The sequence below is a fragment of the Adiantum capillus-veneris genome, chromosome 1, assembly GCF_014529385.1.
Source record: "Adiantum capillus-veneris isolate H3 chromosome 1, ASM1452938v2, whole genome shotgun sequence".
NCBI classification, from domain to species: Eukaryota; Viridiplantae; Streptophyta; class Polypodiopsida; order Polypodiales; family Pteridaceae; genus Adiantum; species Adiantum capillus-veneris.
Window position 1 is genome coordinate 182,519,807 of NC_140931.1, and position 72,089 is coordinate 182,591,895.

Here is a 72,089-nt window from a genome sequence, read left to right on the forward strand (position 1 = left end):
CTCTCCAGACCCGTCGGATAGTGCATCGGTGGTCGTCTTCCCCGTCTCCACTCGATTCGTGCCCTCTGTCGCTCTTGCTTTGCATCCTCATATTGTGAAACCCACTTTTGCATCACTGGATTGTGAAGCATGCAAAATCGGTTGATTTTAGCCTCTAGATCTTCCGTCATCTTCTTCTCAACACCGAGATTGCACATGACAATCCCAGATATGCGCTCATCATCTATGGTTCGCCATAGCGTGTCCCGGGCTTTATCAAATCCTTCTAGCCACTCTCCAATGTACATTAGGGACTCTAATACCAACCAACCTTCTGCCATGCTACCCTCCGGACGTGCCTTTTGACGCACATATCCCTTAAGCGTTTTCATGAAACGTTCTAAGAAGAACATCCATCTGGAATGAACTGTGCCAGCTATTTCCACTGGCATTCTTCGTCTTATCTCTCTCTCTCTCTCTCTCTCTCTCTCTCTCTCTCTCTCTCTCTACCTCACATTCTCTAGTCATGTCCAATCCCCGCACACCTCGGTCTAGAGGTGCACGGAGATCAGAACCACCGGGTTATAATCTCGTCTTTATTGGTCAATACCTATATTTGTGGGTACAAGAAATCTACAGACCCACGTCTACATGATACTGCATGTAGTGGACAAAACCCCTTTGCCTCTTCTCTACCTGTAGCACTTCACAGCATCTTAACATCTTTTCACAGTAGATCTTTTCACTGTTCGTCTAACTCTAAACCCTAAACCGTAAGTAATTCTTGCGTGGACTCGATCTAACGTAAATAAGCTTAAATCTAAATAAACGTAAATCTAACTAAAAATAAACCTAAATCTAATTTAACGTAAGTCTACATCTAACCTAATCTTTAACGTCTTTTGGGATAGTTTCCTACGACGTTAAAACTCTCTTCTTCTTTTGTGTGTGTGTGTGTGTGTGTGTGTGTGTGTGTGTGTGTGTGTGTGTGGGTAAACCTAAATAAACCTAAGTCTAATCTAATATAACATAAATCTAAATCTAACGTAAATTATGTTATATTAAAAACAAAGAACTAAACTAACAGGGATTATAAGAACCTTAAAACTGATTTAACACATAATTTTTCACATAACTCGGCAAGAGTTGGCATTCTCATCACTAAAGATGTGAGAGTTAACTTTCGGCGGTGACGCTGCCTCATCTCCATCCACATCTGACGACAGCAATTGGCCCTTTGGACCGTTCTTGCTCTTGTTACTAACTTTGAAGTTGCTGTTGAATGACTAGAGGTTGTCTAGATGGTTATTGTCGGGGATGTAGTGACTCTTGCCGCCCTGAAGATCCACCTTCTTCCTTATCTTCTGAAGACATTTCACCAGTACTTTTGGATCGACGGAGCCCACCATGAGTGAAGGCAACAATACCCTATATTCCATTGAGGGCTTTCTTCACCCGCTTCATGCAGGCATCGCAGTCTATGGAGACCTAAATCTAATCTAATATAACGTAAATCTAAATCTAGCGTAAATAAACGTAAATTTAACTAAAAATAAATCTAAATCTAATCTAATTTAACTTAAATAAACCTAAATCTAATTTAACGTAAGTCTACATCTAACCTAATCTTTAACGTCTTTTAGGATAGTTTCCTACGACGTTATAACTCTCTTCTTCTTGTGTGTGTGCGCGTGTGTGGATGTGTGTGCCAATAAAAAGAGATAAATGGTATAACCTTTCTATCACCCATGCTAAGTATGATAGATTGGTTATGCCATTTCCCTCTTGAATAATAGGTCTTGAGTTCAACTCCTCGCCGGCTAGATCTTTAGGTCTTTTAATTTTAATTAGTTTCCTACGACGTTAAATTAGTTTCTCTCTCTTTCTCTCTCAATGTGTGTGCGTTTTTTTGTTTATGCATGTTTTCTCTCTCTTTTCCTCTCTCAATGTGTGCGTTTTTTGTTTATGCATGTTCTCTCTCTCTTTTCCTCTTTCAATGTGTGCGTTTTTTGTTTATGCATGCTCTCTCTCTCTTTTCCTCTTTCAATGTGTGTGTACATTCTTTGTTTATGTATGTGTGTGTGCGTTTTTGTTTTTGTTTGTACTCTTTCTCTCTCTCTCTCTCTCTCTCTCTCTCTCTCTCTCTCAAAAACACTATGTGTGTGTGTGTGTGTGTGTGTGTGTGTGAGAGAGAGAGAGAGAGAGAGGGAGAGAGAAAGAGGGGAAGGGAACATGAGAGTGAGGAGAGGGAAGGAGCATACCTGGCTCTCCTTTCTCTCCTCGTGTGTGTGTGTGTGTGTGTGTGTGTGTGTGTGTGGAGAAGAAAGAGAGAGAGAGAGAGAGAGAGAGAGAGAGGGAGAGCGTTACCTGCTCCTTGCTTGAGGGCGTCGAAAAACTCAGATCTGAGATCTGAGTTTTTGGGCGCTCTCTGTTATTTTTTTAGCCCAGCTGACGTCGCTATGAGCGTCGCAAATTTACAAGTAAATCTTGTAAATTTGCGACGCTCATAGCGACGCCGGGAATTTTTTTTTTGAGCGTCGCTGTGTGAGCGTCACTGTGTGAGCGTCACTAATATGAATTACCTCTTGTAGTGTACGTTAATGAAATCCCTGCTATCAAGGCGGCGTACCTAAGAAGGAAGGACCAAAGAAAGTCATGGATGTAGATGGACGTAACGATGTAGTGGTTATAGACCAACCAAAGAGAGTAGCGAATGTACATTGACCAACGGGGGGTGCTACGTGACTCTGCTAGTATGCGATGGCTCAATGTTGTTGTTTGGGGGTGGCATCGCATATCCATCTGCCGAACCAATTTACACCCGTAGTGAAGTCTAGTGAACCACTTGTTGAAAGGGTAAAATCATCTCTTGGAGGCGTATCCATGGTGGAGAAACACTGCAAGAAAATGTTAAACATTGAAGCAAATCAGTAGATATTTTTTGCTACCACAAAATAAAAAAATTAGTCTTCACAAACAACTCTAAAAAATTGCAGTGAATATGAGCTAAAACACTTTGTACACTTGGAGAAAAATGGAGCGACAAAAAAGATGACGTATCATCTTTCAAAAGATTAGAAGCGTGAATATGTCTATCTCTAACTCTATTCTAGCTTTCATCAAACAATTGAAGTTCAATTGGCTCCACTTCATCCTCATGCATGTATTCTTCTAAAATTGCATCCACTTGTTCCTCAACATATCCCTCTACAGCTTGGGTTTCCAACTCATCGAAGTCCTCTTCTTCAAGGGAAAGTTATCATGGTATGAAGGCATCCTAAATATCTTGCACCTCCACATCCTCAAATACTTTCTACTACGCGGTACAACCTGAATCACAAACAACCCGTCTTCATCAAGTGGGTCTAATGTAAACACCACTTTCTCACAATGCTCTAGGAATGCAAATGTATCCCTTTCATCACTCCATATCCGTATGGAGTTGACTTATGCTAGCCCACTTCTATTGTGTTGCACGGTTGCATTGCGGCTGATGGTGATGACTTTGCACCACTTTGCATTAAAGATAAAGACATTGAACCTTCTGAAAGAAATCTTTAAGATATTTTCGATAATGAAAAATTATTCAAGTCATATGATTTGAGTGTTCTCGTTCGATGGACTTGCTCTGCTCTCTTGCTCCAAGTCAAAAATTATACCACTATCAAATGTAGATTTGTGTTCATCCACATTGTATCTTTGGTCCCATAGGTCATATTTTACCTCGAGGATGATAATAAAATCTACATATCTATCTCTCTTTCTCTATCTTTCTATCTCTCTCATTCTCTTTCGTGCTCTCTCTCTCTCTCTCTCTCTATATATATATATATATATATATATATATACACACACACACACACACACATATTTATATACACATACATATTTCATGCTCTCTCAATCTCTTTTTCTCTCTCTACCTATCCTCTTCTTCTCTATATTTATATATCTCTCTCTCTCTACTTTTTTATCTTTCCTCTATCCTCTCTCTTTTTCTCTCTTTACCTTTATAAATTTTTCTTTTCAGTTTCTCTATCTCTCTTTCAATTTCTTTATCTAAAATTTTTAATCTTTCATTTCTTTTAATCAATTAGTTTTTAATAAATATTTATCTATTTTTACTTTTATTTCATAAAGCCTAACAAATAGATCTATTTAAATAAAATAAGTAATTTACACCTAGAACAAATATAGATTATGTTTTAACACATAAACTAACATGCAATAAAAAAAACTAAAATAAATTTTGATGAATTATGTCATGAACATTAATTTCTAACCTTGTAAAAGTATTTCCCATCTTAACTTGGTCATTGAAATTCAAAATAAATAAGCGCTTATGGATCATCTCGGTCAAAATATTTTCAGCTCGGCCAAAGGTGCTTTAAGTGCTTAAGTTGATTTAAGTGCTTATGGATCAACTCAGACAAAGGCTTCACAACAAAAGGGGAGAAGTCCAAACTTGCCACAAATAGTCTAAACTTAGTAGCTCTAAATTTAGCAAGTCTTGGGAGCAACTTGATGGCACCTCCAAAGCATTGTGCTAAGGTTATGCACAAGAGAGGTGAAGTTTTGAAGGACAAGGATGAGTTTTATTTTTACCAAAGCTCATCCTAATTTAGGAGGCCTTATATTAGCACGTAGGTTATAGCCCATGTTTGCTTTGCAAAGCCTCCAAAGGATAGTGCAAATGTCTTGCACTCGAGTCGGTAAAATTAAAGGTAAGTTTATGGTTTTAATTAATGCTTGGAAATATTAAAAGCCTAGAGTTAAGTTCGACCCCACCTTTTTTGCTAAGTTGATCCTAGACATTCTCTTCCAAGTTTAGCTAGGCCACTTGTCCAAGGTAGTTCACACTTGCTTTGTGGGAGGTGTGTGTATGTGTGTGTGTGTGTGTGTGTGTGTTTGTGTACACGTGCACGCACACACACACGCACACACACACACATGCACACACCCTTGCCAAAGACAAATAAAAAGGAAGAGTGCACTAGGTGGGCAAGAAGAGAAAGGTGAGGGAGTGCAAGTATTAGCATAAGCATGGAGTTACATTTTTAGACTTTATTCTCATTGTCCACATTGTGAGCATTCCATTTGAAGTTTGGGCAAGTATGGGATGTGAAATTAACAAGGGGGCTAGTGGGAGTTTTATTGCACTATCTCTCTCATTTTTGCTCTCTTGCATTAAAGTGCACATTGTGGCCAAGCAAACTCTCTCTCCCCTCCCTCTCTCATGGGAGCTCAAGAGATAGTCTCCATGCTCGGGATTGGGCTATGAATGCAAATCCAAGCAAGTGAAAGCTAGTTTTAATCATCATCTTCTTCTTCTTCTCTATTTTGCTAATCTATGTTAAGATCTTGCTCCCATGGAGTAAGCATACACAAAGTACTATATCTCTTGTTGGAAAAAAATACTTCTTTCACCTTCACATACCTCTTACCCCGCAATTCTTTCTCCTCATGGGGGTGTTTGGGGCTTGGGAAGGAGGGTTACACCATGGAATCTTAAAGAACACCATCTTCTTGGTCGAAGAAAGCTCTACAAGAGCACACGTTGTCTTGCAATCAAAGCTCTCTTCAAGAGAGAATTATAATACAAAGACCTTCTAAAGGGAGGACCGGCTCCAAGAAAATCCGTTCAAGTTGTCAATCTTAATTGTGGTATTCTCTTTAAATTATGTGCATGATTTGTGAATTCCAATGTGTGAATATGTAAAGAAATTAGCTCGGCACAACCTATAGTCTCCTCTTTAGTTTCTTTTAAGGAAAACTCTCTCCTTTTATAAGTTAATATTCCGTTGAATCTAAAGTAAGAATTGGATTTTCTAACAAATTAAGCAAACTATTTTATTTTATATTTATTTAACATTGACCTGATTACATACAAGGAAATACGTGCAAATATATAAAGTCTAATTAAACTATTATTTGATTAATTTATTTAAGATCTAATATATATATAAGAAATTTAAACTACTATTTAATTAAACTATTATTTAATTAACTTATCTAACATTGATTTAATATATACAAGAAATTTCATTTATTTGATTTAATTAACTTTAAAAAAATCTAATTTCTTTTCTGTGTGAGTATGTGAATATACATGTGTAAGTGTGTGGGCAATATATGTAGTGCAGTCACATGCACTCTCCACAACTCTTCTTCTCGCATCGGAAATTCATATCAAAACTCTGAAAAAAAAACCAAAAAAACGTCAATTACTCGTACATATGCACAAATCATAATATAAAAAATGTGTGTGTATAAATAAATAGATAAATAAATAAATAAGTATATATATATACATACACATATACATATATATAGACATATATATACTATATATACATATATATATATATATATATATATATATATATATATATATATAGAGAGAGAGAGAGAGAGAGAGAGAGAGAGAGAGAGATGTGTCAGGTGAGACATCAATGGCATTGAGATCAATTTCAAGCTTCTCTTCAGCGCCTTCGTTTTCATACAAGAGTCCATATGCATCAGCATTATAATTGGGGTAATCCCTCACACCCAAGACGCCTGACGCTATTAGCTGCTTAGCTTCCCATCTCTAAGATGAACTCATTCTCTTGAGTGGTCCCTTAAAACATCCATTTTCATCCTCCTCTGTGATAATAATCCTAGAAAACTCTTTGTCAGAATTTTACTACTTCTCAAGCAATTGCTAGCTATGGATATTTTGTGCTGGAGAGAATTAATAGAACAACATGAAGATTCAAGAAGTAGCACTCAAGTGCACGAAAGTATGCGACAACTTGGTACAAATATTGCGTAGAGAGAGAGAGAGAGAGAGAGAGAGAGAGAGAGAGAGAGAGAGAGAGAGAATTAGCAGATTTGCACATACAACCATATACGTGAGCATGTAACCAACCAAACTTTCAAAATGTCAAAACCATAGAGTAAAGCTTACTTTTTATACGATTCTATTATTGTGATGAGTCTTTGAATTCGTTAGCTTAACATTAACTTCTTCATTTCCCTCTTGGAGATTGATAGATCGGCACCTTCAGCTATACTGTTCCTTTTATCCACATAAGATGCATCATATGGCAATATTAGGCCACAACAAAATTAAAGCTTCTCAATATAAGTGGTAAACAATCATCTCTTCTCTTCTGTACGCAAACCTGCTTCCAACATTGACCCATCTCCTAGTGTATTGACCCATCTCGTAACACTAGGAGTCCCCCTCGCTAACAGAAAGAAGGTCCCATCTTTCTGTTATTAATTTAAACAAGAGAGAATAGCGCCACCTACCCCGTACACTCATCTAACGATCGTTTGTGGAGTGTGTCCAATTTATGGTAGCTTTGTAGTTTAGAATATGCACAAATGTTACTTTCATTTATGTCTTTTGATGGAAATGTTTACATAAAGCATCCTCTGACACTTTTCTCATGCTTGTGTGAGAGAAATTTAGAGAGAGCAAAAATTGGGACTATGATGTAAGTAGCACTATTCCAACCTCGTATATGTCAAATCCTTAGTACATCATCTTCTTCTCTCTACTTATTTTTTATTACTACATTATTTTATGTTACCACATACACATGTAACTCTGACTTCAAACAACAATCTGATATGGTTATGAATTAATACTATATATTGTCTTCGATAGGTTTTTCAAGTTACACTTTTTCAGGATAACAAATCTAGTGAAATAGACATCTTGATGAAGATAAAGTAGCTTGCCCGCTCCATCAAAAATTGCATGGATCCTCACATGGAAACCGTACTCAACAAGAGCACAAATCAAGGGACACAATGGCAAGCCACATATTGGCCATTTCTATCGCACCTTTGCAACAATGGTGAGAGTGCTACTTGCAAACATTGGACTCCATCATAGTATGCATCTCATTTTGAGTGAGTGGTTGTCAATATAAGCGCTAATAAAAATAGAAAATACATTGTGAAGGGGGCAGTTGGACTTGCAAGACTGAGCAATTCAACTCTTATAGATACTTATCTAAACATAGAGTACATCTATATGTAGTTCACAAGTTACATCCATCATGAAAATTTACAAAAAACAACATGTCATTCAATAATGCAACTCTTATAGATGTTTGTGCACATCTAAATATGCAAGTCATTTATATGCAGTGCACAAGTTGCATCCAAATATATGAAAATAGCATGTCGTTCCTTTACTACTTGAGTATGTGTAGCAAATACTGGAAGCAAACCTCTTGCATACACAAATGCTATTCATCATCAATATTTCTTTGTTAGCGAAAAGAACTACAAACACAAATAGTCTGTGGCGTCTACGATCAATGCTTACTTTTGGAGAACCCTTTGTTCACATGGTTGGACAAAGCAGCTCTTAAGTGACTTAAGGACAAGGTTGCATCTGGATTCTGGAGATATCCTTGCCTTCAACTGTGAGTGCGCGGATGTAGTGTGCGTGCGCAGAGAGTGCGAAGGGAGAGAGAGAGAGAGAGAGAGAGAGAGAGAGAGAGAGAGAGAGAGAGAGAGAGAGAGAGAGAGGATGTGGGGTGGAGCTCCCAAATCTCACTGTATGAGTACCATGTGAGAGTGTGAGTGAAAGCTCCTTATTCTTTGTATGTATAAAGAATAAGGAGATAAATGTGGGCAGCCGAACATTGGCCGGCGGACACGTGCAAAGCACGGTGAGGCACACCGCCTTTACCTAACATTTAGTGCGCGGATGCAGTGCGCGTGCGCAGAGAGTGCGAAGGGGGGGGGGGGGGAGAGAGAGAGAGAGAGAGAGAGAGAGAGAGAGAGAGAGAGAGAGAGAGAGAGAGAGAGAGAGAAAGAGCATGACATAGGATGTGGGGTGGAGCTCCCAAATCTCACTGTATGAGTACCACGTGAGAGTGTGAGTGAGAGCTCCTTATTCTTTGTATGTATAAAGAATAAGGAGATAAATGTGGGCAGCCGGACACTGGCCGACGGACACGTGCAAAGCACGGTGAGGCACACTGCCTTTACCTAACATTCTCCCACTAAAGGCTATGTGCCAATAAGTGGCGAGAAGACTAGCCTACAACTAATATATACAAGAGGTGAGAGAAGACGACTCTCAACCTATACCCACTGGCTCACTCCAAACATGCTCTAGTGTAGATGCATACCACTAGGGCTAGAGCTACGATGACACTCATGATGCAGGTATCGAGTGACGACCTACATGGCTCCACAATGCACAATGCCAGTGTCAGTCATCGCACGACTGACAACTCCCACTGCAAATGCACCAACCGCATAACCAAGATCAGGTCTCGAGACCAAAAGGTCAGACATGAGAGACCCGAAAGCTGACGAAACATGCACTATGTGTGCTAACCTATCCCTGTCAGCAACCTGAGTGCCATATGCATCCTCATCAGGAACCACCTGACTATGCATCACCATGTCAGCATCATCTATCAAAGGCATATCTGCTGAGAATGACTGCAAAACCGAAAAATCAGCACCACTGCAATCACACACAGCTGTCTGAAGGACACTGTCGCCCTCAAACGTATCAGATGCATCATAGAACAATGCATCGGTCTCTGGCTCAACCGATGTCATCTCAACGGATGACTGACCAAGGTGTGCATCCCCAGAGATACCACTGTCTGCGTGAACGTCACCACAAGACAGATGCACAACCTGCTGTGTCTCACAAGAGCCTGCCTACTCTAATTGCCTAACCTCAGTAGGCACACACACAACTGTCTCACTGCTCTGTTGACACAAAGGCAAGGCAGCATGCAACCCACTAGCAAAGAAAACACATCTCTGCTGTCTACATGGCTGCAACAATGTCACAGAGATAGTGCCATCTCTCACGTGACTAACATGCATCGGATATGTGCTATCAACACTGGCACCTCTAGCTAAAACAAGCTGTCCACGATGCAAACTAAAACCGTGCTTATCTAGCACAACATGGCACCCACTGTCTCTCAACTGACTCAGGGAGACCAAACTCCGAGTCAAACTCGGCACATGGCGAACATACCTCAACACTAGCATTGCTCCACTCGGCAATGACATCCGAACATCTCATGCACAAACAATGTCATGGACTGAACCATCAGTCAAGTGCACGTCCAAGCAAACCGCTAGCATACGAGCAAAAGTACTCGCGTCTCGGCGAGACGTGAAATGAAGCATCAGTATCTAGCATCCACTGCGAAGGTAATGTGCCATCGCATGACATGAGAACCTCATGAGTAAACATGGAAGCAAGAACGACCTCACCATCGTGTGTAGCCTCATACACAACATCTGCCTCCGGTGTAGTCAAAGCTGAAGCATCCAACCTGTACTGACGTTTGCGCTGTCGCATCCTGCGAAAACAACGCCTCTGAATGTGTCCTGTGTGTCTACAATGCCAACAAGTGTGCAGTCTCCGTCTCTGAGACCCGCATCTCGCTCTAGGCGCATCTCTGGACTGTGAGGTGTCATATCTCTGACACAACAACTGCCATAAATCTCTAGTTGTACGTGCATGCATAACTATGCAATAGACTGACTCTACTATGCTCAACATAATCGTCGACCGCGCTAGTGCATCCAAGTCCTCCCACGCACTGTCAGACATGGACTCTGGCCTCGCATCCTTGCCCTGCAGTGGCAATGCCTGGCCCAAACAAGTCAATGCATCAAGCATATGCGAGCTCCACCAAGCGAAATTTGACCCATCAAATCTCGTAACAAAGAGTTCAAACTCTGACGTGCGTACTGCCATGTCTGGCAACCTGTACAATCAAAGAGCAGTAAAACCAATCCAAAAAACTGTCGGCAACCACACAATTGAGACGGAACCAAAAAAGCAAGTGTGGAATAGCTCGATGCACAAAGTACGCAGAAGGTCTCCCACTAGAACCACAATCTACGGGCAAAAGAGATGGATGCGAAATACACGTCGCAATCCAAACTGCCAAACACTATGGCAAACAATGCTCGAGATAACAAAACTCTCCCACCCGAGAGCAAACCACTGTCTCAAGCAAAGAAGGTGACCAAGAGGTCAAGCGCACTAGCCTCTACAATAGGCATACATATCTGGCAAAATTTCGGCAGAGTCTCCTCTGTAACTGGAGCAAAAACTCAACAATAAATCGCAATGGAGACAACAACGAATGCCCAAATGGCCAATCCGGGAATGTACTCGTCCGGAATCACCTCACAAAGTCATACATAGAGCCAAACCGCTCTAGCCGGAGTATTAACGGCGCTACAAATGACATACATATGTGAGTGAAAAATTGCTGCCAAAATGTGTCAATGAATGACCAATGTGCCAGATAACCATAGCATACACAACTCCTCACTCCTACGAGAGTGGGTACAAGAACACCAAACTGTGTCCAAACTGACAAAACCTGTCAATGTGAGAGCCAAGCTCGATCACAAACTATGGTGAGTAATCTCCAACCACTATCCCACAAAAGCATACACAAAGCAAAAGCTCAAGACACCTGCTATGTCGAAACCAGTATGCAAGCCAAAACATTGCAGAAGATGTCCTCAACTGCAAATGGCAACACCTGTGGGAGTACTAGACTCAACCTGTAGCCAGGAGTCAAAACTGGAAGCTCCAAATGGCCGAGCACACACAGCTCAAGACCCAAAAAGCAGAGCAAAACATGCTCGCAATGCACCACCCAAAAGAAAAAACACTGCACACAAATCCTGAGTGCTATAAGCAATCGCAATCTCGATCGCACCAACAATGCGCATAAAACTCCTAGGAAAATTTCGCCAGAGTTTTGTCAGTAAAACAACCACAAAACTAGTAACCAAACTGACTGCACGCTCAAAACCATGAGCAACCAAAGCGCATCAAACCGCACTCCAAATGCATGCACCAATCTCCACACTTTGCATACATCATTGTAAACACCTGCAAATCTAGTACACAAATATCTGCTCTACTTGTGACTGCCAAAAAACATGCTCGAGACATACATTGTCGAGCTCAAAATGCAATCACATTAGTCTCCCTGAGCATCAAACTACATAAGGCATACATCTTATCCTCCCACTTGTGAGGAAACTTGCAGCAAATATCACTCTCACATTTGAGAGCAAACCATGTGTGGAATCCTCGACACACAATAAACAACTGCTGCAGCAAAAAAATTCAGCGTTTAGAATTTTAAAATTCTGATATGACGAGTGCGTCCGGAGCGTGCCAAAACCCCAAGGTAGACTCCTGGATCACATGTATCTGAGTGCGGGTGTGAAAGCTATGCCAAAAACCTCCGTTTCGACCCAAAAACGCAACATAAACTGTCAAAAGAGGGCTGAAAAATGCAGCTCCTCAATCGTAGCTCGAATGAAGTTTTTGATGGCTCGAATGGCTTCAAAAGGGGGGTAAAACGCAAGGACACCTGATGGAAACGCTCTCAAAAAGCTGGATTTGCCGATGCCGAAGTCGAAACCCTGGTTGCACTCTTGAAAGTGCGCGCGCGCACGGAAGCGATTTCGGGAATGAAACCAGCTCTGATACCAGATGTGAGTGCGCGGATGCAATGCGCGTGCGTAGAGAGAGAGAGAGAGAGAGAGAGAGAGAGAGAGAGAGAGAGAGAGAGAGAGAGAGAGAGGGAGCACGACATAGGATGTGGGGTGGAGCTCCCAAATCTCACTGTATGAGTACCATGTGAGAGTGTGAGTAAGAGCTCCTTATTCTTTGTATGTATAAAGAATAAGGAGATAAATATGGGCAGTCGGACACTGGCTGACGGACGGTGGAAAGCACGGTGAGGCACACCGCCTTTACCTAACATCAACTTGTTCTCAAAGTAAGGTAAAACTTTCATTCTGAAAATAAGGTCCCTGTCAGACGAGGGCGGATGGGGTACCTCTACTATGACGTGGGCAAATAATGAGCAGCGGCGCTTAAGGAAAACGCAGTCACACAGAGGCTGAAAGAGCGATGACCATCGCTATGGTCTATTGATATGGCAACTACGTCGTGTCCAGGATCCCCTTCACTGTGGGCGACCCCTCCAAGCCATCCCTCCTCCGCCCAAACTTTTCTCGCACAAGTTGATTGGCTGCAGGATTGTGCGTAAACTCAGCGTAGCACTTTTTCTCGAGCTTGTCCTTCACTTCAATGTGACTGCCATGACAGACGCCCGCTGTTTCACGAAAAAGTTTCCCTGCCCAAGTAGTGACAGGTCATGCATGGCCGCCGGTCTTTTGTGAGAGCGGCCTAATTAGATAAGAGTACTCATTCTCTCGTATCCAATCCTCCTCTTTCTTCCACTCCTCTTTTTTGGCATGCTAAAGGCCTTAGTATCCATATGAGTGAAGGTCGTTCAAATTTGTTTGCTTGAGATGTGTCCTTTTAAAAATTGAAGAGAAAGAAAACATTTCCTTTCAAATGCTGTTTCACAAAGCTACTTTCATATTTTTTGGCATGCTTAAAAAGACTTTAAAGAACAAAGGATTAAAGAGTATGCATAGGAGTTTGGTCCATAATGTGATGTATTGATTCAATATCCTTTTATGTAAAGACTTCAACAAGATTCATTTTAAGAAATTATTAACTTGATTTATTATTCTCTATGCTTGTTAATTCTATATTTTTTAATGAGAGCATTAATATATTCTTTTGTTTTAGATTTAATGTATTTTTTTACTTTATTGTTTTTTTAAGAATAATAATGTATAATGTGCACCTTTCACCTTATTAATCAAATGGATCTTCTTTCAATAAGAGCCGATGAACGACATTCAAAAAGGAATGTGTCTTCACCATGGAGGTTGTCAATTGGTATAAAAAGACAACATACTTCTTTGGACTCTTAAATAAATAACAAGTCTTCCCCCCTTGGAAGAGCAAATCTACCATCCACTTTTCAACACGAAACGTGGATCGATGTGATTGAATTAAATCCAGCAACTACGTACTCAACAACACTACCACTACACTAGACAACAAAATCTTAATAGAGTAAATTTTATAGAGCTACCTTCGTCCCTTGTGAATGAAGAAAGAGTATGAGGTTTTTGCTGCCAAGTTATGTGAATTTAGCTTGTGTATCTATGATGAATAATATAGTGTATATAATTTTTTTCATTTTACTTTGTTTTCAAATGATAATGTGCAATGTGCATCATTCACCTCATTGTTTAAGTGAGACCTTTTCTAATATATAAATCATTTGTGATTATATATGTATAAAAGATAATATAATTATATATTAAAACACAATGAAAATTTCATGTGATTGTAGACACTCATTTGAACTTACTTTCCATAAATCTCATTCCCTCTATAACTTAGCTGACCTTTGTGCCTCTTCACCTTGTCTTTTGCTTGCTTGCACTCTCCCTACCATACTTTCTCCACGCAGGAGGAAAGGGCCCGGTTCACCAAATGGTATATATCGACACGATGGCCACATGTGGACGATTGGGTTGAAAGTGATAGGCATTTAAACAACTATGTAGTTTTGTGCAGTGTTTGCATACGCCAAAATCAAGGTTGACATACTACTACCGGCCCACCAAATACCTCCAGGAACCTCCTCCCATCATGGATGTATGAGGGCGACTATAGAGAGAGAGAGAGAGAGAGAGAGAGAGAGAGAGAGAGAGAGAGAGAGAGAGAGCACATGCATGTGTGTATGTCTACATGTGTATATACGTGTACGTGTACTTGGGGGTTGTGTGTTGTTTTTGGTGGTTTTTTGGGTTGGGGGGGGGGGGGGGACAAATGGGCTTGAGAGTCCGTGTGCACCCGCCGCCGTGGATGTCTATGTGTATGACTCCAAGCACAAACCATCTAGACATGCACGACTCCAAGCACAAACTATCGGCTCGTAAAAATTGTGTGTGTGTGTGTGTGTGAGTGCGAGAGAGAGAGAGAGAGAGAGAGAGAGAGAGAGAGAGAGAACTTTGAAAGAATAGATACCTCAAGGTTTTAAGAATGTAGGTGCTAAGTTTGCACCGATGAGCTTCGGGGAAGGTTCGCCTCAACTTAGCCTTGAGCCGGTTGAAATTGGAGATTATCCAATTTGCGACCATGATAAAGGGAAGAATAACCAATAAAATATACAAGAAAATAGTTCAAAAATCCTATAAATTTGGAAAATTCTACTAGTGTTCCCGGTTTGCATCTAGGATTGTGTGATGTCATTCAAAAAAGAAGCTGTTTCAAGTGATGAGTTGAATTACAGCTGGTTATCCACATAGTTGACAATTCACCCTATACCAACCTTGGGAGGATAGCTTCTTGGCGCTCACTATCCAAAGATGGTGCTATCACAGCAAGGTTACAGGGAATGGCCATTTTCAGGCTTCTGTTTCTCATTCCCATTCCAATTTCCCGTTCTGAATCTCCATTCCGTATTTTAGACAAGTATCCGTAACAAGAAATGGCAGTTCATGCTCGTTTCCATTCCCCGTTCCGGTTTTTCCGTTCCTAGTAACTATAACTATGTATTATACTAACAAGAAGCTAGAATTGCTTGCTTTGGTTCCACTAGATCCATGATTCCACTAGATCCAGTTAAAAATGGCTTTTTTGGCCAAAGATGTTGGCAGTGCAATAAACAAGAAACCACCAATAGAGACAGAGAAAGAAGTGAGACCCTATAAATGGGCATCACAACAAATACACTCTCTCCACCAAAAGGCATTTCAACAGGTGCCCAGAATGATCACTGAAATTGCAATTGGGGTGATGGCCAAATGTCATACCATGCTTTCACGGACAGGGCAATAAATGTCGTCACAATCTACGACAGTAGCTACAAATAAACCCTATCTCGTGGTGTAGTACCGCGGCACCACATACTGGATTGCAAGTATTTAAGGCAAGCTACCTAGGTTGGAAGACAAGAGAATGATGGAAAAAATGTAACAAAAGGAGGAGCCCTTCAAAATGATGACAGGCTGTATTTCTTACGCACTAGGTAGAGTTTAGCCACCAGAATCTCAACTCGAGACAACGACAAAGACGTCTAAGCTTTTAAATGGAGACAAAAATATGCACTCTCAAGGAGCAAACGGTGTTGGACTTTGAACCACTATGAAGGCAATTGTTCCAACTTCAATGACTTTAAGAGATTTGAGGGCGCAAGCACTGATTATGAGAGAACAAAGCACTTTATCCTGTGACAGCTGATAGATATTCACTTCCGTATGAGCTAAAGGATTGGAAACCTGAGCCACGTGACATGCTCCCCTGCTCTGCAACTTGAATCGTGTAAGGAACAGGTCTTTCTGGTAATGGAGGAAGAGGCTGATCATTTTCCATGATCTTTAAAACCTCATCCAAGGTGGGCCTGAAGGGAACCTGGGGATGAGCGCACAAAAGGGCTAAAAGCACAAATCTCTCTACAACTTCCAAAGGACCCACTCTGTCCATCTCTGCATCTATGACATCCATTACCTTACCCTGTTTCACTAAACACCACGCCCAATCCGACACAAGCATGGGCCGCTCTGTCACTGCCCCTCGCAGATTTTTCCTCCTCGTTAAAAGCTCTAGAAGCACTATGCCAAAGCTGTACACATCGCTTTTTTCTGTCACCTGCCCATACAAGACATACTCTGGAGCTACATACCCTTGAGTACCGGCTACTCTTGTGGTGAGATGGCTTGCACCTTCTGGCCTGAACTTAGCTAGCCCAAAGTCCGCGACTTTCGCATTCCAATTGGCATCCAAAAGAATGTTGCTAGCTTTGACATCTCTGTGTATGATGGCAGGCTGCACTTCTTGATGCAGATATGCCAGTCCCCGAACTATACCCATGGCAATGTTTTGCCGCCTCGGCCAATCCATTGGAGTTCGCTTCACAAACAAATGATCATACAGACTGCCGTTGGGCATGTACTCGCAAACTATGATGCGTTGGTAGCCTGTCACATCTGTCCTATCCACACAACCTCCTATAAAGCCCACTAGGTTGCGATGCCTCACGCTGCTTATGACTTCAATCTCATGGAAGAAATCATCGTTCCCCATGGGTGAACAATTTTTGAACCTTTTCACAGCAACAACAGAGCCATTTGGTAGTTTGCCCTTGTAGACATTGCCATATCTGCCCATCCCCACCATATTCTGCCTGGAAAAGTTACCGGTTGCTGCCCTGATCTCATTCAAAGTAAACCAGACAAGGGCAGAATTGGAAGTTGACAACGTTTCTGTCCGCAACTCAGCTGCTCTGCTGCCCTTGGTACTTTTACCCTTTCTGTGGTGCAGATAGAGTGATAAAAGCAAGCCAAAAACAATAAAAAGGCCAATAGCAGCTCCCACTCCTCCGTAGATGTACTTCAATTCGTCGACATCAGAGCTGGCATCAAAATCTGCTATGTTGAACAAGCATGCAGCGACCTGTCCATGAGTGACATTGGTAGCAGTTGAAGCGGCGTAAAGGGCAACAGTATCTTGACAACTGTTAATGCTTCTGCCACTAGAGGTACCTGGGAAGTAGACAGAGGTAGCTAGAACAACTGCAGAAGTGCAAGCTGTGCAGAGCGATAAACTTGCAGTTGATGCATTCAAACAGAGTTTGGATACTTCTAACAAAGTGCTCTGAGGAACCAGCTCTGTCAGATTGTTGACAGAGGTTATGTTTCTACAAGTAGCAGAGCTCAAAGCGATACTGGTGCTCCTAAGATTGCATTGAGACTCCACATCCAAAGAGGTGCCAAGATTCTGAAGCTTTCGAACAAACTCCTCCCAGCAAGTATCTGCAAAGGCATCGGGAACCAGAAAAAAACCTGAATGTGCTGTATAACCTGCCAGGACGTAGTGGAGAGCTTGGATGAAGCTCGTGCATCGGAATGTGACGTTTGTCGAGGCCCCAACCTCATCTCCCACATACTTTATATCATTCAAGAGCGTGAAGTTCAAGGGGCACAAGGAGGATGAAGAGGGGTTGTCAAGCTGGGCTGACACAAGCTGAAGGACTATGACAACCGTACCAAAGAACTGTAAAATAGTCGACGAAGAAGGCATCAGAGAAAGGCAAGAAGAAGGCTTCACAAAAGAGCTCCAGCAAGAAATGCTTGTTTCAACTAGGCCAACATCCTCTGGTACTACCCATCAAGTTTCTGAGTTCAGTAACGCAAATTCCCCACATGCTTTCGTAGGCCCTTTAGTTCTTGAGGGTGCTGCCCATCGTGATCCCTCCACAGGGATTTTGCCGAAATGCAAACTTCATGTACAATCGATGCTTTCAGCTATAGGCTATGACAGACCCAAAAACAGAGAAATGGAGTACCCGATTACGAAGGTGGGCCGTGCAGAATTTGCGCGTGGTGATAAGGCGCTCTGGAGTATGGCACGCCAGGGTAGCGGGCTGTTGAGAGCGCCGCCCTGTCTCTCTCTCTCTCTCTCTCCTCAACTAAACCACATTGTCCCAAGCTGCGATTAGGTGCATTTTATCACGTGCCTTCAACCGTTAGGCCTATCAACGCTGACGAGGCGTGCAACTTGAAACAGGTCAAAGATTTTACAAACAACACTAAATTATTGAGAACAGGGCACCCAGTAATTTTTTAAGCAAAACTATCAATTGTGAATGAATTATATTGAGCAGGCCAAAAAATTACAAGGTCTTCATGCTCTTGTTAAGCCATGACATCATCCAGGAACCATACTCAAACATTGGCTATCAGGGCAGCAACCCCTACCAACCCGCCCCCTCATCCTTGATACACAAGGTCCATAATCTTGTCATTTTGAGATCTTTTATTTACCGATGGCGAAGATTTGCCCCCATCCTAGGCATTCCATCTGCTGACAACAAGTCACAAGTAGTCCTAGACCAATCCTCTGAATGTTGCTTGCATCCGAGTGTCCATATTAGCACTTTGCTTTCTTGTATAATTTATGAGGGCTACTGCTTTAGCTATAATTTTGTAGGCCACCGACATCATCGTTTTGGGGCGCCAATGCTTCAGTTGAGAACAACAGATCTGTTTTGGGACGGGTTTGATAAGCCCTCTCTTAACACTTATCTCCAACGACCCTTCGACCATGGCTTTATTGACCAATCTTGTGATTGGGGCCTTGAGATCATCTCGAAATTCTCTATAGAATTTCACCGTCATCCCGTCCCAACCAAGGGACTTTTCCTTGCCAAGGGCTTGCAATGCTAGTGAACATTCGTCTTTGGAGAATGCCCGTTCCAAGCTATTAGCTTCTGAATGGGAAATTTCCTTCTTGGCACTCTCAAGTAAGGTCCCTCTGGCTTCTTCCACTTCTTGGGACTGGGTCTCTGGCCGTCCAATGATTTGACTAAGATAGCTCAACATCAGACCAGCCATTTCATCATGGTTATGGAATGCTGTCCCTTTCTCATCATCAAGCGAGCGGACGTGGCCTTGGCTCTTCTTGATTTTTAAAGCCCTAAAAAACTTAGCTTGATTGGTGGCTTCAGGTTGAAGAAAAGTCTCCCTGGAGAGAAGCCTTGCCTTTCTGATATCTTCTGCTCATTAGCAATGTTAGATTTGGCTTCAAGCCATCATTTGTGCTCCTCCTCAGTAGCATGCCCATTGGCTTTTATGGAGGTAAGCAATTGTACCTCCGCTGTAAGATGCAGAAGGTGTCCCTCCCTAGCTTTCTTGATTCGGGGGCCCGAGGTTTTGATTGCTTTCTAGATGCTCCGAGCAAAGAGGTCCCACGCATTGTGTTTGTTGAGGTCGACATCTTTTTTGAGCGTACCCAGTGCTTTCTTGGTTAGATTCCTGAAAAGAGGGTCTTTGAATAGGGGTGCCTCTGTTACTAACAAATTTTTCTCACCTCTTGGGGTCTGCTCCTCCTCTTTATTCTTCTTGAAATGTATGTGCAGAGGAATGTGATCCGAAAGGCTTTTTGTTGGGACTACCTTCATCTCCATCAACGACGGTATCCAGTCAGCTTGGTGCGAGCAATAGCATCTGTCCAGCCTGGAGGTAGTGCAGGCATATTGGAGGCTTGTGTAGGTGAAACCAGGCGTGTTGTTCCATGGGCCAACTTCCCATAAGTCGATCATTGCCCACTTTTCGCACAAACTTTGCCATTTAGACCTTTCTGAGCCAGCCAACATACTGGAGGATCCTATTCTATCCTTGCTCTTTTCTACCATATTAAAGTCTCCAACGAACAACCACTCCCCTTCAATAGTTTAGCATCCATAGTTTAGCTCTATCTTTTGCATTGCAAGGGCCGTACACATTCACAATGGTGAAGAAATGCCCTTCCCATCTGATTCTAATTCCCAGAATTCTGCCGGATGGGTGGTTAAGAACCAACTTCAGCTCCAATTCTTTGTCCGCAATGCTGAGGACGCCACTGAAACCGTTACTTCCTTCTCCATGGAATACCAGTTTCTTTCCTAGCACCTGCTTTCTCTTGCTATGGGCATCTAAGTGGTGTTCCTGGATGGCCCAACAGTTGACTGTCTTCTCCTTTTTTATTTCCTCCCAGAATAGGGTACTCTTCTTACGGGTTTTCAACCCCTTCACGTTCCAAGATTGGATAGTGAGAGACTCCATCATTAATGAGGGGTTCATTGGGATAGAGGAATGAATTCTTCAGCATCCGACTCATTCCCACCCCCTTTCTCCTTGGTCTCAGGAGAATCCAGGGGTTCCAAGTCAGGGGATTCCTTTTCTTGCAGTGCTGCAAATGGATTGTGCAATGGGACAATGGACCCCCCTCCTTTCGAAGGGGTGGAGGATGAATTAGATCCTTTCACCTAAAGTGTTCTCACGACTTGCAGCACTTTGGAGTCTCTTGCCACTGCCTTCACTCTTTTGGCTCTTTTCAGACCAGGGACTTGGACAGCTGTCGCCGTTGTCATTGTCATAAATTTGGGGGTAGCAGCGGGAGTAATGATCCTATTATTATTGCCTACACCTTCGGAAGTTCGTTGTATGGGAATCGATTCCTCCACAATCTTTTCCTGCATATTAATATCCATTTTCTCACATACCATATCTCCTTTATCCTTCCCTGCATTTGTCCCTTCGTTACTGCCTCCTTGCTTCTCCAGCCCTTCCATCGGGGATTCCATTTTATTGGGGGCCTGTGCTGTCGGAGCTGCAGTATCACTAGACTTCAAGGGGCAATCCTTGGCGAAGTGCCCAAAGGTGTTGCATTTAAAACATGCCCCAAAGTATGTTCCAAAATTTAGCGGAATAGTAACAATCCCAGCTCTGACATTATAACCATGCTCTTAGGTGGCGTTTTAGACGCATCCCATCCTATACAAACCCTGTTTGAGGTTCTGCCAAACCCTCTCTTCCTAGGTATAAATAAGGGAGTGCCCAGTTGGCTAGCAAGCATCTTAAGATTTTCCCGCAGCCAGCTAGGCAGTCCCACAAACTCAACCCAGATCGGATGAAACTCTTGTAGAGATTCAGCTGAGTCGAACACTGGCTCCCAAGGCACCACACAAACCGTTGTTCTATTAAATACTAGCGGTCCTTTGTCAAGGATCTTTTCCACATCGGAGGCCTCTTTGAATCTCACTGAAAAAACTTTTAGCTAGGTAAAAAGTACTTTCAACTGCTCCTCCATGACCAAGAATTTGAGGGCCCTAAAGCCATTGAATCATCTCAAACCTGTTCGGGATTCTTCCACTGAACCCAAATACAAGCGTTAACTTAGCTTGCATGGCTAACTGTTTTTTGATAAGTGTTGGTGGAATCGCTACAGTAATAGCTTCGACAACCTCCACCTGCTGTGGCAAAGGTTTTTTTAAAGCAGAAAAGGCTCTACTTGCCAACCCGTCTTCCACGAGCTCACTGTATTCTGTTTGGGAGCAAGTTCTTTTATTGTTGTTAGGGCCGGACTCAATCATTTCGTTGACTTCCATGACCTCTTGTTGAAGTCTAGCTTTTGTATTCTGCAAGTTTTTGATATCTCCTTCACTTGACATCCCTTCTGCTGAGCCTTTTCCATAATCCTTAGAGTTAGGCCCCTTGAGTATGCTAGCAAACGAAATACTTGGCCTGTGAGTAGCAGATGCATTTGATGCTTTATTTACGTCCGCACAGATGGGACCCTGAGGAACCCCGTCTTTGAGAGTTTTTACCTCGAATTTGAACCCTTGCGCTGAGCCCATTTTCTCTCTAGTTTCCTCAGAGGGAACATTTTCAGTCGGGACAGTTTTGACCTCTTTTATGGTTGAATCCTTCGGCGAGTTGGGGCTTGACATTTTCGTATCATGCAACGGTCTCAAGACCGAGCCACCACCTACATCCATCGACACGGCTAGCTCCATTTCGGATATTTTCCCCGCCGCTAACATCTTTGAAAATTTGACAATATCCTCACTTGCGACTAGAGTGTCGAGTTCCATTATCAATGTCGCAGCCTTACAACCCTTGATTAAGCTCAAGACCTTAAAGGCGCATAGGCAAAGAGACACAGAGGTAATTATAGCTTGCTTGATATAAACTTAAGGCTAGATTTTGGGAAGCAAAATGAAAGTTGTTAATTTAGATCACCAAACAAGAAAAAAACAAAATTTAGGCATGAGCTGATTATTGCGAATAATTATTGACAAGAGGTAATAATCGTTGTACAACGATTATTAGCAAGGACAACAGAAAAAGAGGAAACAGGGGCGGCGAGATGCAAGAGAACTTAATCGCGAGTGAGCGAAGGAAGCGGGAGCTGCACCCATGAGCAAAGGAAGCCAAAAACAAAAACAGGATTTAAGGGCTCCCTGGAAGCATCATCAACCTAAGAAAATGTAAAGGGTGGCGAACACGAAATTTCTGCAGGTTGCGGCTAGTGGCATGGAGAGTGTTGAGGGTGAGGTAGCGTTGGCAAGATGGGAGCCTCTCTTGGCGCAAACAAGGTAACAGATATGCCTCACGGTGTTGGTTGCGACAGTATTGAGTTGGGCGCTCCTAAGCTTGCTGAAGCAAGTGAGCTGGTACGGTTCTGCTGTGGCTTTCAGTACTACATGGTTGTCATCCCTACGCTCAGGGGCATCTTAAATTTCAGCAAAACCAGGGCACCCAATAATTTTATTAATAGGAATCTACCAGGATTCTTTGATTTATTACTTGCAAGTAAAAGTTATTCAAATAGAAAGTTTCTGTTTTTAAATAGAAATTTCTTTTTTTGGGTCTCTCTCTCTCTCTCTCTTTCTTCTCCTAGCGTGTAGCCTGGGCCAGGCTTCCGCGCTTAAGTTCTCAGGACCTGGTGACTCATTGTTGCTCTTTGTCTTTCTCTCACGCATGGGAGGGTGACAGTGTTGCCTTCTCTGTCTCTGTAGGCGCCTATTTTGTCGTCCTCGCCTCTAGCATTTCACTAAGCCTATGTTAGCCTTATAATATCTAACCCTTTGTGTCAGTATTTCCTTTATTTTTTTCAATGGTGAGTAGGTTATATTGTCAAAACCAAACAATTTACAAGCTTATGCCATGCTCGTGAAAAATCATGCCAGCTTCAAGGGTCCTAGTTACATGGGTTGATTGGGGAGCCACCCCATGACAAGGGATGAGCCCACACCTTAATCCAAACAAGGTACCCAATGATACGGGACGAGCCCACACCTCTATACCTATAAGCCATTCAGTACGGCATTTAAGGCCCTCTTCCAATCATCAGACTTATTTTGTTTTCCAATGGCAATGATCCCCCCTCAGCTTTCTTGGATTATCTTCGTGAACTTAGCAGTTTCCATGGTGCCCTCGAAAATTTGACAATTCCTTGCCTTCCAAATATGTTTGAAGTAGCTAAATCTCACTCTTTGTGTTATGATAAGCATTGCTTGGCTCTTGAACGCCTTCCCTCCTAAAAAGTGATCTTTCTTGAAAAATCCTATTAAAGGTCTTTTGCACCCATTTGCAAATTTTCCATGCCAAGCTACATATCCCCGGGCATCCCTTAATGAACAGGTGACAGAGGTCTTTGCTAGCTGTTTTGCATTATGAACATCTATCCAGGCCAATTCCCTTGGTGAGAACCTTCACCCTAGTGGGCAGGGCCACCCATAGCACTTTAATCCATAAAAAGACCTTCATCCCATGCTGCCATTTTTCCATATGTTCTTCACGAACGTCTCCCATCTCGACTCTCGCCGGTGCTTGTTCCATAGCTTGTCTGTATTTCCTAATCATGCAAGGAAAATTTTTAAAACACTACAAGAGGCCACTTAAATTCCGGCGCCAAATTACCGGCGTCAATGGCGAACGTCGGTATATGTGTAGGTAAGTATGGAGGGAGATGAAGTTTTTTAAAAAATTCAATTTTAAATTTCGATGCGTGTTCCGATGTATTTTCCGACGCCTGTCACGATGCACTTTCTGACGTCTGTACGAATGCTTTTTTCGACGCCTATACCGATACCTGTTTCGTTGGACCCTGCAAAAAACAAACCGCGGGCTTTTTCTGCGCATTTCTCTTCTTCTTGTGCCTTTTCTCTTGCTCTCTTCTTCCTCATCTCTTACAGATCTGGTGTGAAACAAGTTGTCTGAGGTGTTAATCTTGCTCATGGACTACTCCATAACACTAAGGTGAGGCTATTTTCAAGTTTGCTTGTAGGTTTAGGGTTTAAGATTTAACATGGTGTGTGTGTGTGTGTGTGCGCGCGCGTTTTTGCAGGTTCGAGGACGTTTACAACACCTTTTCTTGCTCAAATAGGCTGCATGTGAGTGCTTGAACTTTTAATGCATATTAAATTTTTTTAAATTAATTTGTATATTGATAAAAGAAAATTTCATGCTTTAAACTATCAATGCTTTAAAAGAAATTATGGTTTATGTTGTGAAATTTCGTTTTGAATTATGAAAAAAATTCATTTTGGTTTATGAAAAAATCTTGTTTTGAAGAAATTTTGTTTTCAATTATGTCGTTTTAGAAATTATGCGATTGATGAGGTTTAGGTTTTAGGTTTCGGTTAGGTTTAGTTTAGTTATATGTTAAGTTATAAGTTAGGTTAGGTTAGCTTACATGACGTTAATTATGTTAGGTTAGCTTATAGGTTAAGTTCTAGGTTAGGTTTAAATTAAAGATTAAATTAAGTTATAAGTTAGGTTATAGGTTATAGGATAGGTTAGCTAGATCATAGGTCATGTTTAGTCAACAAGTTAGGTTATAGGTTAGGTTAGGTTAGCTTAAGTTAACTCATGTTTAGGTTATAGATGGATGTTGTGTTTGGACAGTTAGAACTTATGTACTTTTATGTTAATCTAAACACTTATCGGTGAAACGTCCAAACAGGACCATATACCAACGTCTAAACCATAACCCTCTAACCCTATTAGCAGACTTAAATGGTCAAGCGCTACACTAATTGGATTTGGAGCGACCAAATCAAAAGTTGACAAACCTAAGCGGATTTACATAGCCTGCCCTAACGCCTCGGGGGCTTCACTATGTGTAAAACTACCATATCACGTGCGTTCAAGACATGTTTGTAAAACCCCTTATCTGTGAATTTTTTTAGGAATATAATATACCATTTTCTTTTAAAATCTATAATTTTTTTCAAATTTGAAAAACTAATGTCCTTATGTATATATTTCTATAAATTTCAAGAACTTTAAATACCCTTCTGTTGAATTCACGTGATAGGTTACATTTTTATCAGGTGACCTCCCCGGGCCTAACGCTCCAAATATAGTAATGTATTAGCGACCAAAACAAAAGTCCCTAATCTAAAGCTGATAACCCTTAGGAGCTATCCCTAAGCAAACTAAATGGCCTAACAATACCCTAATATGTTTTAGAGCGGTTTACCTTAGCGGATTTACATAGTGTGCCCTAACCGTCCGACCACGATGCGCCATCTATTAACGGCCAAACCAGAATCCAAAGAACCCTAAGCGGCTAGCCCTAAGCAGATTGAAATGGAAAAATGCTACACTAATCCAATTTGAAGCGGCCAAACCTAAGCAACTTTACATGACGCACCCTAATATTCCAAAATACGGCCATCTATTAGCCACTAAACCAACACTAGTCCTAAGATGCTAACCCTAGGTGGTTAGTCCTAAGCGGATTGAAATTGGCTAATTCCTATCGTAATCCAATTTGGAGTAGCCTGGCTTTACACACCGTACCATAAGTTCTAACTGTCCGAACACAACGTCCATCTATTAGCGGCCAACCGAAGATGACTTGTGTACTTCTAAAAACGCAAACGGACTTCGGTTAGGTTAGGTTTAGGTTATAGGTTAGGTTAATTTAGGTTTAGGTTATATGTTAGGTTAGATTATAGGTTAGGTTAGAGTTAGCGACAAATAGTAGAAAAAACGCAAACGGACTTCGGTTAGGTTAGCCTATAGGTTAGGTTCATGTTATAGGTTATAGGTTATGTTAGATTAGGTTAGGTTTAGGTTATAGGTTAGGTGAGATCATAGGTCAGGTTAAAGCTAGTGGCAAATGAATAGTAGAAAAAATGCAAACGGACTTTGAAGATGACTCGTGTACTTCTAAAAATGCAAACGACTTCGGTTAGGTTAGGTTAGGTTTAGGTTATATTATAAGTTAGAGCTAGCGGCAAATAGTAGAAAAAACACAAACGGACTTCAAGAACGACTCTTGTACTTCAAAAACCGCAAATGGACTTCGGTTCGATTTTGCTATAGGTGAAGTTATAGGTTAGGTTTAATTTGGTTATAGGTTAGGTCAGGTGCACACAAACTTCAAAAACACTAATATATAGTCATTGACCTTGTGGTCCTAATCTCTGTGCACCTCTAGACCGAGGTGTGCGAGGATCGGACATGGCTAGAGAATGTGAGATTTTTAGAGCTCAAGCTAGCAGCAAATAGTTGAAAAAGCGCAATCGGACTTCCAAAGTGCACACAGACTTCAAGAACCTTAATATATAGTCATTGACCAATAGAGACAAGATTATTACCCTGTGGTCCTAATCTTCGTGCACCTCTAGACCGAGGTGTGTGGGGATCGGGCCTGGCTAGAGAATGTGAGGTTGTTAGAGCTAGCAACAAATAGTTGAAAAAACACAATCGGACTTCTAAAGTGCACACAGACTTCAAGAACCTTAATATATAGTCATTGACCAATAAAGACAAGATTATTATCCTGTGATCCTAATCTCCGTGCACCTCTAGACCGAGGTGTGCGGGGATCGGGCCTGGCTAGAGAATGTGAGGTTGTCATGTACTGTCATGTACTTATTAGTGTGTAAGCTATAGCAACTAGAGTGTTTTAATTATTTGTTGCATCATTGGTAGATAAAGTATGGATGATAGGATGGCGTATCCTTGTGCGCATTGCAAGCATGAGATCTTTCGAAAATGAAAAATCTTCAATCAACACATACGCAATCACGGTCTCTTTCCAATTGAGCAACTACAAGACCTACGTTAGCGATCTCATGGTCTAGAGACATAAGGTCAAACTTCGCAAGTAGATATTTCTCCAACTTCATCCCAGAGAAGACGATTTTCAAACGAGCAGCACCAATATCTGATGTGACATTTCAAGAAGTAGAGATGGAGCAGATGTTGGACGCGTTCTTTGACATGGATCCCATCATTATTGAAAACATAGAAGATGACAACATTGAATGCAATACTGCGGACCAACCGCAGTCATCCCTTTCATATCGACGGCATGATAGCAACGATAAAGAGGGCAAGATGATGCAAAGTCTTGCACGCATGCCCCTTTATAGTGGTGCAAAAATCTTAGTTCTCTGTACCACGTTGGCAATGCTTAATTTGCAGTCTTTCTACGGTTAGTCTGACGCCTCAGTCACATAGCTTTATCAGGTAAATACATTGTATCCTAAGCATGATAAAGTGCAAATTACAGTTCAATTATAATGTGATCAAGGGGCTAACTTGTTCATGTAACAACAGGTTGCTCAATGAGCAAATCTTGCCAGAAGGGAATCACATACCCCCTACCCGTGCAGCCGCTAAAAAGCTTCTTACTAATTTAGTCTTGGATTATCACAAAATACATGCATGTCCTAATGATTGTATACTTTTTTGCAATAAGTATGCAAATTTGGAACAATGTTCCAATTGTGAATCAAACAGGTACAGGGAGGACACACAAGTAAAATTTATCTTTGTAAAGGTCCTTCAACACTTTCCTATCATTCCAAGAATAAAGAGCATGTTCAGGTGCAAGTCCATAGCCGCTTTGATGATGTGGCACTCAAATACTAGATTGACAGATGATGTGATGCGGGTACCTGCTGACCCTCGTGCATGGAAGCACATAGAGGAAAGTTGGCCTACATTTGAGAACGAGCCTCGATGTATCCGCTTTGGCCTGACAATGGATGGAGTAAACCCATTCGGATTCTGGAGTTCTTCATGGAGCACGTGGCCTATTTGTCTGGTTAATTATAATCTTCCACCATGGCTAGCTATCAAGAAGGGCCATATGTTGTTGTCATTGATCATCCCAGGAAAGTACAAAGCAAAGAACATAGACGTCTATCTGGCACCACTTATAGAAGAGCTCCAAATCTTGTGGACAGGAATAGATGTGGTTTATATGTCCCAACCAATTAGACGATGGAATGTACATGTGCAAGGCATTCTCATGTGGACCATGCACGATTGGCTAGGCTTCGGTGAGTGCTTAGGTAAGTGCCTTTGAAACCCTCACAGACATGTGATTCCTGGCTATGCCAATGCTTTTATATTTTAATTTTGTGATGTTTTAGGCTTGATTTACTCGAGCAATCATGCATGTCCGAAATGCGGTCCTCGACTTGGCTTCCGCCGCTCTGAGCATTTGAGCAAGACAGTTTATGAGGAGCATGGTAGATTTTTGCTTGAAGGACATGAGCTACGTGGACCAAACATATGCAAACATGACATGCATCCATTGAAAGTGAGTGATTGGAAAAATATGTGGCTGGAGGGGGGAGATTGGATGCCACGTAGAATGAAAAGACTTTCTATTTTCCATGAACTCCCGTACTGGAGTGACCTGATGATTAATCATTTGCTCAACCCAATGCACATCTTCAAGAATGTGGGAGAGATCATATGGAAAACCATCAATGGAAAAAGGGAGAGCAAGGCCCAAAGAGATGATCTGCATGCTGTGGGTCAAATGCCAGAGATGTGGCCTCGATTTAAACCAATGGAAAGTTTGCTATACCAAAAGGTCCATGGGTTTTGAGTCGTGCAAAAGAGCAACAAGTGAATAAGACTATATCTTGAATCAAGACTCCCACAGGGTGCATGTGATGTTTGAAAACGGCTTATAAGAGATGACAATCTCAGTGGTCTTAAGTCCCACGATTGGCACAAATTTTTACAATTAATCTTACCAATTGCATGAGAAGAACAATCTTCAAAATCAGTGAGTTGGTACGTTGGATCAGTTCAAAAGAGATAAGAGAAGACATCATCGATGCAGCATGCTTAAATGCTATTGAAGCATTGTGCATGGTGAAAAATTACTTTCAAACAAACATTCTTACCATCCAAATGCATGTACTTGTGCATGTGGTCAATGAAGTTGCAATAGCTGGGGTGGTCCATAGCAGGTGGATATTCTTCTTGGAGAGATTTATGAAGACTTTAAAGGGGTTGGTTCGTCAAAGGGCTCGCCCCGAGGATAGCATGGCCGAAGGATGGCTTGTACAAGAGTCTCTTGTTCTCTTCAGTGAATTTTTGGTCTCATCTGATCCAGAGATGCCCCGAATGTGGACTATTGAGGTCAACGTCAAGGTGACAGGGGATGAGCCGCAGGGACAAGTCATCGTTAGGAAGATGGACATCACAATGCGAAAAAATGTTCTTATATTTTTCCTTCTCAACTCAGATGTCGCCTGCAATTCAAGCGTAACCATGCCACTAGAAACCCTCCTTTTCTAGATCATCTTCAAAAATTGCCTGACTTTCCAATTGGGCAGTGGTTAGATGTGACAATCTTAGAGGCAAAGAGGAATGGAGTGTTGATTACTGAAGAGGAGGAAGAGATGTCAAGGGTTTGCGATTGGCATGTATATTTTCACAACTTCCTTTTCGAGCTCCACATGATCACATTGCTTTAATAACTTTTATTCTGTTTCAATTTTGTGGCTGCAGTATCACAAATATGGAGCTTTGTGGTCACATGGGAAACACTTTAGAGTGCAACGGATTGACAAACAAAGGGTCACTTTCGATAGTGCTGTTAGGGCAAGCTTCATCCAAGAAAGTAAGAGTAGTGCCAGGGATGAGGACACAGAGACCTGAATACTTTGGCTACATCCAAGACATCTTGAAGATTAGCTTTAGAAAGTTTGATATGTTTATCTTTGATGTCAAGTGGTTCAAAGTTATTACCAACGCCCCTAATGCAACTGTGCATAAAGACAAGAGTGGATGATTCAAGTGAACTCTAGGCGGGTGTGGACATATGCGTGGGATACATTCATACTTCCGTAGCATTGTGAACAAGTTGTGTTCACACACGATCCCCTATGGATAGAAAATGATGAGAATGATTGGTCTAAACCCTGTTGGCTCTATGTTGTTCAAGTTGCTCCATGGAGCAACCAAGTGTGTGAAGGATTGGACGTTGAGGTCGAAGAGGTGATTCATGAACAAAGCGCAGGACCGACGGAAACTTTAAGTTTAGATTTTGAGGTGGATGTCAGTAGTGAGCAATTATCTGAACCTAGAGATGAGGTGTCAAATATTGAAGCTGATGCGGAGAGCGACGAAGAAGTAGAGTTCGATGACAAAGATGCAGAAGTATAGATTGAGATAGACATCTTTGGTGCATCAGATCTCATAGAAAATGAGAGATTAACTAATGATTTTTGCTAGGAACTCTTTTGTAAAACTCTTTATGTTGTCTACAACACACTTTAGATTCATTTATTTGTGTTGCAGCTTTGTTTATTTGTTATTTGTATTGATTAAGCGTTTCTTCTGTAAACTAACGTATTTTGTGGGTGTTATTTGTGTATGATTAGCCATGGCTGATGACGAGGAGCCATACTCTCCTAGTTTTAGTTTTCTTGTCACTCCGGCCGGCATGTAGCAGAGACTATTGTGGGTGGACTGTGTAAGACTTATCTAGGTCACTATCCTTTCCATGTATTCTAATGAGGAAGCCAAATCTTGGATGCAAGAAGAGAATTTACAGAGTTTGTATGAGTGATCTACAACTTAAAGAGAGGTTAGAGGGATTGAGAGAGAGCAGCATCCATTGAAAACAACCCAAAGCTTCATGTCCATGATCTCGTCTCTTTTGAAATCCCCTAATTGTAGGATATACGCAGGCTAAGAAGCTTTGGGTTGTTTACGGTGGATGCAAAGTCAAGGTGTCTCTCTCCCCCTTCTCTCTATATCTCTCTCTCCCCCTTCTCTATCTCTCTCTTTCTCTCTCTCTCTCTCTCTCTCTCTCTCCTTCTCTCTCTATATCTCTCTCCCCCCTCTCTTGAAGGCTAGGGTAACGGTCAAGAATCTCTAGGCTATTTTTAGAGTAGATGCACAGAAGGTGCATCTCTCCAAATGCAAAATCATACACTTTCATCTTGAAGGCATGTGGTATAACACAAGATGCTGATATGGGCAAAATAATTCAAGATGGTATTGTTAATCAAGGATTGTTGAAAGAAAATTGGCAAACTTGGAACTCCCTTGGTCAACATGTATGGAAAATGTGGTGCACTTCATAAAGCACAAAAAGTGCTTGAGGAGCTTCCTACTGTGAGGTCCCCACCCCGCCGTATCAACCAGCAGATGTGATGGCGAACCTAGTGGCCACTAGATCTATTGCGGAAGCAAACAAAATGGTTCAGGGTTCGACTAGCGGACAATCTCTCATCACAAGGTGAGTCGATATCGAGCCTACTAGTAGGTAGATCTAGCTCCACCTCGCAGGGGAAGCGTACTTGAACTATCTAGCGATCCTAAGACCCACCTTCCAAGAGGGGAGAAACCCCGAGTGCCTTTTTCCCCATGTTTCAGAGGCACGTACTCTCGAGGATTCGCCGCTCTAGGGGCAATGAGTAATACTAATATCGAGTAAGCACTATGGGGACAGAGAGTTCCCGACCAATCGGGACCACCCATCTCGTAGGCATTGGCAACCCGAGCCAAGCCCCCACTTTCCACCCCCACACTCACACTTCCTTATGTGACCTAATTACTACCACAAAGGTTGTTCAACATAGATATTCCTTGTTTAATTCCGAATCACATTGTTCGTTAAGACAGCCCTTCAGCCAGTATTGCAAACAACACCAAGACAGAATTCTAGTAAAAATTCTACTCAAACTTATTCATAAAAGTTCCAATGTTCTGGAGGTACAACATCCCCCCTCCAGCGAGAGTTCACTCCTCCCGTTGTCGCCTAGCTGCCCATACAACTAGGTATGTCCACCGCATAGAAAGCACGTCATGGACACTCCCACCGCATAGAAAGCAAGACGTGGGTTCCCACCGCATAGAAAGCAAGTCGTGGGTATCCACCGCATAGAAAGCAAGTCGTGGATTCAAGAGCCCTAACGAGGAACTCTACCCCCTGTGATCAGTAGGGGGGTCAGGACTGATTCAACATTGGAAATAAAATGAACATGCCGAGCTAAATTTTCCCTAGCAGACATTCCTTCCTATTGCAAACATCATACCCATCAAACATTACCTTCCTACTTTAGAACTTAATGTACAATGATTTCAATGCCGAGGTTTCCGTCGGATTTCTCCAACATGTTTGGGGATATGAGCATTCCTAACTAGTGTATGCAATGTTAATTTAACAACTTGAATAAAAATATGATCTACCTCTTCCACTTCTTCATCGATGGCCCGTGAGATGGCCGGTATTTGTTCCTCCATAGGAGCTTTTCCCTTTCCGTTGACATTACTCGTTCCTGCCTCGCGATCGTGGGCACCACCGAAGCGCGTCCTCTTAACCGGGGCCATTTCTCACTACTTTAAATGATTAGCTTGGAGAAAGAGCTAAGGTTCGCAAGCATCATAACAGTCCAATGGGTAGATTAGTGACATCAATTAATTTCTCCTATATGAGAGGTCTAGATTTCTTTCATAAAGCAATCATTAAGGATGGCACATAATCCTATGGGAACCGGCTCTAAGATAATTATTCGGCTTACATGATTAAGAATAATTAGGATTTCACTATTGGAATTACCAGAGAATTGAATTACGTATGATTAAACTATTTCCTAGCTAATAGACGATGCAGATTTACCTTGGGCATATGTGTGAGGAAAACCAATTCTTAGAGTCTTAATGACAGATTAATTCCTCTGTAATTACATCTTAATGCATAAGAGAATGAATTCAATTAAGCTTCATTGTTAATGAGTGATTAAAAGAGTGATTCTCTTCAATCTACACAATTACTAGCTTACCGATTAATTACTATGCTACCTAGAGAGAGAAAATTCTGATAATTATGCTCTAATCATTAATCGAGAGTGATGAATGGCTGATAATTCAGCTATGGAATGATGATGACATAATAGAATATGAATAAGGAGAATTTAGAGAGTAGTCATAGAGAATTACGACTAGGAATAAGCATAATAGACGAGGAATTTAGATGGTAGAGAAAAAGATTTACAGATGGCATAAATTAAACTGTCGTTACCGTGATTAAGAGCTGGTAATCTTCTCGATTTTCTGATCTAATCGAGCTTCTTGAGACGAAAATTCGGCAGCACCTCCCTCCTTGCTTCTTCTTCAAAAGGTGTGTGATCCGGCAGCACCTTCCCAGTGTGTGTAAGTGTGTGTGTATGCACTGTGTGTGTGTGAGCATAAGTGTGTGTGTGTGTGTGTGTGTGTGTGCAGGTCTTTAAATAGGCTCCTACATGCTGAAAATCGATCTGGGTTGCTAAATGCATCTGGGAGCTTCTCTAGTTAAGCATGGCAAGTCCAGTTCCGTGCCCACCAAGTGCCAGGTAGGCTTGGTTAACTGGCTTTGAGTCTAAGTTACTGGCTTGGCAGCTTCCCCAGGACTCCCACAAGGCAAGAGGGCGCCCCCTAGCTGCTAAAGCTGGTCTGGAGTGGGCTGGAACCTGTTCCCACACAGCCTCGGGCCCCCGGCACCTCCTCGGACAATTTTTAGAAAATTTGGTTCTAGGCTAAAACGGGTCATACGAGTCGGATTTTGATGCCGAAAATTGCTATACGAAGCTCTAACTAAGACGTACTGGCCCGAGTACTTGCCATATTTAGCAGCTCCGGGGTTCGAAAATGCATTTTTTTGAAATTCGGGGTGCGGGTGCAGTTTTTCGAGACGATCAAAACTGGACGGGTCGGGTGACCAAAAACTTACTATTTTTGGAAATTTTTCACAAAAATATTTTAATTCACATTTTGAAGCTTTATAACATTCTAAACATCATGGCACTAACAGAATCTGGAAAACTGCTAAAAATAGTAACTTATTCCATTATGATCATTTCATGGTACAAGGGTGCTCTTTTTGATCGGGGTCAGAGATCTTACACCTACCTGGGATGTCCTATCTTGGATGCAATGATTGTGGGATATGCCCAACTTGGGCAAGGCCAAGAATCATAGAGGTAGACAGAGACATAGAGGTAGAGAGAGGGAGTGGAAGTGGGAGGAAGGAAGAGAGATAGACACACACACACACACACACACAGGCAGAGAGAGAGAGAGAGAGAGAGAGAGAGAGAGAGAGAGAGAGAGAGAGAGAGAGAGAGAGAGAGAGAGAGAGAGAGAGAGAGAGAGATATTGAAGGAGTGGGAGATAGAGAGAGAGATAGAAATAATAGGGAGAGGTAGAGAGAGATAGAAGGGGTTAGAGAGAGAGAGGGAGAGAAAAAAAAAACTCACTCCAAAAACTCTTTTTGGAGCCGAACTTTTTGTTTCTGGAGCGATCTTTTTGAAGCGACCTTTTTTTAGATTTTCTCAGTTGAGCAATATTTAAAAAAAGCTTACTCCAAAGCTCACTCAAAAAGCTCGCTCAAAACCTCAACTCCACAGATAAGGAGATAGATAGATAAACAGAGAGAGAGAGAGAGAGAGAGAGAGAGAGAGAGAGAGAGAGAGAGAGAGAGAGAGAGAGAGAGAGAGAGAGAGAGAGAAGAAGAAGAAGAAGAAAAAAAAACTCGCTCCAAAAGAAGCAAGCTTTTATTTATTTTTCTCAATTGGGCAACATCTGGAAAAAGCTCCCTCATAAATCTTCCTCCATACCTCAACTCCTTGCTTGGAAATCTGCTAGCCTGCAACCCCCACCCCCCCCAAAAAAAAAAAAAAAAATCCTAAATGGGCACTCAAGGAAAAGAGAATACTTGCCAAAGGAAAAAAGAAGGTCGGTCCGAAAGTACTTAGTTCACTGCGCGATAAGGATGTGGAGATGACTTTTGAAGATGAAGTGTGTGCAGAAGGGGGTGAACAATGCTCCCCTGCTACTACTACATACAATCAAGCATCTGGCTGTTCAAACCCCACACCTACTACTTCCCATTTTAAAGGATGTGGTGTAGCATCAGTTGGTGGTCAATAGGCATATAGAACTTCTACTTTGCATCAAGAATTTGACAAGCAATGGTTGCTTGATCTACATCTCAAGTGGACTAAAGCTTTTGCCGCTCGTAGAATCCCCTTTAATGTAATTTATAATCCTATTTTCAAGGATGCTTTGATGAGCACAACAAAAAAGGGTCTATGGCATCTGATTACAACAAGATGCGTACAAATTTTTCAGATAAAGTCAAAGCTTCATCAAAGAGTATTTTGAAGCGCACATTGCTTGAGTACGTGCCACAATACGGATGTACAATTGCTCTTGATGGATGGAAAATTTGTCAAAAAGACCCTTGATAAATGGGGTGTTGAGTTGCCCTATAGGATTTATTTTCATTGAAGCAATTGATACATCCTTACAAGAAAAAACAAGCAATTTTTTAGAAGGCATCTATGAGCGTGCATTTCAAAAAGCTAGTAGACCAAAAATGTTATTGCCATTGTCATCGACAATGCATCTACAAAGGTGCAAGGTGCGCAATCAAAATCAAGTACCCAAGCTTACCTAGGTTCCATGTGTTGCCCACACATTGAATTTGCTTCTCAAAGACTTTGGAAAAGTGTTGGCAGTGAGCCAGACTATAATAGATGCTAATCATATTGTCAAGATTAGAGAGCATGCTTTTACTTATGCTCTTTTTAGAAGTAAATCACCTGGCAAGAATTTGCAGATCTTCTGTGAGACACAATTTGCAAGTTCTTCAGGAATGTGGAAAAAAATATCAATGTTACATTGCAATTCATGCATTTAGTACGCTTGGTTGACAAAGATGCATTCATATTTAGACGGATTTATTGGTACATGCATGAGGCTATTTGCAAGATGAAAGAGAGTACGTCCTTTGCAGTACGAGAGAAAAATGTGATGGTCTCTTTTGCTGAGAGAAGTTGAGATCAATTACACACCCTTTTACATGGAGCACACTTTGTGCTGGATCCAAAGTTTCAAATGCACAATCAATCTGCTAATAATGAGGTCATCAATATTTTAAAGAAAGTGTGTGGATAGTTATTGCGTGATGCAGATGGTAGGGTAGCTTACTAGTAGAAGCCATCTTACACCCACAATGAAGGAATGTTTGGATATCCATGACATATAGATGAAATCAAGATAATGAGTACACCTGTTTGGTGTAAAGAATATGGTTGGGATAAAGTGGAGCTATAACATGTGGCTATCAAAATCTTGTTAGTGGTTGTCTCTAGTGGAAATTGTGAGTGAATTTGGTCATATTTTGCCTTTGTATACACTAAGAAAAGAAATCAATTAACTCCTAAATGGGTTGCAAGTCTAGTGTATGTCTTTTGCAAGATGCATATTTGTAAGCCCAAATGAATATGAGAACGTTGATTTGGCTTGCCAAAAGCGGAGTTTTTTTCAAAAAATGGGAGGTATCTATAGTTGGGATTGAGGACACTTTATGGTTTCATTGTACTTAGTAAAGCTAGTGAAATCAGTGCCTGACAAAATTGGCAAAGTTATTCTGGTATTGGTACATATCTCAAGCTGTTAATTAGATTACTTTATTCTTTATGGTACTTAGGAATTTGGGCCTGACAAATTGGCAAAACAATATCTGAAAAACTAACCTATGGGTTAAAATAGGACACTCGGATCAAAAGGGGTAATGGCCTTTTGATCAAAATGATATATCTGTTAACTTTCTATTTAAAGGTCTTTTTAAACATTGGGCTATAAAGAAACCATACAATTATTGACAATAAATGAGATAAATAAACATTTTTTCACTAAAAGAACTAAAAGACATGAACATTTTGGATAGTTGTTTTAAGTTAAAAAGGGTTGTAAGTTGGACATGGATAATAATTGATATAGTCCATTGACACCTGTAATACACATCCAAGGCTAACGAATCTGTTGTCTTGTTTAGATGAATTCAGGTGTGGACTCTATCCTTTCTTGAAATTTTTAGCTATTGTCTATCAGATAGTACACTTGCTCTTACCACTTGGGAAGTAATTCTTTAATGGATCACTATCAATGTATACTAGAATGAGGCTTCATTCTCATATGCCATGTACAAAGATAATTCTAAGAGTGAGTTGTTTTTGTACTAATTTTTTCCTTTTTTGTGAAGCCAGCTATCTTTTGAATGTAAAAGTTCATTATGTCTTTTTATATAAGTTAAAATAGCTACACACACGTCTTATACATAAGGTTTTTTCATTTTTTGAATGAAACCACCACGTCTTGTTTTGGAAGATCCTAGTGCCCAAGCCCTTTTCAATGCCAAGTTTGTTAATCTCAATATACAATACCAACTTGATTGTTCAGACACATATATACAAGCCCAAGCTCTCCTTGTAAAAAACCTCCAAAAACTTTTTGACTGCTTTCATGATCTTGTAGATGAACGCTTGGAAGATCTTGTTAAAAAGCTCTCACCCATATCTTTTCTTAGAGTTCAACACGAAGCTTGGGCCAATCAACTTGTGATGTGGAAGAATTCTTCTCTCTTGGAGCTAGACTCTTTTGTTCAAAATTCCATCCTACAAACTTATTTAGCTACTTCCATTGAATCGGCGGCTCACGATGCTAGAAGAGATCCCAAGAAACTCTCTTTGTGGAAGCAATGGCATTACCCAAAGAAGACACTATGAGTGAACTCGTTCATCATGAGGTCACCACTCAAATGAGCACACTCCGCTCCCAAAAGACACCTTCAAACTTTTGTAAAACCCCTTCCATGAAAAACCCTTTTCTTTCAAAAAATCTCCTTTCTCGCAACGCGTTTCTTCCCTTGCTAAACATAAAGCCCCCCCTATTAAATACCCACAAAAACCCTTCAAAAAACCTAAAAACATGTCTCCTTCTCCTTCTCCCTCCACCACTGTGCTTGGAAAAAACCCCACCACCATAGGCCTTCTCCCCTTGCCCATCCCGCACTTGCTCAAATCTCCTAAATACCCACTTACTGCCTCTCCTGTTTCTAACCACCCCTCTCCAAACCGTTTACCTCTTCCCCCGAATTCTCCCCATCCCCCATCCAACCTTCCTAAAAAACCAAGATTCTTAAAAAACCTACAATGGAGGAGAAAGTAGTGGTTGAGCACCCTATTTTGTGGGTCCATTTGCTCTTTTCTAAGCCACCTCTTTTTCCTCTTCTTTGGACCCCTCCTACCTTTTTTTCCAACTTTATCTCCTAATGCACCCCTCTAAACTCTTCCTTTTGGTGCTACAAGAAGAAGATTCAAGTATTGGCTTCCTCTTACTAACCCTTCTCTTTTTAAGGTAATAGTTCTATGAAATCAATCTGTTTATGCACTAGAAAATAAGGTCACTAACCTGGCTTGCCACAACCTCTCTAATTTTTCTCTCTCTCATTGTGGAAATAAAATCCTTGGTTTAGGCTTTAAATACATTCCTCCCCCTTCCCCCCACACTCTCTCCTTCCTCTTACGCTCTTTTTCTAACTTGGAAAGAAGCTACCAACTCAAGCTCTTTTTTAATAATATATCTCCACCCTCAAATCCTTACTCCCTCCCCAGTGCCTCTTGGTACCCTCCTGCTCCTTCTCTAAAACTCAAAAATATTTTCTTCTCCCTCTCTTTGCACCTAAACACCCTTTGGAAAAATTCTTTCTCTTCCAGTCACTTCTCACCCCCTTCCTTTTTAAAGAAATCCCACCTTTCTTTAAAAAATGATCCCTCCATTATCATCAAGCCAGCTGACAAAAATTTAGGACCCGTCATCCTATCTAAGATCTGGTATGTAGAAGAAGCCTACATGCATCTCCTAGATTCCTCCACCTACACCCCCGTGGCCTCAGCTCCCCTCTCCTTCGTCTCCTCTCTTCCCTCCTCCATTCTTATCAATTGCGCTCTTTGTTTGGCGGACGAAGCTGCGGTTTCTAGAGAAGGAGTCACATTTTAGTGGGAAACCTTTGTAAAATTCTTTTGTAAGAGAGCATCTCTAAGCCGAGAACTTGTAAAAGAATTTATGATTATTTTTCTGGGAGCAATTGTATAGTGGAGATCTAGTTAGAAGTTTAGGACTTTTTGGCCGGACAAGCCATTTGTAAAGACCTAAACTGTAAAGGTCAGTTTTGTAAGTTTGAACGTTATCTTCTTTTATCACAAGAGAAGACAACGTACGTTTGAGAGCTCTATCTTGCTCCAATTTGTAATCTTCGCTATTGTGGCTACGGTAATCCGAATTCAGATTCGTTTATTGCATTGTGTTCCTCTTACTTTGCTCTTCCATTCAAGTGTAATCATTCAAGATTCGGTGTAGGTGTTCAACTACGAGTTTGAGACCTTAAATCGCTGTTTTGAGTGCTTATATGCATATTTTATGTTGTTTTGACCCTAGGAGAGGCTTTAGGGACCCTAAAACGAGCCTTTAGGATCACCTGTTCACTGTTTTTGCTGACTTTGGGATGAATGATCGCAATCTTTGTACCTCTCCAGAATGCTGTGACAGTGATAGGATATGCTCTTGATAGTCCCCTGTAGCTTCCCTTCAAGTTTCGTGCGAATCCGATATGATTTGCATAGTAAACGGACGTGATGATTGTAGAGCTGTGTAGAAGGACATAGGCAGATTACTTGGCTTTAGTGCGTTTGATTTGCTTGTAGAGTTAGTAGTTGCATCTCTTCGAGTTCACATCATTAGGATTAGCACCCTAGTGAGTTTTCATGCCTCATCCTGGTCGCTTCCCTTGTATTGATATTTTATGTTGATGTGGGAGAGCTATGCTATGGACGTTCGTCGCGGCGACCCGCAAATATTGGCGCCATTTCCGGGGAATGCACCTTAGGTGATGAGTGACCGAGTGCGCAGTTAGCTTCCTTAAAAGAAGATCAATCCAAAAATCCATTTTACACCTCAGTTAAGCTGCTAGACAGGGGTTTAGAGCTTAGTGGAGTCTAGAGTCAGTGGACCGGCTAGATCCTCTCTTAGGAGATTTAGGGAGCTGTGAGTGAGAGTGTTCAAAGCATTTTTGCTCTTCAATTTCTCTAATTCAATTGAGTACTGAAATCTCACCCGAAATCCGTCTTGTTTGTTTTGTTTGATTCATTTCTTTATGTTCTTTCATTTCTGTACTTAGGAGTAGGATAAGTAATTTGCATTCTAGTCAGATTTGGGGCAAAAGTTAGAGTCGAGAAACCAGGAAACCATAACTTTGGCAAAAAGGCCATAAGACTCTGAAAATCTGACCAAACAGGGTTGATATTGATTCAAATCACCAAGTGGTAGCACAAAACACTGTAAAACACTTGACAGAGGGAGCATACTAAATTTCATCAGATTTGGCCCATGTACTACGATCGCGATCGGTGTACCTCTGTGTCAGATTTGTACAAGATTTGACATGTGCCTTTCTGATAAGATTCTAAACAAGTTTTTATAAAACAACCACACCCAAAAACATCAAAAATCAAGGGAATGAGGCCACTTGGGTAAAACTAGCATGACAGACCCAGAAACTGTAAAATCTTGACTTTTGGTGATCCAAGTGCAAAAAGACTTGGGGGATAGCCTTAAAACATCAGCGTCTACAAGCATGCCAAATTTGGTTGAATTTGGGCTCAGAACTACGATCGCGATCGGTGTACCTAGACCTTTTGATTTTCGTTAATAATCTTTCAAAAATTAAAAAATATCGCCCACAGTGTCGGAATCAAGTTGTGGAAGCAAACGCCAAAGTATCATGATAGGGTTATCAAGCATGGAAGATATGAAGCTAATCTGAAGATGTCGAATTTCAGCCTTAATGATCATGACCACATTTCACCAGAATCACATCAAATGGCCATACGACGCTAGAATGACGAACGGTTCGACCCACAGATGGTATGCAGATTATATCGGGATCAAAGGTAATGAAAGTAATACCTATGTCATGAAAACCTCGAGAAGATATGGGTCAGGTAGGCCAAATTATAGCTCATTGTTCATTTTCACATTTTGAGAGAGAAAAAGAGAGCTTCTTGACCTAGAGCGAGCTTCCACATTCCTACCCCATACGGATGTTCGGAGCCAGCATTTCATACGAGATTTCACAGGTATGTTCCTTATCAAGTAAAGATCAAGTCTATTACGTATGCAAGCGCGAATCATTGCACAAACGGGCGAATGGATCAAATCAAAGTCGGATTGAGTCAAATAGGTCAAGGGCCCTTAGAGGCATCATGACAAAACTTTTTCAGGGACAGAACACATCAATGTGCTCCCCACAATGTCAGGAACAAACGCCATGTGATCTAATCTCAGTTTGGTGGTGGTACAGCGATCGCGATTGGTGTACCCCACTGACCAAAATTGACACAGAATTTGCAAAAAGCCTCCCCTCAACTTTGCCAACAACCTGCAGGTGTCAAAAATTAATTTGGGATCTATGGTACGATCACAATCGGTGCCCCCCAGGATCAGATTTTGCAAATTTTGGCTTAGCCCAAACTTAGAACTCAGTGTGGGATACACTCTCTTGGATTTTCATGGAAAATGCACAAATTTTGCTCATAGAATGGGCCAAATTTGTTAAACACACCCGAATTGGGAAAATTGACTACAAATACCAAAATTCGGCTGAAAACTATGACGGATGGTTTGAAAGGCATACCCGTACGACTAGGAGTCAGTATAGTTGTAGAAAACCCCGAATGGATCTCAGAATCTCCTACAACAACAGAGATGACCAATTCAATCTCAAGTGATCACACAAGGGAAGAATTTGGCCGAACTAATGTCAAACACTAAAAGGCGACTTAGAGATGCCCAAATATTCCATTCGTATCCAAAGAATGCCTGAAAAATGCACAAGTCTGGAAAATCTCCAAAGATGGGGTAAAAAGTGCTTGATCAAGTTAGAATCAGACAGCGGAGTAGACTGATGATAGCAACACATCATGGAAGCAGTAAAAGCTAAAAAACTAACATCAACTAACTCCAGGCTCCAACCAGAATTCATCAGGAAAACCCAATATGGTTAGACTTAGTAAAATAAGGTCAAACAGTGAAAAATTGCTCTAATTTGTTCATTTTAAGTCCAAACTTGAAAATAAATCATCAGTGGGCTAGGCAGGCATAGGAGACCAAAGCCATCTAGTTTTCACACAAAAAAGCCCAGGTACTACGATCGCGATCGGTGTACCTCAGCATCGGATTTTGACCAAAACCTAACAGATCCCTTGTACACATCTTGATCAAGTCACACATCAAGTTTCAAGCCAATTGGACATCAAAAACTCATGAAAAATCAAAGTCTAGTCCAAAACTCCCTTGTAACCCAAAATTGGGACTTATAAACTCCAAAGTGGTTCAAATAAAAGACAGAGTGCACCAAAATGACCCTCTAGCTATCAGCAAACCACTCATCTGATCAAATGTTTTTTTGGCCTCTGTACTACGAGCACGATCGGTGTACCTCAGGCCCAAATTTGGCTCATATTTCAATTAGTCATAGCTCTAGTCTTCCTAGTCTCACTCGTGAAATATGGACAAGAATGGATGAGATTTGTTCAAGTTATGATCAATTTTAACTTTTGAACTGCTTTTTACTAAAAGTCTAATGCTACTGGTTGCGAAAGGAAAATCTTGACAGCTTGTGATTCTAATGACACAGAATGCCTCGCCAAAAGCAAGCAAGGCAGTGGACATCAGCACCATATGAAGTGGATGAGCTCTCTACAAACGAAAAAGCTCACATCTCGGACGAAACACTAGCTCAGATCCCTGCTCACATTTTCATTGCGAAGTTTAGGGATGCTGATGGTGACATGGTAAAGACGACCATCATGCCACGGGAAATATGGAATCTCCACTGAAGGTCGGAGGTCACCGAAGCCGTGCGGGCTGTTCATTTGGAGCAGTTTTTCAGATTGCAGCCATGGGGAACAGACTACATGAGGGCCCACGAGCTCATGAGCTCGATACAGTATGATGGGCAAGCAATGCTCACCGATAAGGATGGTTCAAAGATAAAAGTAAAGATCACAAAAGACATCATCAATGAAGCTTTGCACTTCCTTCCAGGGAAACACGACTTGCTGGCAAAGACCAAGTCACTGGAGAACGAGAAGGCATTTATCAAAGCAAAAGGAAACAAGTACAAGTACAGTGACATGATATACGGTGAGCTGGAGTTACCAATGAGGTTGATCTCTCAACATTTCAGGGTACAAAAGCCTCCTTGCTACATCGAGCCGATCCTGCACATTGCAGTGGTCATGGCTCTAGCAACAACTCAAAACAAAACCATCCGATGCGATTATGGTTCTTACATCTTGGAGAACTTGGTCAAAGCAAATTTGAAAAGCTCGGCAAAGAACAAAAGCTACATGAGTGCAGGGCCAATGCTAACAAGAATAGCATACCAAGATTTGGGCATGATTGAAGACCTGCCGGCGGCCAGTTCTCAAACGGCCTTGATTTAGAAAGCAAAGCTGGTTGCTCACTCAGTAAGGAAGACCACTAGCACAACATCATCGCGCTCGGCCAAGGCATCCAACAAAAGCTCAAGTGATGAAGAAAAGACGGAGACTGAAGACGAGGGAAACTCTCAAGGGTCAAAAGACAAAGGACCATCTGAATTTGAAGAAAGCGAGGAGGAAGACACCACCACACCGCTTGAGAAAAGAAAAATGAAAAGAAGTAGAGTGCCGTAGTCCGACCTTCAAAAAGCATATGCAGAGGCGCAACAAAGAATTGAGAAAAGAAGGACCAAGTTGTGGGCTGACAGAAAAGCAAGAGCTGCTGCAACACAACAAAAATAAAAACTAAGGTTCAAGAAGGAAAGACAAGCAAGAATAGAAAATTCAGCTCGCATACGGGCTAAAAAACAAAGGTTAGAAGCGGAACAAAAGGCTACAGAAGTGGATATTTCTTCTCAGTCCACTGAAGGAACAAAGGAGAAAGAAGTGGCTGAAGACACGAACCAAGCAGAGCAACTGAAGAAAGCTCAAAGAGAGAAGAATGTGGAAGCACGATAAGCGACGGAATGGACTCGCCAAAGAATAGTAAAGATTTTAAAGAAAAGAAAAGCAGACGTGTCTGCTTCACAGCCAAGGAAAGATGCATCGAAAAAGAGGCATGTACAAGAAGTCACGGAGAAATCACCACCTCCTCCCTCGCCTAAAATCACCACCTCCTCCTCCTCCATCAACCAAAAAACCACCACCTCCTCCTCCATCATCTGCACACAAAGAGTCTGTGCCCCCTCCTGAAGCAATAGGGTACCAAGAAGCCTTTCAGGCTATGGCTGATCTTGACTAAAGAAAAACCTTGGAAGATCTGGAAAAACAATTCCGATGCCAGCACGTGGTGCTAGAAGAAAAGGAAAGGCTGGTACAAGAGGGTCAACACATGCAAAAATTTGGGCAAGAGGAGCTAGAGAGTCTGCGAGCACAACTGGAGCTCACAACGCAGGAAAGAGACACTGAGCGATAGCAGGCTCAATCTCTGATCAGAGATCTGGTGGATGTCAGGACGGAGTTGACATTCAAGGAAAAGGAATTCCAAGATTTGACAGCAAGGGTAAAGAAAGCAACGGAGCAGCTTGAGTACGAAGGTGCAAGGTTCCAAAGAGTGACAAGCTCATACAACACAGTAAAAAGCACGCTTACCACGTTGCTGAAGAACCAGGAACCTGCTAGAGCATTGGTCTCCACATCAAACAATGTTGCAGCATAGAACACCTTAGCGGCGCTAAAAGAGGAGCTAGATCAAGAAAAAAATCAAACACAGTTGCTCCTCTTGGGAATGATGGCCCAGACGGCGGCCAACGAGCAAAATTGTAAAAGAGCTGGAACAGCAACTCGCACAAGCAAGGGCCGAGTTAGAGACTCAGAAGCAGATTAGTGACACATTGCTGAAGGAAAAAGAAGCATTGAGTTCTCAACCGCATATCACAACAGAGGAAGCCCAAGTGCAGCCGCAACTGATGTCAGGACAAGAAATGGCCGACTTGCCTGAAACATCACACCAAGGAGAATAAGAGCAAGGATCAGCAGAGGCAAATCTGGAGATAAGAGATGAGCTAACTCAGACCATCAAGGACATGCCAGAGGGACCAGCAAAAGATTACATGGTATACGAAAAGAAGATAATGGAGTCAGCGGCCCTGGCGTTCTTACAACCAGAAGAGCTGGTGGAGGGGTTTGGCCATGAGTACCTACCTTTCCCCTTGATATGCCACGAAGCAATCCTATGGAAGGAGAAGATGCGGCTGACCCTGCCATGAAACAAAGACGGGGATTACAAAGGTGTAGCACTGACAACTGAAGAAGCACAGGTACTCATAGACGACCACCCAAAGTGGAGGCAGAAGTGGTTGGACAAGCGGCCACAGGATCTAACCAACTACCACAACGCTCCTCAACACATTCAAATAGATCCTACTTTTTGCTGAGTCCCTAGAAGATGCACATGGAAGGAGTTTTCCACATGCAAAGGCTCAAGGCGAAAAAAGCTCAACTACCCAGTCCTGACAGCGCAAAACCCTCCTACAGTAGCATATGTAGAGAACACTCTCAATTCAACCATCACTTTGCTGTGAGATGTCCCCGACGTAGCCTATTAGATGTTGGTATAGATAGCCCGGATGATCGTCACCTGCATCCAGGTGTTCAACGACACTGAAGGCGACGATCATCTGTGGAACCTGTTTCTGGAAGGGCATAGAGGGATCTGCTGGAATCTCCAAGATTCACCACCATGACATATTCTGATGGCAATGTACTCAAGACTAATGTACGTGCCTTCACATTACTTGCAAACGTTTGAAGAGGCCTTCTTCACAGGTTTTTTTGAAATTGACTCAAGAATATTTCATCCTATGGCGAAGGACCTCAAGGCATGGTACATAGCATACCAACACACATTAAGTGAAAACCCTTTCAGACAGCATCAAGAAGCCTTGGAGGCTGTACTCCGCACGCGAAGATTTTCATCAACTCTTGCCTCCTTGGATCCCCATCAACGACCAAAGCTTTGAACATGCACGAGGACGTGCAAGGATAAGGAAGGGGGGAGTGTTTGGCGGACGAAGCTGCGGTTTTCAGAGAAGGAGTCACATTTTAGTGGGGAAACCCTTGTAAAATTCTTTTGTAAGAGAGCATCTTTAAGCCGAGAACTTGTAAAAGAATTTATGATTATTTTTTTGGGAGCAATTGTATAATGGAGATCCAGTTAGAAGTTTAGGACTTTTTGGCCGGACAAGCCATTTGTAAAGACCTAAACTATAAAGGTCAGTTTTGTAAGTTTGAACATTATCTTCTTTTATCACAAGAGAAGACAGCGTACATTTGAGAGCTCTATCTTGCTCCAATTTGTAATCTTCGCTACTGTGGCTACGGTAATCCGAATTTAGATTCGTTTATTGCATTGTGTTCCTCTTACTTTGCTCTTCCATTCAAGTGTAATCATTCAAGATTTGGTGTAGGTGTTCAACTACGAGTTTGAGACCTTAAATCGATGTTTTGAGTGCTTATATGCATATTTTATGTTGTTTTGACCCTAGGAGAGGCTTTAGGGACCCTAAAACGAGCCTTTAGGATCACCTCTTCACTGTTTTTGCTGACTGTGGGATGAACAATTGTGATCTTTGTACCTCTCCAGCATGCTGTGACAGTGATAGGATATGCTCTTGATAGTCCCCTGTAGCTTCCCTTCAAGTTTCGTGCGAATCCGATATGATTTGCATAGTAAACGGGCGTGATGTCTGTAGAGCTGTGTAGAAGGACATAGGCAGATTACTTGGCTTTAGTGCGTTTGATTTGCTTGTAGAGTTAGTAGTTGCATCTCTTCGAGTTCACTTCATTAGGATTGACACCCTAGTGAGTTTCCATGCTTCATCCTGGTCGCTTCCCTTGTATTGATATTTTATGTTGATGCGTGAGAGCTATGCTATGGACGTCCGTCACGGCGACCCGCAAACACTCTTCTTTCCTCTAAAGAGCGAGATTTCATTATGAGGCCTCCTTCGTTTGAACCCAAACCTTGTTCCTTATTTTTGATTCCAAAAATCCACAAACCCTCCTTAGTAGGACGCCCCACTTGCTCTTACAAGGGTTATGCTCTAGAGCATGCCTCTAAATGGCTCCACATACAACTTCTCCCTATCCTTCTCACAAAAAGCAGCACCTTCAGGAATTTTGTTCACTCATCAAGGATATATCCTCTCTTGCCCTTCCTTCAAATGTTCTCCTCTTCAACTTTGATGTAGAATCATCATACCCAAGCATTCCCATTTTCCAAGGTTTGCTTTCCCTTTCTGTCTCTATCCAACACCTTTTTTTCTCACCCAAAATGAATCTCATCCTCTCTTTGGACTCTCTTGTCCTTCACCACCACTACATCTCCTTCCAGGGTAAATGTTGGTGCCAAATCAAAGGTAATGCCATGGGTTCAAACTTTTTTGTAGTTTATGCTTGCCTCTTTCTTTGTCACTTAGAGGATAGCATTAACCTTCCCTCCCATCCATATCTCCTCTATTTCAAAAGGTTCATTGGTGATGCCTTTGGCATTTGGCAAGGCTCCCTTCTTAACCATGTTAAAATTCTCAAGCTTTATGGTTTGCCTCTCCAAAAACATATCACAATTTTCTTTATCATCTCTACCATAGAAGCTTCCATCCTTGACATACATTTGTTTAAAGGACCCTCCTTTTCTTGTTGAGGGATTCTTGATTCTCACTGCTTTCAAAAAAAGGCTTAACTCTTACAACTACATTCCCTGGAAATCTTGGCACCCCACCCACCAAAAGGTCACTTTTATCATTGCAGAACTTGAAAGATATATCATTAGAGAAAGCTCTTTGGAGGGTTTCCTTACCATTCACTCTCTTTTCTTCCAAAGGCTAAGAGTAAGAGGCTATCCCCAAGCTTTACTTCAAAGTTGTTTTTTCCTCATCTCTTACAAAGATAGAGACTCTCTCTTAAGCAAGAAACCCAAATCAAAAGGCTCCCCCATTGTGGTCAAAATCCATTTTCACCCTTTACACGCAACCTTAATCCCTCTCCTACCTTGATTAAACCTCTCACTCTTCACCTTAACACCACACTGGAATTATCCCACCTCCCCAAACCCCTTGTATGTTGGGTCAACGTGCCCAATGTCAAAAAAAATGCTAACCTTTAATATCCATGCCCCTCCCTGACCTCTTCGTCCTTGTTATACCTTAAATCCTTCTATATTCCCTCCTTTGGGTTTAGACTTTACTTCTCTAGGTTTTAGTCACCCTTTTTGTCTCTCGTCCCTTTCCCCCTTTAGTCTCTTAAATGAGTCTCCCCCCAAGTTTTTGCAGTTCGTGCCTTGACCCTTCTTTTAAAGACTTTCTTGTTTTGATGTTACTCCCCCAATTCGTGCACTTTGTACCAGTTAGTTTCAGTTTTTACTTCCTTGTACCAAAAATCCCCTCAATCCTCCTCTTAATCCTCACTCTTGTACCCTCCTTGGGTTTGTAACCCTCAAACCTTATTTATAAACCCCCATCCCTTGCAAAAATATTAACACTACTGATGAGCTTAATATAAGCAAAACGTGTTTAATGTTAATTTTTGGTCTTCCTTCTCCCCTCCCCCTTTTTCTCCCATCTTATTGCTCCTTTTTCACAATTTTTTTTTGCTTGGCAAGTATCGCTCGCTTAATGTTCACACAACACTATAGTAGTTTGATTATATATATAGAACAAAAAAACATATAGTTTTTTCCTCCACAGACCCTTGTAGAAACATTTTTCAAATTGAAAACGGAATTAGTCGGTGTGGTTTTTTTTAAAAAATAAACAAAAAAATGGGGGGTAACCCTCCTCCTTAACATCCCATGGGAACCCACCCCTTAGGAGATTTTTTTGAGGTAGTGGCTTTCATTACCTTAAACCTCACGCCCGCTGGCTCTCTCTATCTCACTTAACTACACTACAACTCGTAGAAGCGTATGATACCCCCTACACTGGCCCTCTCTCTCCCTCTCAACTCCTCGTATGTAAGCAAGGTAGCCATAGAGGCGGCTTGGGAGGTAATAGCTTCTGAGTACTTGATTTTGGGCGTCTTCACCTTGAACATGCAAGGAGGCGCTATATAAGGTGAGGGAGCGCTGGCCCCTCACTTAGTCTGTGGGTATGTTTTCCTCTACCTCGTGTGTATTTCAACGAGAGGTGTGAGGGCTTTTTTGATATTAAGCAGCTATGGAGGTTGTTGAGCTACCATCTAAGGTCGGTACTCACCTTGATAATAATACCTTGATGACATACATTAATGGTTTTTATGGCTAAATTGTGCAGCCATTGATTAGCGGTACCTGGTTTTTTCTTTGATAATTTTTTGCAGCTGCATAACTATAAATTTGAAGATGGCTTATAGTACATAATTATTTGGTGATCATACTGATTATTGTTGGGGTTTTTGGCTATTTTAGGGTAATTAGTTTTTGGCCTTTTTTAAAGCTTGTACAACGTCTGTATTTAATTTTTGATAAAGGTATTTTGGTAACCCATACACAAACAATGTAATGGTGCTTGATGTGGCAATATTCAGACAGAAAAATGGGGGATCTTATACTTGATATTGTCCTTTGTCTTGCCTAGTGGCGAGGCTGTTTTACTCTATATGAGACGCATGGAAATATTTGTATACTACTGTGTAGTGTAAAGGGGTTTAGTTTCTTGTGAACAAAAGTTTTTTTTAGCTTGTACAACATCTATAATTCATTTTGGATGAGGATGTTTTGGTAACCAATGAACAACCTGTATAGTGCTACTTAAGGTGGCAATATTGGGACAGAGAAAAATGAGGGATCTTATACTTGATACTATTGTTTGTTTGGCCTAGAGTCGGGGCTATTGGGACTCTGTATCAAACACATGGAACTATCTGCATACTATTGCATAGTGTAAAGGGGTTTTGCCTTCCCTTATGCCATTTTTTGGATTGTTACACTTGCAAAGGATCTCCTGTGTTAACTTATATTGCATGACGATGACAATGCTGGTAACATATATGGGTTTTTTCTCTTTACTAATCTTCCTAACTTGGGCTCTTTTAGTGTTTTTTTCTCATTAAACTTACAAACTCTAGTAAGCTAATATTTCTAAGCCCAAATGAATATGAGAACATTGATTTGGCTTGCCAAAAGCGGAGTTTTTTTTTCAAAAAATGGGAGGTATCTATAGTTGGTATTGAGGACACTTTATGGCTTCATGGTACTTAGTAAAGCTAATGAAATCGGTGCCTGACAAAATTGACAAAGTTATTCTGGTATTTGTTGGAATTAGGGTTGCAGAGAAATGCACACAACTTGGAGAAGATGAAGGAAGCTCAAGGCACACAATAGAGAGTGGGTTACTTAGTGTGCAATGGAAAAGATAGATAGCCCTAGAGTGATGGGCGTATATACAATGCACGGGGGAAAAAACCTCCTAAAGAGGGAAAAAATGCCCCGACGGTCCTAGTGTGTTCACACACATCACTACCACATGTATATGGTAATAAATCCCCCCTGGAGTGATGCGGTGAACGAGAGCTGGCACATGAGTAAAGGGAAGTGCCATGCCCTAAGGACATGATCAATCCACAAAGGGGAGTAAGCCCAAAGCTTTGCAGAAAGATTCAAGCTTCTCACGAGACAATGCCTTTGTGAAAAGATTTGCAAGGTTGTCCTATGTTGGCACATAAGCCAAGCTGATCTCTCCTGCTGAGAGCCTCTCTCTGACATAGTGGTAATGCACCTCAATGTGCTTTGTGCGAGCATGAAGAACTGGGTTCCTCGCAACTGCCAATGCTCTCTGACTGTCAGTATAGATAGTGTTGGCGGTATCCAGTCCAACACCCAAATCAGCCATAAGGTGTCTGAGCCATACACACTCAACCGTAACTGTGAACACTGCACTATAGTCAGCCTCACAAGTCGAAGTGGCCACACTAGGTTGCTTCTTGCTCAACCATGATATACATGAACTGCCAAGCATGAAACAAAAACCACTTGTGGACACTCGCGTGTCAAAACAACCAGCCCAATCTGAGTCCGAAAAAGCATGTCAGTATGGCGGCAATGATCCCCCCTTGGGATAAAACAAGCCAAGATGTAAAGTGCCACTAAGGTAGCAGAAAATCCTCTTGACAGCCTGCCAATTCTTAGACCCTGGGCTATGCATAAATCTACTGACCTGTGAGACTGCAAATTGAATATTTGGCCTCGTGTAGCATACATAAATGAGGCATCCAATAGCAGTTTGGCAAAGAGTGACATCAGCAGGATCACCAGCATCATGTAGACTTAACTTCAAACCTGTTTCCATGGGAGTGGCAATAGGTCCCGGGGCAGTCACTTATCAAAAGACCCCTATATCACGTGCGTTCAAGAGGTAATTAATAATACCCCAATATACATAGTATAGTTACACTGTGAGCCTATTTAAAAAACCCCCACTCCCCTCTGTATGTATACATTTTTATACATTTTGGTCTTTTAATAATCCTCTCCGGTTAACTCACGTGATATCATACACATTCTAAAAAGTGACCACCCTGGGCAATAGGTTTGCAAACCTCAAGTCCAAACTTACATAGTAATGTCTCTATGTAACTTTTCTGACACAAGGCAACACCACCATCACACTGCTTAAATTGTATACCCAAGTAATGATGCAACATGCCCAAATCTTTCATCTTGAAAGTAGCATTCAAATCAGCTTTAAATTCAGCAATATGTCTCTCATTTGGTCCAATGATCAGCAAATCATCTACATAAAGAACCACAATGAGAAGTACATCAACCTCATGCTTTACATACAATGTGCTTTCTGCTGGACTGTTACGAAAGCCTTGTTTGACCAAATGAGTGCCAGCTTTCTCATACCAAGCACGAGGAGATTGCTTCAACCCATACAAAGCCTTCTTACATTTGCACACTTTGTCCTCTTGTCCTTTCTTGACAAAACCGCAAGGCTGTGTATAAACTCCCTCAAATATGTCACCATTCAATAAAGCAATAACAATGTCTGATTGATGTACCTCCCAACCAAAATGAGCTACCAATGCACATAGAAAACGCACAGTAGTCATACGAGAAGTGGGAGCCAAAGTCTCTTCATAATCTATGACTTCTTGCTGTGCATAACCCTTTGCAACAAGTCGAGCCTTATGGTGATCGATCTCACCATCCGGCTTGCATTTCAACTTGTAAACCCACTTCGTACCAATGGCCTTTTTGCCAGGAGACAAATCACATAAAGTCCATGTGTCATTTTCTATAAGTGCATCATATTCTGATTGTATGGCAGCCATCCAATTTTTTGAATTTTGTGCTTCATCAAAAGACAGAGGCTCCTCAAAATCATGTAAGCTAGACACAGCCAAAACATAACAATTTGATGCATAAGATGCATGGCGAGAGCCTGAACGAGTACGACTAGACAAAGGTGCATCCAATTTACTGTCATGCAAAGTGTGCACCAACCATTTTGGCATACCTCTAGCCTGCTCATTTTCAGCCCTTTCCTCATCAAGTACATCTGCATCAGTAACAGGTTGATCTATAACTGTTTCAGAAACCCCCATAGGCTGTACATTTGCCTCATTGGAACCTACATTCGTATTTCCACCACTGAAAAGAGGCAACAAAGTGTCATAAATGTCCTGTGAGCTTACATTACTGTCTCTAGTACATGACAGCAAAGGCTGAATAGATCTTCTACAAACTCTACATCCCGTGAAACCAGAATACGTTTTGTTTGCGGATGATACAACATGTAACCTTTGCTTTAGCACTATAACCAAAACATACATTTGACAGCCTTATCATCCAAATTTCTGCGCTGTGTTTGTGGCACCAAAGCATATGCCAAACAACCAAAAACACGTATGTGCTCAATAGAAGGCTTTCTATCATGCCATGCTTCATATGGAGTAATAGACTGCAAAGCTTTCGTAGGACACGTGTTAAGTACATAAGTGGCACACATGATGGCCTCACGCCAAAAAGAATGTGGAAAAGCTTGACTTTTGACCATACATCGTGCCATTTCCGTTAGTGGCCTGTTTTTCCTCTCAGCAACACCATTTTGCTGAGGTGTATAAGGCACTGTACATTGGTGTTTTATCCCACGACTAGCCAGAAATGCATTAAATTCATGAGAAATATACTCCTCCCCTCGATCAAAACGGACGGTGCCCATAGTATATTTCGAGATATTTCCAACCATGGCCAGAAATTGTTTGAAGCAAATAAAACCTTTGGACTTCGCTTTAAGCGAAAATACCCATGCATGCCTGGAGTAATCATCAATAAAAGTCATGAAGTACAGGTAATTTCCCAAGGACGGAGTTTGCATGGGCCCACAAACATCACTATGCACAAGCTGCAACCTGCATGTGGCCTGAACTAAACCATCCTGTGGAAACTTAGAACGCTGCATCTTACCTAAAATACAGCCTTCACAAAATGTTTGACAGGTGCTTCAAGTGGCGGCAAAGAAGCAACCATATCAGATTTTTGCAAATGCAACAAACTGACAAAATTCAGATGACCAAAACGTGCATGCCAAAGTTTTGCATATAAAATAGCCCTTGAATCTGCAACAGCATTTGCAAAATTTTTTCCACACTTGTCATACAAAGTGAGCTTATACAGCCCACGACACAAAAGGCCAGATGCAACAATTTCATCACCAAAACTGAGATCATGAACTGTACATCTGTCATCCACAAATTTGACTACAAGTCCAAGTCTAGCAAGTGCGGATACAGACAAGAGATTCTTCTTGATCCCAAATACATAAAGTGCATCAACAAGTGTGAAGGAACTGCCATTTGCAGCAGTAAGCACAATCTTTCCAACTCCCTGAACCAGATAAGAGGCATTGTTGGCACTAGTGACTGAAATCCCATGACGGACAGACTCGAGAGAGGTGAATAATTCACGATGTGAGGTAATGTGCTTTGTAGCACCACTATTGAAATACCACACATGTGAATCTGCAGCAACTGACAAGCATGCATCATGGACAACAGGATTGTAAGTGCACTCTATGCTAAGAGCCCATTTTACATCAACATGAGCATTACACTCTCCTTTCACAGAAGACTCAACAATGGCTGCATTTGTAGTGGAACCAGCATTTGCAGTGGAACCACCCTCTTTCTTCTTAGCCTCTTTGGCCTTCAACTTAGGACACGACTTGATCAAGTGATCATTAGCTTTACAATAGTGGCAATGCATCTTCTTCTTGCCCTTATCACCAGAATTTCCAGACGAAGTGCTGCGCAGAAGCATTGGGAACAGAATTTTTGCCACTCGCAGCAGAACTATAAGAAGTGGCTGCATTGCTGATACCACCCTTTATTTGAGAAGCAATAAAAGCGTGTTCAATTGCACGCTGTCTAATCCTGTTTTTTTTGGAAAGTGACTCTTGCAATAGCAATGTGCATAATGCATCAAACTTGACAAATTCAGGATTTCCTTGGATCATAAGTCTCCAAGTACAAGCAAAAGTCTGGTAAGAATTTGGTAAGGCATCAAGAACAATCTGCACAAGGGAATTGTTTGAAATGATTTCACCTGTAGAAATAAGTTGCTCTATGATATCCTTGACGCTAGCAAGGAAAGTGTCCATATCATCTTTCTCATGCATAATCTTTGACTCCAGCTCTTTACGCAGCATAGCAATTTTAGCCTCATTGCGGCTTGCATAAAGACCTGCTAGAATATCCCAAGCCTGTTTTGCAGATTTTGCTGAAAGGATGTGAGAAACAATGGTGCGCTTCATGGACAACGCAATCAGTGCATGAGCCTGCGCATCCTTTACATCCCAACGAGCTTGTTCTGGCGGAGGCAAAACAACTCTAATAGCAGCAATCCTAGGAGCAAGAGCTGCAACATCCTCAACATCGCCTACATCCTCAGAACTAGGACGTACATCAATGCCCTGCACAATATTCCAGACCCCCTTTGAGACAAGAACGTGTTGCATCATATAAGCCCACATAGGGTAATTGTCCCCATCCAACCTGTCCTCAGCAGCAGCAAACATCTTGAAGACATCTATGTTGTTGTCAGCCATGGTAAATGCTGCACCTGATGGGAACACTACTCAAAAATACGAGAAACGGAGCGGGAACAACATGTGCTATATAGCACAAACTGTAGAAGACTGTAAGGCACATGTTATGCAGAAAACGGCACTGACAGAAACTCTGCACAAAATGATGAAATAGCCTGTGCAGTACTGCCTGTAGTGGAAACGGAGGCCGAAATGAGCGCGAATGAAAAATCTGAGTAGACAGAGATCAAAGCTCACTGAAATCGGAGAAAGTGAGCAGGCGTGTACTGGAGCAGCTGGCGACTAAGCCCGGGAGGATGCAACCTGCTCTGATACCAATTGTTGGAATTAGGGTTGCAGAGAAACGCACACAGCTTAGAGAAGAAGAAGGAAGCTCAAGGCACACAATAGAGAGTATGCTATTTAGTGTGCAATGGAAAAGATAGATATCCCTAGAGTGATGGGCGTATATACAATGCACGGGGGAAAAAACCTCCTAAAGAGGGAAAAAATGCCCCGGCGGTCCTAGTGTGTTCGCACACATCACTACCACATGTGTATGGTAACAGTATTGGTACATATCTCAAGCTGTTAATTAGGTTACCTCATGCTTTATGGTACTTAGGAATTTGGGCCTGACAAATTGGCAAAACAATATCTGAAAAACTAACCTATGGGTTAAAATAGGACACTCGGATCAAAAGGGGTAATGGCCTTTTGATCAAAATGATATATATGTTAAATTTCTATTTAAAGGTCTTTTTAAACATTGGGCTATAAAGAAACCATACAATTATTGACAATAAATGAGATAAATAAACATTTTTTTCACTAAAAGAGCTGAAAGACATGAACATTTTGGATAGTGGTTTTAAGTTAAAAAGGGTTGTAAGTTGGACATTAGTAATAATTGATATAGTCCATTGACACCTGTAATACACTTCCAAGGCTAACAAATCTGTTGTATTGTTTGGATGAATTTAGGTGAGGACTCTATCCTTTCTTGGATTTTTTTTTGGCTTAAAGCTATTGTCTATCAGATAGTACACCTGCTCTTACCACTTGGTAAGTAATTCTTTAATGGATCACTATCATTGTATACTAGAATGAGGCTTCATTCTCATATGCCATGTACAAAAATAATTCTAAGATTGAGTTGTTTTTGTACTCATTTTTGCTTTTTCTTTGAAGCTAGCTATCTTTTGAATGTAAAAGTTCTTTTATGTCTTTTTATATAAGTTAAAATAGCTACACACACGTCCTATACATAAGGTTTTTTCATTTTTTTGAAAAAACTGGGACATTGGCTTTAGAGACTATCTTGAATCTTGGTTCTATGCTTGGACCCACTGCCTTTAAATCCTTGATTGGTTGGTTGGTGTTAGGTGGTCCTACATAGGCTAAGATTTTGGTTTCCTTCCTACTCACGACTTTCATGGTCTTTGACTTTGCCGGTTCAAGGATTGGAGGCCCAAACTATTGGATTAATCTTATATATACTTTCTTTCAGGATCACAAACATTTTAAGTTGACAACTTGTATTACGGTAAACCACAACCCGGAGAAACATACAAGGAGTTTAGAAAAAATTAGATTTTATCTAAAGAACCAGACTCCGAAAAATGCCCTAGCTGTTAGAACTAGATCTATTTTGGCTAGACGGGCCAAACATTGTATTACTTACTACCACAAGTAATCCATGACTTACTAACTCATTTTGTCTATTGCAGACCCTTGCTCTCTTGCAAGGCATGGAACTATCTTTTGAACCCCTTTGTGTGGCTACCTCTCTTATCCTCAGATGTATTGGCAGTTTGGATGCTTCTCGATTAATATATGATTCAGCTCTATCTTTTGACAAAAAGTTGTCTATCTTACACATGCTATCCTTTAATGATTGGGTCAAAATTTTGGCTACCTTGGACAAGGGACTCCAAAGATGGGGTGATTATGATTTCCCAATACTTAGCCCAATTGCCTATTCTTTCTATACAGTATCATAAAGAGCTTGCCTTATTTTCTTCTTCTGGAGCAGATCTATCTAACTTGTTGCAAAAATTTTGTGGGCTTAATCCATCTTTTATTAGTGGCCCTGCTGCCCCTTCTATTCCTCAAATCGGCATAATATTTTGCAAAGATAGTGTAGCACTTGAGGTTGTTAAGGAATTCCAAAACAATCTTTGCTCCCTAAGTGCTTCTAACCTTTTAGAAATGGTACCCAAGGTATCCAAGGTTTTTCCTTTCCTTCCTATTAGAAAAATTGAAATTGAATCCTTTTGTGTGGATCATCAGCTTTGGGTTTTCCTAACAAAGCTTTTTTGGCACCTATTCTTAGCGAAACTTGGGTATATCTGGCTAACCTCCCAACTGCCACTATTGAGGACTGTAGACTCAAAATTCTGAAAGGAGGCCAACTCTTAGACAAAGGAGAACTCATAAAATCCCCCTTCAACCTCAACCTGATAGACCACTCCAAGTGCTCATCTAATACAGGTCTATACATACGGACAAAAGGGAACATGGAGTGTGTTAAAAGTAATCGTGATTTCTACACATAATCCATTTGGAATGTCTTTCGACCTTGTATTAAATGTGCTTGTAAATTTCTTGATCCTAAAGCCCCATGTGTATCCAGCATTATGTGGTTTGACCATGCTACCCGGTTTATCCTCAATCATTTGGACCAACTCTTTCTTGAAAAACCGGTGGACTTTCATTTGTCTCTCATTTGCTCTTGCTTAGGTGGCGAGGCCAAAAAATTGGTTATTGCTCAAATTGCTTTCAACATTTTTTGTGGGCTTATGCTAGATATCCTCAAAGAATTGAAAGCTGATGAACCCGAGACCTATTTAACTACCTTCGCAAATTACAAGGGTGTTAAGATTATCAACAGTCTTCTTAAGCCTTGTATTGATGATGATGATTCCCCCTCACTAAAAGGACCCAACTCTCTTGCCACCCCCAATCCTTTCACTTCATTCCTGACTCCCAGTTCCTCCTCTAATTTTACTAGAGGAAAATCTCGTTGCTTCACTAGAGGAAGAGGAAGGAACACCCCCATCAGGCACCTTCTTGACTTATGACCACTTGTGATTGTGCAGGTTGCTATTGGCCCTTGTGGAAGGTTATCTCTCACCAAAAAGGCGTCTCAAAAAAGTTTATTTACGAACATTGTTTTTTTCAAAATGTACTTCTGGATTCGGTACACCCTAAAATACTTTTGTGAATGTTTTCACTTATTATTTGGAAACCATGAGATACTTGATAATGTTCTTATTGGTTGGAGGTATCAACAACCTATAAAGAATGTGGTATATGATAATGATTTCTTAAGACACAACACTATTGCCTGCTTGTGATTGTGATAAATTTATCTCAGACTACAAAGATTTTGACACTTATGGCTTACATGTTTGCACTTATAATTTGGATCTCAATGAAAATACCATAATGAGGAAAATCCTTGGTAAAGGACTTAATCACATACCCACTTTTCCTAAAAACCCATTGTTGGAATTAGGGTTGCAAAGAAACGCACACAGCTTGGAGCAGACGAAGGAAGCTCAAGGCACACCACAGAGAGTGTGTTACTTACTGTGCAATGTAAAGATAGATATCCCTAGAGTGATGGACGTATATACAATGCACGGGAGAAAAAACCTCCTAAAGAGGCAAAAAATACCCCGGCGGTCCTAGTATGTTCACACACATCACTACCATATGTATATGGTAACAAATCCCCCCTGGAGTGATGCAGTGAACGAGAGCTGGCACATGAGTAAAGGGAAGTGCCATGCTCTGAGGACATGATCAGCCCACAAAGGGGAGCAAGCCCAAAGCTTTGCGGAAAGCTTCGAGCTTCTCACGAGACAATGCCTTTGTGAAAAGATCTGCAAGGTTGTCCTATGTTGGCACATAAGCCAAGTTGATCTCTCCTGCTAAGAGCCTCTCCATGGCATAGTGGTAATGCACCTCAATGTGCTTTGTACAAGCATGAAAAACTGGGTTCCTCACAACTGTCAATGCACTCTGACTGTCAGTGTAGATAGTGTTGACAGTGTCCAGTCCAACACCCAAATCAGCCATAAGGCGTCTGAGCCATACACACTCAACGGTAGCTATGAAGACTGCCCTGTACTCAGCCTCACAACTCAAAGTGGCCACAGTAGGTTGCTTCTTGCTCAACCATGATATACATGAACTACCAAGCATGAAACAAAAACCACTTGTGGACACTCGCGTGTCAAAACAACTAGCCCAATCTGAGTCCGAAAAAGCATGTCAGTCAAGCGGCAATGATCCCCCCTTGGGATAAAATTAGCCAAGATGTAAAGTGCCACTAAGGTAGTGAAAAATCCTCTTGACAGCCTGCGAATTCTTAGACCCTGGGATATGAATAAATCTGCTGACCTGTAATACTGCAAACTGAATATCTGGCCTCGTGTTGCATACATAAATGAGATTGCCAATAGTAGTTTGGTAAAGAGTGACATGAATAGGATCGCCAACATCATGTAGACTCAACTTCAGACCTGTTTCCATGGGAGTGGCAATAGGTTTGCAATCCTCAAGTCCAAACTTACATAGCAATGTCTCTATGTAACTTTTCTGACACAAGTCAATACCACCATCACACTGCTTAAACTGTATACCCAAGTAATGATGCAACAGGCCCAAATCTTTCATCTTGAAAGTAGCATTCAAATCAGCCTTAAATTCAGCAATACTATCTCTCATTTGGTCCAATGATCAACAAATCATCGGCATAAAGAGCCACAATGAGAAATACATCATCCTCACGCTTTACATACAATGTGTTTTATGTTGGACTGTTACGAAAGCCTTGTTTGACCAAATGAGTGTCAACTTTCTCATACCAAGCACGAGGAGATTGCTTCAACCCATACAAAGCCTTCTTACATATGCACACTTTGTCCTCTTGTCCTTTTATGACAAAACCGTGAGGCGCGTTACATAAACTTCCTCAAATATGTCACCATTCAAGAAAGAAGTACCAATGTATGATTGATGTACATCCCAACCAAAATGAGCTGTCAATGCACATAGAAAACACACAGTAGTCATACGACAAGTGGGAGCAAAAGTCTCTTCATAACCTATGCCTTTTTGCTGTGCATATCCCTTTGCAACAAGTTGAGCCCTATGGCGATCGATCTCACCATCCGGCTTGAGTTTCAACTTGTAAACCCACGTCGTATCAATGGCCTTTTTGCCAGGAGGCAAATCACATAAAGTCAATGTGTCATTTTCTATAAGTGCATCATATTCTGATTGCATGGCAGCCATCCAATTTTCTGAATTCTGTGCTTCATCAAAAGACAGAGGCTCCTCAACATCATGTAAGCTAGACACAACCAAAGCATAACCATCTGATGCATAAGATGCATGGCGAGAGCTTGAACGAGTATGACTAGACAAAGGTGCATCCAATTTACTGTCACGCAAAGTGTGCACCAACCATTTTGGCATACCTCTAGCCTGCTCATTTTCAGCCCTTTACTCATCAAGTACATCATGTACATCTGCATCAGTAATAGGCCGATCTATAACATTTTCAGAAACCTCCATAGGCTGTACATTTGGATCATTGGAAATTACATTCTTATTTCCACCTTGTATAAAAAAACTGAAAAGAGGCAACAAAGTGTCATAAATGTCCTGTGAGCTTACATTACTGTCTCTAGTACATGACATCAAGGGCTGAACAGAATCTTCCGCAAACACTACATCCCGAGAAACTAGAATACTCTTTGTTTGCGGATGATATAACCTGTAACCTTTGCTTTGCTTTCAGCACTAGAACCAACAAAAATACATTTGACAGCCTTATCATCCAATTTCCTGTGCTGTGTTTGTTGCACCAAAGCATATTCCAAACAGCCAAAAACACGCATGTGCTCAATAGAAGGCTTTCTATCATGCCATGCTTCATATGGAGTAATAGACTGCAAAGCTTTTGTAGGACACCTGTTTAGTGCATAAGTGACACACATGATGGCCTCAAGCCAAAAGAAATGCGGCAAAGCTTGGCTTTTGACCATACATTGTGCCATTTTCGTAAGTGACCTGTTTTTCCTCTTCGCAACACCATTTTGCTGAGGTGTATGAGGCACTTTACATTGGTGTTTTATCCCACGACTAGTCAGAAATGCATTAAATTCATGAGACATATACTACCCCCCCCGATCGGAACGGAGGGTGCCCATAGTACATTTCGAGACATTCTCAGCCATAGCCATAAATTGTTTGAAGCACATAAAAACTTCGGACTTCGCTTTAAGCGGAAATACCTATGCATGCCTGGAGTAATCATCAATGAAATCACGAAGTAAAGGTAATTGCCCAAGGACGAAGTTTGCATGGGCCCACAAACATCACTATGCACAAGCTGCAACTTGCGTGTGGCCCGAATTGAACCATCCTTTCGAAACTTCGAACGCTGCATCTTACCCAAAATAGAGGCTTCACAAACATGTTTGACAGGTGCTTCAAGAGGCGGCAAAGAAGAAACCATATTAGATTTTGCAAATGCAGCAAACTGGCAAAATTCAGATGACCAAAACATGCATGCCAAAGTTTTGCATCTGAAATAGCCCTTGAATCTGCAACGGCATTTGCAAAATTTTGTCCACACTTGTCATACAAAGTGAACTTATACAGCCCACGGCACAAAAGGCCAGATGCAACAATTTCATCACCAAAACTGAGATCATGAATTGTACATCTATCATCCACAAATTTGACTACAAGTCCAAGTCTAGCAAGTGCAGATACAGATAAGAGATTCTTCTTGATCCCAGGTACATAAAGTGCATCAACAAGTGTGAAGGAACTACCATTTGCAGGAGTAAGCACAATCTTTCCAACTCCCTGAACCGGATAAGAGGCATTGTTGGCACAAGTGACTAAATTCCCATGAGGGACACACTCGAGAGACGTAAACAATTCATGATGTGAGGTAATGTGCTTTGTAGCACCACTATCGAAATACCACACATGTGAATCTGCAGCAACTGACAAGCATGCATCATGGACAGCAGGATTGTAAGTGCACTCTGCGCTAAAAGCCCATTGTGCATCAACATCAGCATTACAGTATCCTTTCATAGAAGACTCAACAATGGCTGCATTTGTAGTGGAACCAACATTTACAGTGGAACCACCCTCTTCTTCTTAGCCTCTTTGGCCTTCAACTTAGGACACGACTTGATCAAGTGATCATTAGCTTTACAATAGTGGCAACACATCTTCTTCTTGCCCTTATCACCAGAATTTTCAGATGAATTGCTGTTAGCAAAAGCATTAGGAACATAATTTTTGCCACTCACAGCAGAACCATAAGAAGTGGCTGCATTACTGTTACCGCCCTTTCTTTGAGAAGCAATAAAAGCCTGTTCAACTGTACGCTGCCTAGTCCTGTTTTTTCTGGAAAGTGACTCTTGCAACAACAATGTGCATATGTATCAAACTTGACAACTTCAGGATTTCCTTGGGTCATAAGTCTCCAAGTACTAGCAAAATTCTGGTAAGAATCTGCTAAGGCATCAAGAACAGTCTGCACAAGGGAACTGTCTGAAATGACTTCCCTTGCAAAAATAAGCTGCTCATTGATATCCTTGACACTAGCAAGGGAAGTGTCCATATCATCTTCCTCATGCATAATCTTCGACTCCAGCTCTTTACGCAGCAAAGCAATTTTAGCTTCATTGCGACTTGCATAAAGACCAGCTAAAATATCCCAAGCTGAACGGATGTGACTTTCTGTTTTCCAGATTTTGCTAAACGGATATGAGGAACAATGGTGCGCTTCACAGACAACGCAATCAATGCATGAGCCTGAGCATCCTTTACATCCCAACGAGCTTGTTCTGCCGTAGGCGAAACTAATAGCAGCAATCCTTGCAGCAAGACCGACAACATCCTCAACATCGCCTGCATCCTCAGAACCAAGACGTACATCAATGCCTTGTACAATATTCCAGACGCCCTTTGACACAAGAACGTGTTGCATCATATAAGCCCACATAGGGTAATTGTCCCCATCCAACCTGTCCTCAATAGCAAACATCTTGAACACATCTGTGTTGTTGTTGTTGTCAACCATGGTAAATGCTGCACCTGATGTGAAAACTACCCAAAAATAGGAGAAACGGAGCGGGAACAACACATGCTATATAGCAGAAATCGTAGAAGACTATATGACACCTGTTATGCAAAAAATGGCACTGAAAAAAATTCTTTACAAATGACAAAATTGCATGTGCAGACCTGCCTGTAGTGGAAACGGAGGCCGAAATGACCCCGAATCAAAAATCTGAGCAGACTAAGCTCTATGAGTTCTCCTGAAATATTTGTCGACCTGTGAACGCTTGCCGAAGCTCATTGAAATCGAAGAAAGTGAGCACGCGTGTACTGGAGCTGCTGGCGACTAAGCCCAGGAGGACGCAACCTGCTCTGATACCAATTGTTGGAGTTAGGGTTGCAGATAAACACACACAGCTTGGAGAAGACAAAGGAAGCTCAAGGCACACAACAGAGAGTGTGTTACTTAGTGTGCAATGGAAAGATGGAAAGATGGGCGTATATACAATGCACAGGGGAAAAAAACCTCCTAAAGAGGGAAAAAATGCCCTGGAGGTCCTAGTGTGTTCACACACATCACTACCACATGTATATGGTAACACCCATATCTTGCTCTAAGAGCTTTACTTAGCTGTTTAACTGAACTTGTGAGTACTCTTCGACTGGAGAAGAAAATCTTATTAGACTTAATAAAATTGGTTGAAAAATGCTTCTTTCAAAAGATCTCACATATACCTTTTTAATGGCTATCTACTAATAGCTCTTGGATCACACCACAACTAGCTGAGGACTTTCAAAGACTTTTACATAATTGGTTTATTGTTGGACTTGATAAAAGCTCCATATGTCCCACTCTTATCTGCAAAAACTTGGCTTGGAATGCAACACACTCTAGGATTTTTGGGAAGGAATTCACACCACTCAAAGCTTCCCCCTACGAAGTCACTTGTGATATTTCAAAACATCTTGAAAGTATAGGGTATTTTGTTTAAGATACCAAACTTCATGTACTTTTTCCCACCTCTAAGCTACACAAACATAAGTTTAGATGGATATCTGATGCCTTGAATAGTATCTTTTCTAATATTACCAAAGATATTACCCTTTGCCTTGACCTTATTCTTTTTGAATTTGAAAATATATGTGCCTCTAAGCAAAAAATTTGCTCGAACTTTCTTCAAATTCACTACAACCCTTTTTGGTTAGTTAAAAATGCCATTGAGGTTACTCTTAACCTACCAAAACAAATCTCTCATCTCTTCACACAGCTAATATTACTTTATGCTATGAGAATATACCTTTGGAAGGGGATCAAGACCGAAAGATGTTCTATCTTAGATGATTAAGCTGGCCTTCAAGAATGCTAGAGTAAATGGTTACTTTTACATATCACTCTCCAGACAACCTATATGGATTAAAAAGACACAATCTTCTCATCCCCTTCACTTCGATGATGTAAAACTATTCAATAACATATCTTGGGTACTTGATAACTGTATCCATTCTCTTCAGAGGAAAGTGATTTAATCAAAGCCAGGGAATTCCTATGGGATTTTCCTGCTCACATGTAATGTGTAATCTATACTTAGCCTTCTTTGAATACAAATGGTTTCTCAAAACCATGAGTGACAAAAGTAAGTATCATATTTTTCCACTTTTTAATCATACTTAATAGATATATGGATGACTTATTAAGCCTCAACAACAGATTTTTCTTGGATGAGATTAATCTTGTTTATTCCAATTGCTTAAAGATTGTACCAACCTTTAAACATGGGTTTATGTCACCATTTGGCTTTTTTGCCACTATTTTCCAATTCATTAACTTTTCTATTAAACTACATAACCCTTGTGTAGGAGACTATGAACAGAAGTTCTCTTAGAAAGGAGATCTATTAGATATCCTACCTATTGAATTTTTTAAAAAAGAACATTAACCATCCACACAAAGATTAAGCCTCCTATACCTTATAGTTTGCTCCTCTTCCAATTGCTTCTTTGCTTGGAGTTAACTAAGTCAACGTCAGTTAACATTAAAAGCTGAAAAGACCGAAGACCAAAGACGTATAAATGCACATCGAGGATGAATATAAAGAAGCAGTGAAGATTGGAGTTACACACTTTTCACATTTTTCCAAAATGGCCATGTATTGTAATTTCTTGAATTATTTAGTCATTGTGATAATTGTAATATGTTACGGGCTCAATAAGAGTTCCAATGTGTAAAGCATAGGTCAGTTAGTGTACTTAGGTTGCAGATACAATAAGTGTGGAGCCTTAAGGTCTTGGGCGCCGAACATTACACATTTTAGACCTTAGCTAAGGTATAAAAGCCAACTTTGTAAAGATTTTATTAAGTTTTTGGATAAGAAATACACAGTGTGAGCTAATGATGCTGACTTCTCTCCTTCTCGCGCGTCCTACTCCCTCTCCGGTTGTCACATTGCGATTGCGTTTGTTGCATTGCAACCGCAGGTAAAAGCTCTACGCATTGACGTAAGCCATTCACAGTATTTCGTAGCTTTTGGCATCGCCGATCCGCGGCTTAATTTCATCATAACTAGGAATGTACATGTCCAATAAAAAACTAAGCATAGGTGGGTATTGGGGCATCATTGCTAAGCATTTAGATGCATTCTGGGTCGAAAACGACTAGGTCAAAAATCCACTGCTGTTAATTATCGTGATTTTGGAACTTGACTTAAAGTGGGGTTTGAGACCATAAGCATGTTTCCTTAGGTATTATAAACTTGTCCTAGAAGTTTCGTTATGTTTGGATTTCATTTGATGCTGTAACGGATGTGATTTGTTTGCCGATGAGCGATTGGATTTTGGTGATTTCAGTCACTTGAGTGTAGCTTGAGTTAGATGCGAGTTGTTAGTTGTTTTTCGAGAGATTGAAATCTTGTAGTCTCTATGCACTAGTTGTGTCAGCTTCTTCCCATGGTTTGACAAATTAATCGTGGTTCTCACTAATACTGCAATAAGATAGGATGGTGAGGTTAGACATGCGTCCCACATTTGGCGCTGTTGCCGGGGATCGAAGAGACCTAAACTAGGGAAAAACACGAGCGTCTTGTGTAGTTGTCCATTAACTTCCTTTAGGTTCACGTAGAGTAAAACTTTCTTTTTAGAAACCGCATAGCTTAAGATTGTCATCTTTTGCTGTGTAGAGGTAGCTTGGAAGTAATCGTACTTGTCGAGTGCCTTTAGGATTGTAGGATTGTAGATTTAGATTAGGATTTGGAGAATGATTGAAAGAAACGAAAAATCTTAAGATCAAGGCTCTGAAAAACGTAAAAAAGAAGAAAACGAGTGTTTGTGGATACTTTCCACGACCCCATTGCATGAGAACCTAGGAGTAGGGTAAGTAGGATTCGAGATGGATTTCAGACCATCCAAACGAATTATCTGTGAATTGTTTATGTGAAGTAGCAGAGTTTCAGGTCTACAGCTAGAAATAACACAAAAAGACTCCAAACTGCTCAATCTGACTGAGAGTAAGCCTGAGAGTTGTCTGAACCAATCGGTAAGGTCAAAGACAATTCGAGTTAAAAATTTCAAGAGTTGGTCAAAACTCAAATTATTTACTTTTTTCTTGACATTTTAGGCCAAATTAAGTTTTGACTTGATTCATAGGCTTAAAATAGCTTATATAAAGACTGTCTTTGAAAAAATTGCAAAAAAGTGCTTATTTTAAGCCTAAAGTTAATAATCACGATTATTAACTTTTTGCTCTAAATTGGCCAAGATTCATACCATTGACTCATTGCATGTGTACAAACAACTTTTGTAAAGGCTCAAGAGATTTGGATCACTAAACTGGCAAAAAATTGGGTAAAAACTAAAGTTTGTACTGACTTTTTGAATCTTGAGTATAAATTGGGAGAAAATTTATCCAAACTTGTTGAAATTTGATTCATAGACTTATGTTGATGTGATAAACATGTGTACATGCTCAGTTGACCAAAAATTTGCAAAAATTTGTCAGAAGTAAATAATCGTGATTATTTACATCTGCCATATTTTTCAACTTTTTTGACCAAGTCAGCATACCACTAGTTTCACCATGTTGTAATAAGCCCATAAACCAAATTTGGTAAGCATTTGATTAGAAATTGTGACTAAAATTGCAAAGTTAGTTTGCGGACAGAGAATTGATGACCATTTGATTAAAAATTGTCCAAACTTGATGAAAATTGGCTAGTGACCTTAACTTAAGGTGCTTAACAAATCTGTGTCAAACTTGGGGCAAAAACTTACAAAAATATAGCTGGAGTAAATAATCGCGATTACTTACATCTGCTCCAAAACAATCTTGCATATTGGGTCAAGCACATCAAGTAGACCTCACAAATCCATTTTGGTGAAATTTGGATCACAAAAGTGAGACTTAGGCCAAATTCTTGAAATCAGAGTGTGCGGACACGAAACAGTTGATGAACTTGATGAATCTTGTCCAAATTAGGTTTTAACTTGATTCAGGCTCAAAATAGATCATAAAAAGAATGTTAAGGAAAAAAGTTGAAAAAATTGTTCATTTTAGGTCAAAAGTTAATAATCACGATTATTAGCTTTTGGCTCAAAACTGATCAAGGTTGATACCAGAGATGCTATGCATGATTGCAAACATCTTTTGTGAAGGCTCATAGAGTTTGGATCACAAAAGAGGCTGAAAACTTGGTAAAAATTGAAATCTGTTTTGACTGTTGAGAAATTGAGTCCGACTTGATGAATCTTGATCAAATTAAATTTTAACTTGATTCATAGGCTCAAAATAGATCATAAAGAATGTTTAGGAAAAAAGGTGAAAAAATTGTTCATTTTAGGTGAAAAGTTAATAATCGTGATTATTAACTTTTGGATCAAAACTGATCAAGGTTGATATCAGAGACTCTATGCATGATTGCAAACATCTTTTGTGAAGGCTCATAGAGTTTGGATCACAAAACAGGCTAAAAACTTGGTAAAAACTCAAAATCTGTACTGATTGTCGAGAAATTGAGTCTGACTTGATGAATCTTGTTCAGATTAAGTTTTAACTTGATTCATAGGCTCAAAATAGATCATAAAAAGACTGTCTAGGAAAAAAGTTGAAAAAATTGTTCATTTAATCGTGATTATTAACTTTTGGCTCAAAATTGATCAAGGTTGATACCATAGACTCTAAGCATGATTGCAAACATCTTTTGTGAAGGCTCATGAAGTTTAGACCCCAAAACAGACCAAAACCTTGATAAAAACTGAAATCTGTATTGAATGTCGAGAACTTTGAGTGTGACTTGGTAAATCTTATTCAAATTTAGTAAACTTGACTCATAGACTTATATTGATGTGTTAAACAAGAGTGCATGCTCAGATGACCTAAAATTACCAAAGTAAATAATCGCAATAGTCTGCGGACACTAAACAATTGATAACTTGGACAAATCTTGATCAAACTCAACCAAACTTGTCCAGAGACCAGAACAAGGTAATTACTTGGCAAAACAAGCCTAAAAAGTGTAAAAACTAAGAAAAGTAAATAATCAAGATTATTTACTTTTGAGCCCCATAAATAAGATTTTGGACTTTTGAGCTTGTACAATGCTAGAACAACATAATACAAGGCCACTGGCCAAGTTTGGGTTCCATCAAATCCAAATTGGTATTTCTTAACTCAGTTTCAAGTTGCAGATCAGTCCTTAGCTCCTTGCAAGGATAGAATTTGGAAATCTCATTTGCTGACTCAACTAACTCAGATTGAAGGCAAAGAATTGGGAGCTTGACAAGAGTTGAATTCAAGTCAAGTGAAAAACATGGATAACAATCTAATCTGCAGGTTAGGTAATTCAAGGCCTAGATTTTCATCATTTCAAAGGCTGCAATCAATTCTGACACTTTCGAGCTAGAGTTAATCAACTCTTGTGAGTCTAAGAGAAATCAACTGCCAAAAGTACTTTGGCAAAAGTAGTCTTATCAAACCCAAGCAATTTTTTTTTTGCTAATCAATACCAAAATCTGCTAGGAGATAGTTTTTACAGAACCAGTCAACATGGACTCATCTCGAGCTGAGAGTTCAAGTACAACAGAGCAAGCCAGTAGCAGTGTTAACACAGGTACAAGTACAACAAAGCAGATTTTATGGCTTTATGGCTACAATGGAGATAAAGTCTTGTATAGAGATTCAAAAAGCCATAGATACTTGATGAATAGCAAAAGCAACATAAGAGCCAAGATCTTATCGATCAGAGTAAAACCAGATTTAGAGAACTCCCAGATGTTCACAAAATTCAGTCCAGGTATTGCAAGCTCAAAGATGAAGTGCAGATAGAAGTTCAAATAGTCAACCCAAGTGTTTATCCAGAAATCTGCACAAGCCAGCAAAACATACAGTTAGTGCATATGCACTCAGGGTCATTGTACATGGATTACAATAGTCAGATCTATAGTCGAGAGCCATAATTGGAATATCCAACATATCAACCAATAGAAGCCAATCTAATCGGAGAACAAAGCCAAAGGCGGTACAAAGGTAAAGACGGAGCAATCTACAACTTGATGCTTAGTGTTTTGAAAGAAGATGCTGACAACTTGGCAAGCATAAAAACAGAAGCTCCTCAGGTAGAGCTTGACATGACAGAACCATATGAAATACCACCACTCATGGCATATTGCTCAGATTGTGGACGAAAAGCTGGACATTTTGCTGAAGATTGTCCAAGAAATCCAAACAACAGGGATACATCAACTGCCAAGCAAGGTACAAAGCAAATTGGAAATGCAAATCTCGATGTAAGTGCATCTAACTTGTCACTTTTAATGCAATCAGATGATTTTGCATTACCATTAGAAGCACAATTCAAAACACTGCAAGTTCAAAATCCGCATAAAGATGCACAAACACCTGAAAAGCTTAAAATTGATTCTTTGAACAACAAGTTCCTGCATGAGTTTAGTGAAGGTGTCGAGATATCACCAAAGGTTGAAAAGACTATTAGGTTTGCAAATGATTTTGCATCCACTGACACAAGTGTGAAATCATTCACGAGTTTAAGGACACATCAACAGAATGATGTTAGCTTTGTATGGTACACATAATTCATTGCACACTATGTAGACCAAAAAGGACAACTGTATAAAAAGGATCAACCAGTCTTTGAACGGCCCACATACCAGCTCATAGAAGTGCGTCCAGTGATAGATCAGAAAGGATGGTTCATTTCAGAGGAAAGAATCTATTATAGCCCATCCTCTCTAGAGCTAAAGGATATTACGCGAGCGAACCCATAAATCTGTTTAGAGCCAGACCCTCCTCCATTGGAAATCAAGCTTCGATCTTGTGACCAAACGAACATATACTTTGACCAAAATAGTCATAGATATAAACGGGAGTCTAGCATCTATGATGCCTTAGGTCCTGGTTCCACAGGAGCCCATATCATAGGAGACCCATGGGATAGACAATATCAAGGCAAAGATAATGCTATCTACCGCTTGACTTGGGGAATAATTTGTCATGTTTCATGGAGATACTTAGGAAACTATATAGAAGGTTTGAAGATGCCAAATGACAACAGTGCTACCCAAAGAGTACCTTCACAGTCCCAAAAGGTGAGACTGAACCAAAGCCAAACAATTTTGAACTCATACAGTGAAGCAGGCTATAGTGATCACCCTAGGAAGGCGGGAGCTGTAAATCCATCAAGCTCAGCTCTAATACCAGGAGATGCTACACCAGTTAAAAGCCCTAGAGCCTCTAGTCAACTGACCCCTTCAAGGCACAAACTATTGAAAGATCATATGGTTGTTGGAAGTTTCCAATTGACCCAGATCCAAACAGAATTTGCAGACAAATGCTTCTATGAAGATTATCAGGGACAAAAGTTTTAGCTGATCTCTACAAGTCAAAGCCAAAAGCCGACAAATCCCATAGTGTTCAAGCAGTTACATGTGATCAATCTCACATATGTATATCAAGATGCACATGGTAACGAATATCAGCAAGATCATGATCTTGTACAGACCCATATGGATGGCGTGACTAAAGTCAAAGACTATCTGAAGATGATGCAAAGCCTCAAGCTGCCAGAACAGGTGATAAAAAAGTCAAAATCAATGAAAGCAAAAGTCCAAAAAGCTACACAAAGGTCACCACCAAAATCTTCTCCGATGAAAACAAAGAAAAGATGTCAAGAGAAGTAAAGCTAGATTTTTAGTTAGACAAGAACCTCATGTCTTTTTGCACTTGGAGAGGATGTGGCCAACCACAGCTGGAAGATGCTCCTGAATTTGTGAGCATATAAGGAAACAAATGAGCAGAATGTTGGGGATTCATCTCTACCACCATTAAGGTAAGTTCACAGATCATCACAACTCACTTCCACGTGATCACAGCAAAGGATATACTAGAAGACATCGTAATGGGAATGCCAACGGCCCTAAAGATCCTACAGATACAGAGTTCAATGAAGATGCAGTCTTCACAAACAACAAAGAATGAAGACCAAGACTGGTCACCCAGGGACGACAGTACAAAGTCCTCAAGCACAGTTAAAATGGAGACTTATATCAAAGCAGATCTTATTGAAGATGATTC

At 41.0% G+C, this 72,089-nt stretch overlaps 1 pseudogene; it reads right to left on the minus strand.

The window, feature by feature from the left end:
- Nucleotides 1-15,674: 15,674 nt before the first annotated feature.
- LOC147466125 (putative LRR receptor-like serine/threonine-protein kinase RKF3 pseudogene) lies at nt 15,675-18,357 on the minus strand (annotated as a pseudogene).
- Between the last annotated feature and the right edge of the window lie 53,732 nt (nt 18,358-72,089).